Source organism: Lathyrus oleraceus, chromosome 6 (assembly GCF_024323335.1).
Source record: "Lathyrus oleraceus cultivar Zhongwan6 chromosome 6, CAAS_Psat_ZW6_1.0, whole genome shotgun sequence".
In the NCBI taxonomy this organism is placed as follows: Eukaryota; Viridiplantae; Streptophyta; class Magnoliopsida; order Fabales; family Fabaceae; genus Lathyrus; species Lathyrus oleraceus.
The window spans coordinates 314,537,193-314,601,340 of NC_066584.1; the positions used below are offsets into that span (position 1 = coordinate 314,537,193).

A 64,148-nucleotide genomic window follows, 5' to 3' on the forward strand; every position below is an offset into this window, starting at 1 on the left:
GCTGTTTAGGATTTTTTATCTCCTTTGGACCCTAGGCTTGGCCTAGTGGTCTAGTTTCTCACATTTGGTTTGGATTTTCAGGTTAAAAGTGCAAAAGGCTTAAGGAGAGAAATTCAAGTTGTAAATTGAGAATTGTTTGATGATGTAAACTAACATTGGTTTGTGTTGTAGGGTTTGATGCTTGAGCTTGAGCTCATGGCTTGCACTTATGTGCATTAACTTGTGTTGTCTGTATAGATTGACTTTTGCTGTTTACTGTTGGTTTGTCTGAGTACTGATGATACTTGATTGATTTCAGGTACATTTAGTCGCTTAGAGTTCTTTAAGAACTTGCTTGCTGTCGCTTGGTTGTATAAACCAGTTGAGGTAGACTCTCTTGTCTTCATGTAGTCTGGAAGACCTGGCTTGTTATTTAGCCAGGCAACTGTCTGAAGTCCTCCTTAAGAGGCGATGTCTGTGATTGTTTACTTTTGTGCCAAGCAGGTAAATACCTCTATGAGGCAATTGGCGGAACCCAAGGGATATGCAATCTATCCCCCGCTATTCTGTTGAGTCGTCCCTCTGCTCACACCACTGTGTTGATGCATTGGGACATTAACCCAAGATCTTGTGCTGTTGCACAATCGAGTCAGAGTCTTGAGCGTAGAAGGGTCCCTCCATTCTGGACCCACGCTCCTTTGTCTGAAGCTCTCCCTGATCAGGGATAAGAGCTGTGAAGTCTAATCTTCACTCACCTCTCATCAGCTTCACCTTAGCCTCTCAATGGCAAGGTTAAGAGCTAACTCTACCTTGTACAGATGACTTGCCTCGGCAGTCCACCCTTGTTTGAGCCTCACTTGACTGGATATAGTGTGTGCTATGTGAAATGTTTGTTTTATTTTGATTGATGCTTGCATGCTTGCTTTCTTCCTGGATAGGATTAGCTTGCTGTTGTGCAAGTAGGTAGAAACCATAACATAGGGCAATGATGCATGATAACACTAGGCTCGAGTCCAGCTCCCTAGTAGTGTGTCTCCCATTGGTTTCTGGCTAGAATTTCTTTCCCTTTCAGGGGAACTACGTCGCCCTGATCCTCATACCAGATGAGGTACGTAGGCAGGAGACCGTGCGAGGTCTCTCCGGGCACTTTTTTTTCTTTTTGGGTGTGTTTTCTTGTTATCTTCTTGTGTGTGTTTGGTTCGGATGCCGATGTAAGTCCAGTGATTGGCGGTCGGGCTCCACGTTTGCCTTCTTGTGTGTGTTTTGGTTCGGATGCTGATGTAAGTCCAGTGATTGGCATTCAGGCTCCATGTTTTCCTGTGTTTGTGTTTGCTTATTTGGCGTGCGTGAGCCGAACTATGGCAGCTCTGATTCTCGTTCCAGACGAGATACGTAGGCATAGGATGCGATGTCCTATCGAGCTCTCTTCCTCTTAACCCCACCTGTGTTGTCTTCGGTGTATGTGTGTGTGATGTTTTAGCAACCTTTTCTTTTCTTAGAGCGTGGATCCCGTCGAGTACGACGGACGTGAGGGGTGCTAATACCTTCCCCTTGCGTAACTGACTCCCTTACCCTTTCTCTTTGGTCGCGAGACCATGCTTTTTCTAGGTTTCTCTGAGCGTTTCCTTTCCCTATCTTGGGATAAATAACGCGCAGTGGCGGCTCTGTGTTTTGTTTTTGTTTTAGCCCGCCGGTTGTTTTTCGCGGATGCGACAGTCTAATCTGACGAAGGTCCCACAGAAGGCCCTACATCATCAACCATCCCGGTAAACTTCACAGCAAACCTAAGCTCAGTGTTCTCCTGCTGCAATCTCCCCACCTCCTTCTGGTGAATCTTCATCTGTCGGAAGTAATGATCCCTCTCGGCAAGATAATGATCTCTCTCGGTAATATAATGATCTCTCTCAGCAATGATCTTCACGTTCTCTGCTTCCTTAATCTTCAGCTTTGCCTCCCACTCGGCGATAAGGGTTCTGACTCTGCCTTCCCTCTGATCCCTCACAAGGATTTGTCTCCTCTTATCATCTTCGATGACCTTCGAAGCTCTAGCCAACCTCTCCTTGGTGATGTCGTGCTCCCTCGTGGATGACTCTAAAGCTTGGCTGACCTTGCCATAATAAGCGGTGTCTATCTCAAAGCGCTTCACCACAAGAGCATGTCTCTTATCCTGGTCTTCCATTTTCCTTTTGATTTCCTGATTAGCCATTTGGATTCTAGCAACACTCATCTCCAATTCAGTCTTCTCTGCGTGAAGCTGATCTCTCTCCCTCTTCATCTCCAGGAACTCTTCCATACTGACAGAAGAATGGGATTCCTCAATCAACGGATACCAAGGATCACCCACAGAAAATGGTAGACGAGTAAGCTCCACTCTCTTGCTGAGCCAATTGTCATACCCCAAAATTTGCCCGTTGATATTACAAAGCATTCCTCAAGACCCTCCGACTTGTTCTGCAAGGCACTGACACTAAAGGAACAAAAGCCCAGCTCACAACAGGCCCAATCCAAAAGTGGCCCAAACTAGCTTGCTCGCTAGGCGAGCAATTCCTTCGCCTAGCGAACACTTCATCATGACACTCGCCCAGCGAAGCATCAGATCCAGAAAAAAGCCCAGAATAGCTTGCTCGCTAGGCGAGCAATTCCTTCGCCTAGCGAAGCTTGCGAAAATCTGAAGTTTTGGACCTCATTTTAAGCCCATTAGGTCACCACTACTACTATAAATACCAGCTCTTCAGCCACGAAAAAAGACAGACCCAAAAGGGGAAAGACAGACAGGAACGGAGAGACCAAGACGGACAGAGAAGGACGGAAACCCTGGTGCAAAAACCCTGCTAACCTGAGGACAGCCCATCCGCGCCGAAGCTACCGCCGCCTAGCTCAATCCGGCCTCCAAACAATCAGTCCCTTTCAATATCGCAATTGCACACAGGTTTGCGTAGCACCGCTGTTTTACGTTTCCAATTGATATTCTTTACATACATGATGCATTCCGATTAAAGTGTTGATATATAATTTGATTTCGTATGTGAATCTAAGTATGAACATCTTGTATAATTGTCTATGCTATGCCTGTGATCAAATGCCATAAGAGTGCAGGTTTTCGGAAGTCATGCTGCTGTCCAACTCCAAGCCCGTGGCCGCTCGCTAGCTCATCGCTAAGCGAGCCTGCAGCGAGCATTCGCTGAGCCTTCGCTAGGCGAAGCAGAGGCGAACGGGACAGTGGCTGCTTTGTCTCTTTGCTGTTCTATCTTATGCTTGTCTAATTACGATTTTTGCATCACTTGGCCTGAGCTCATAATTGTTATGTCTATTTTATGGTGCAATTGTCAAATCATATTTTATCTTAATACTCTAACCCGTGTGTTGAATGGTGTAAAAGCTTCCATATCCCCAATGAAGCGGCCGGCAAAGTACTCCACTTTACGTGTGGGAGACCTTCGTGGAGATGGATTCTAAATTACTTCACTTTAGTGTGAAGATTCATATTGATTGCCTAATTAATTTTAATGTATTAATTTTTAATGTATTGATTTTAATGTGGAGATTTTAATGTGGAGATTCATCATAATTACCTAATGAACGTTAAAATATGGACTTTAAATAAATGATATCGGACCTCTCTTTGTTACCCCACGATTACGTAATACGGTCATGTCCCGCGAATGTGGGGATACACTTAGCAAAGACCCTTCGGTTAAATCATCATAAGATAAATCATGGTCCCTCGGATGTTGCCTTCGAAAAATACGATTTTGTCCCTCGATGACCCTTCGGTGTAGCCTACGGTTAAATGATGATAGTCCCTTCGAATGCTAAGGTATCCTCACAACTGTTGCCTTCAATGACCTATCGATGACCCTATGATGACCCTTCTACATCCCAAGGATAAAACTACTTACTTCTCAATAGTAAGGACAGTTTTACCCTCATAAGGATAGGAAATGCCCGGAAAGACCTCGGACAGATATAACCCTTAATTGCTCATTCATAACCTAAAAATACTTTTCACACCTTACACATTTCAAACATCCTTTTTTTGGAAAATCACCACGTAGCATACATCCGCACCAGGATCATTGTTGAGTTATATTTTTCTGAATAACTTTCAAACCTAAATGAGATAACCACTTTGTATACATTCATGCAAGAATCATTACAAAGTTAAATTCTCATTTTCAAAACATTTTTCACACATTTCTCAAAACACTTCTTCAAACAAGGAAAACATAAATGATTGAGCAATTAAGAGCCCATGGATAACCATAGATACAAAGGGTGCTAACACCTTCCCTTTGTATAACGTACCTCCCGAACCTAAGAATCTAAATTAAGGTCTTTCCTGTTCTTTTCCACCTTTCCTTATGGGATAAAAGAAAAGTCGGTGGCGACTCTTGCTAACCGCGACATTGCGATTAAAAACACAAAAAAGTCAGTTCACCGTATGACACCAATCATCAAACGGAGGAAAATACCTGTTATTAGCTCTAACCCAAGAAAACTTGCCTTTCCTTTGAATGCTGCGCCATGCAGCAGACACCTGCCTCAACCGTGACTGGTTACCCTCAACCGGGAAGTAGAAAGTTTCCTGAATCTCACTCTTGAGAGGAGGAACCTCCATAGCGAATCCCATTTGTCTCTTAAGAAGTGTCGGGTTATAATTAATGCAACCCTGAACTCTTATAAGAGGCACATTGGGAAAACCCCCACAACTGCAAATGAAATCTTGTCCAGCCCCACTACTATGAGTCCAAGCTATGTCTTTGGCTCGCAACCCATCAACTTGGTTGCCCAATTTACAGTATGGTCAAGAAGAACAAAAGCACCCCTGGAAGGCAAATATCCCATGAACCACTTGTATAGTAGCTGAGCACAACATCTGATCAATCCCCCACGCCTCTTCTCGTTCCGATTATGGACCGAGTAATAAACATCCCCAACCAGGGTAGGAATAGGATTCCTCTGAACGAACACCCGAATGGCATTAATATCCACAAAGTTCTTCTGATTAGGGAACAGGATGATTCCATAAATACTCACAGCAATCAAAGCACAGACAGCCTTCCAATCACCCAAAACAGCATGCTCCTTGGCTTTAGCCTCCAGGAAACTCAGATGAAAACCAGGTAACTTTCCCTTCTCCTTCAGACCTCCTTTAGTCACTTCAGGGCTCAAATAAAGAGCACGGGAGTTCCCACCAACATCAGGTTCTTCCTTAGTAGTATAGAAAGGAACCTGATTTCTGATCTGAATACCCAAGATACCAGCATAGTCCTCCATCAAAGGTCCCAACAAATAATCCGGGAAAACAAAGCATCTCAAACCGGGATCATAAAACTGGAGAAAAGTATGGATATCACTCATATCCCTGTCTGTGAGCCTAAAAACCATCCTCAGAATACCCCCATAAGTCTCACGGAACATCCCCACATGGTCAGGTGTAATCAATGATATCATCGCCTTCAGCACACTGATCTCTGGATCAAAGAAACTGTAGACAACATCGTCCTTCAAACCGGGCCTCATATCTGAGTAAAGAAGTCTCTCAACCAGGATCTCAATCAAGAATGTCCCCTGCATATGGATAAACATGTGTTAGATGCGGATAAATGCAAAATGTGAATGATGCTGATGTATGAATGCAATGCACTGTGCCATCCTCCAAGTCATCTGATCATCAACTGTACAGAAGCCCCGGTCTCTGAACTGATCACAACCATCTGAAGTACTGAGGAACCACAAATCCGACTTGGGAGTTCCGAAATAAATGGAACCGGAGAATACATCACCATCATCACCAGAAAATCCTCCGAACAGATAACCACAAGATCCTCTGAACCAGCCCAGGGAATCCTGAAATAAACGGATCCCCACTGATAAATACCACGGACAAAACTCCAGCGTCTCAGAAATAAATCCATAAATCCGGCTTATAAATAGGACTCTGATCAACGGCTGAACCATTAGTCACCAACAAAGTCGCCATCAGAGAGCATCTGTAATAATCAAACCCTCCCCTCACAGGTGAATTCTAATCAGGTCATCCTAAGGCGGATAATGGTCTCGACAATCAGGCAAAGATACTCAACGGGTTTGCCCTTTCGGGTGTGCCGTTGCAGCTCTCATACGATCGTCTAAACCAAAGATCCGGAAAAGAACGGTCACCGAAGTCAATAGCTCAAAAGAGGTAACCCAACCAAAGTGGAATACTCCATAATGGAAGAGCTCTCTCCGAAGAACCTCGTCCGGCTTGTGGTATGTCACGTCGCAACAACATGCCCAACCAACATGTGAGGAACGTGAGACCACACTAATCCTAGGTGTATACTCGGGCCTGGGTTTTAGCCCCACTCAGAACACCCACCCCAAATCAGAGGAACCAACCTGTACAGAATCAGCACAATGATAATATGATGCATGCAAACATATATGCAAATATATACACAGTATAATAATCATAAATGCAATAAATAAAGCAGTAAAAGCAACCAAGACTACCCTAGAGAGCGCTAGGATTGACTCGCTTAGGGAAGATGGACCAGCAAGAGGTCAACTTCTCTAGTCCCCAGCAGAGTCGCCAGCTGTCGCATCCACGAAAAACAACCGGCGGGAAAAACAAACAAACAAACAGAGCCGCCACCGTGCGTTATTTATCCCAAAGGAGGGAAAGGAAACGCTCGATGTAAACCTGGAAAGGGAATGGTCTTACGACCGGAGATTACTAGGATCGGGAGTCGGTTACGCAAGGGGAAGGTATTAGCACCCCCTCACGTCCGTCGTACTCGACGGGATCCACGCTCAAGAGAAAAGAATAAGGTTGCTAAATAACTGCTCAAAGAATGCACGCACACTGGAATAAAACACAGATGGAAGAAGAGGGGAACGGGCTCGCTAGGATATCGCATCCTATGCCTACGTATCTCATCTGGAATGAGAATCAGAGCTACCGTAGTTCGGCTAACGCACGCCGAAACAAAACACACACAAAGACGCTAAGACGTCAGGGCAAACACACAACTGGAAACGGACTGCCAATGGCTGGTCTTATGTCCGACTCCAAACAACAAACACAAACAAGGAAACCGAATGCCAATCGCTGGACTTACATCAGACTCCACACACACAACCCACAGGAAACCGACTGTCAATCGCTGGACTTACGTCAGACTCCAAGCACACAACAAACAAACAAGGAAACTGAATGCCAATCGCTGGGCTTACATCAGACTCCAAACAAAAAACAACCGGAAATCGACTGCCAATCGCTGGACTTACGTCAGACTCCACACACACACGCAAAGCAGAAGGGTTAAAAACACAGGCTAGAAGGGAGTCGGGAACTCGGACCTAGTAGCTGCAAGAAAAACACACACAAAAAAGAAAAGGGCGCCCGGAGAGATCTCGCACGATCTCCTGCCTACGTACCTCATCTGGTATGAGGATCAGGGCGACGTAGTTCCCCTGAACAGGGGAGAAATTTCTATCCTAACCAGAGACTGGGAAATGACAAACTAGAAGGGAGACTGACTCGAGCCTAATAGTTATCATGTAATCCATAATAGTCCTAGGTTGAGGTTTCTAACAAGAGTTTGACTCACACAGGCAGTGAGTCAACTCAAGTCTATCTCTACGTACATTCAACTTCCTCGAAAGTTGATCATACGACTCCTACAGAAAGGAGATGAGAAGCTAAGCAGATAAACATCAAAAGCAAATAGCACACACTATACACAACAAAGGGGCTCAAGCAAGGTTGGGCTTTAGTCAAGGGGTCATATCGACCTTGACAAACAAGCCAAATACTGCAATGGGTAGTCAGGCTGTTACCCTCTGATCGCGACTTTATAAGTCGAATTTGGGGTACAAACTGCAAGTGCACAGTTCTATCGCGTAGTTTTAAAAGATATCGATCCCACAGGGACTTATGAATCGATATACCGTTATCTAAGGTTACTTCATAAAGCTAAGGTGGATAATATTTGATTGTTTGGGGAAAAGCTAAAACTAAAAATAGAATCTAAATTAAATATCAAATAAACGGATATCGGTATGTAGTTCGTCGTAATTAGGGAATCAATTCTTTGTCGGTTTCTTGGTTTTAAAATAAATCATTTCAGTTGACTTTATTGATTAAAAGTTCTATCTCAAACTCTCGCTCTGTTGAATAAATCATGATTTTATGTTAACGTAGCTGTCACTTATAATTAAGTCAAAAACCATTTTTTGAAAGCAATAAAGTCCGTAGAAACTCTTTTTAAGAAAACACTAACCGTTTAAACACCCTTATCTCAAACTCTCGCTCTGTTGATTTAGGTTATACAATTAAATTCGAATGCTTAACTCTCGTCCTCACATTCAATCTTTAAAAATACTTTTTGGAAAAGACTAGAATTTAATCAACTCTAAAAATTGCTCTCGCCCTGATCTAGAATTAATATCCAATTTACACTGTCCAGTTAAAACCTCAAACTTTCGCTCTATTGATTTTAACCTCTTTATGTCCTTTACTCTCGTATAAAAACTTTGTTATTAAACCTGTAAACTGAGACCGTAAAAAGAGTGATTTTAATTTTAAATTTAATTAAACCGACTTAGTTTTGATCCCTTATTTCGCTTACTCTACATACCGATATCTAGGCGAATTAGCCAGACATGCTAAACGAACTTAAATAATTATCGTGCATAAACAGACTCATCTCAAGCAAATAATATAAATGAATAATAAAACAAAGCATTAAACAATAATTAAAGAACCTGAATTAAACAGTAGTCTTGAACACTCCACCACAAGCCGATAGGATTTGTTCTTGAATTCTTCAATTAACCAACAAATTAAAACGAAGGAATAAAAAAACTAGATTCTAACGTAAGGTTAGATCCGGTGAAAAAGTACACAATAGTTTCCGGTGTAGAGACTATTATGTGAAAAACTAATTAAGTGCTAGAGAAGAAAAGAAAATAAAATTGCAAGAGAAAACAATAAAAATTTGCAAAAGCGGTATGTAAAAAGTATGCTTAAACTGCTGAAGAAAAGAAAAATTGGAAAATGCCGAAGTCTGGAAAAAGCGTGGAACCTTGGAAGCGTGGCAGCGTTGCTATTTATATTGATGCTTTCCGTAACGGTTTTCAAAGCAGTCCGCGTCAAGGAGTCTTCACGTAACGGATGCATCGCCGTGGAAATAGGATTCAGCGTGTATATAGGACTCAACGTCTCTGAAGGCAGAATTGTAGGGGGATGGTGTGACGTCCGTCACACCATGTGTGACGCTCGTCACATAAGTGTATGCAGCGTGACGTTCGTCACAGCATCCGTGGCGGTCGTCACAGGCACGACGCCTGTGTCTTCTTTGGGCTGGGCTTGGCTTTTGCTATTTGTTTCTTTTCATTCCTTTTTGCACCTCCTTTTCTCCCTTTTTTACTTGTGCTTCAAATAAGACACCTGAGACAAATAGAAAGGAAATACCGCATAATATCTAATAAAATGCAGTAAATTGAAATAAATAATAATATAATTTAATTGAATTAAGTCCTAAAATATGATATAATTTCATGTTATCAAACTCCCCCATACTTAGATCTTTGCTTGTCCTCAAGCAAAATTCAGTATAGAACTCGTTAAAGGTTTTAGCCAGATGAAATTTCAAAACACACGTCAATTCGTATCAGGTTGCATGTAAACTTTGTTTAGAGGTAACTTGAGTTAAATCTTGACATCAACAACCACCGTCACAACCTAGATAACCCTGCCTTATGCAAATCAGTTCAAGTACACTATGATAGCTATCCTAGTTCCTTTACTCTTATTTCACCCGTTTTCATTCTAGCGAAATCACATTAAGCCCTTTATCTTTTCGCGCACATAGTGGAGTAACCGGTTAGTGATTCTGATTCCCTTTTTAGCTTGAAGTTCTGGTACATAAGTCGGATAACTTCGTTATTCAGTCCATTGCAAATTGCGGGGAATCGGACCGTAGTCTGCCCTACCAAGTTCAGTACCAGATACCTGCTGAACCAACTCATAATGGATCTTTCATCTTATGCTTTTGTATGATCTGCAACCTTTAGATTAAATGATCTGGTAAGGATCACCTAACTTACTTAGTGCATTTCCTGATATATTTATATTTTTTATGTTACTTTGGGAATCATTCACTTATATTCATCGGCCCTCCACGTAGTTTGCTATTAAGATGGTGCTGACTTCTTGTATAAACTACTCGGGGTTACTATAAAACTAAAAGTTCAAGGGATTGGTATAATAGGTACTTATCCTGATCTAACGTGTTGAGGTTTGTTTGGAGTGTTTGGCGGTAGTAGTTTTTGTCTTAATTCGTCTCAAGTTCGATAAAATGAGCAACCTTTATACTTATTGGGTGTTGAATTTTTGTTGTGGCTCGTGAAAATTTGAGGGAATAGATAATAGAAATTGTTCACACTCGGGACTTAACTTAAAATAAATCTATATTATAATAAAAAAAATTGTTTTGTTTTTTTTTTTTTTGTTTATAGGGAAATAACAATGAAAAGAAAAGTACATACTTGAAAAAGAAATGGAAGTTAAAAAAAAATGGAAGTAGAAAGAACAAGTTTCCCCCCCATACGTAAATTAAACATTGTCCCCAATGTTTTAAGGAAATGAACTACAATAGGGAAAGGGAAAAGAAACTACAATTAAGGTTGCCTTCCGCCTCTTGTTCTTGGGCCTGGTGATCTCTGACGTAAGTCTAAGTTGTCGAACCTGCTAAACAACTCAGTGAACCGCTGATCGGTTATGTTATTCCTCTCTGCCTGCTGTTGTTGCATTTGGCGCATCATTTGCATCATTTCGAGATTTTGTGCTTGCATACCATCAATAGCATCCATGATGTCGTCGTTGGTTGCAAGCCTTCTTCGTCGACGACGTCGGGAGGATGGGCCAGCTGCAGCATCGGAGTGGTTGGGCGGGACAGATTGTTGTGCAGGAGTAGGATCACCTTGTTCCATGTCTTCAAACTCGTCTTCGGGCGGGTTTGTATGCGAAGGCTCGGTAGCTTAGGGAGCATTCAGATCATAGAGGTGGCGGTTGGGATTGGTGACATCGGTTAGGGAAATGTTGGGGAGAACAACGCTTGGAATAACCTGGTTGTTCACCATAAGATAATATCCTCCGCCTACTCTGTTCTTAATCAGGCGGCTGGATCGACAGTAGGCTATATCCATAAATAGGGGAGATAAAGATTCTAAAGTTTGGAGTCGGTCCCCTAGGTTTAAGCCTAGTGCTATGGTGGTTATTAATCCACCAATGACAAAGGGTTGACGGCCTCTAGCACATAAGGTGCGGATATGATGAAATAGAAAAGAGGCAGCATTTACCTTTGCATTCGGTTCGAAGACGCATTCGAGGAAGAAAAGTTCCTTTGCGTTGACCTTGCTGTTGTTTGGTCTACCAAAAACTGTGTTCTGTAAGATGCGGATAAAATACCGGATGGTTGGATTATGTATGTGGGAAAGGAGAAGCTCTTCCCAGTTGTAGGCATCTAGACCGGATATTTTCTTAAAAAGGGTGAAAACGGCAACTGTGTTCCAGTTTAGGTCGGGAGGGATTCTGGGGTAGACTTGGCCTTCTGTGGAGAATTGTAACATGGTACTCAACTGGTTTTGGGTTAAGGAGTACTCGGTGTTGAACATACGGAAGGTTGCGGTACCGGTTAAGAATTCGTCTTCACCGGCGGGAGTGGTGTATGCGTATGAACTTAAGAATTCTAAGGTTAGGGAGGGGTAAGTGGGTTGATTATGCGTGCACAGAAAGGTTAAGTCGGCTTGACGGAGCATCCATTCGATACCTTGGAGTAATCCTAATTGTTGTAAACAAGTAAAATCAGGATACCTGGTGGAGACGACGCCTCGCTGTTGGAAACGCTCGTATTGCTCCCTTTGATAATTTTCATCTTCGGTTCGGAAGATGATATTTCCGAAATTCTGGTTACCCGCCATACTGATGGATGAACTGAAAGAGGTAAATTGGAAAGAAAAGAAAAGTGTTTGATAGAAGAAAGTGGTTTGTGGTGAATGAAGGAAGGTTTGGTGGGTATTTATAGGAAAAAATTTGGAAGTTGGAAAAATAGGTGGTTGAAAAGTGAATAATTGTGGGTAAATGTGAATAAATGGGGAAGGTAAAAAGTTTAAGAGGGTGTAACGTTCGTCTCCAACGGCTCCTTAACGTTCACCTAGTCTGAAGGGCGTTACGCTCGTTACAGGTGCATGACGGGCGTCACAGGTACTTAGCGTGACGTCCGTGACAGAATGTGTGACGCTCGTCACACTGTCTGTTTGGCAAGGTTTCAGCTAGCGTCCTTCAGAGTGACTGGTAAGTTATTATATATTATTATATTTTTTTTTGTTTGTGATGCTACTGATTTATTTATTCTGCAATTTAATTTCTCCTGCATGCTTATTCTACTTTGTATAATAGTGCATATATAATTCAATAAGTCATAGGTAGCAACAGTAGAGAACATAATAGCTATTGCATAATAAAATTAAATAATTAGCTTCAATAAAATGATCATAATGTAATATTGGAAAGAAAAACAAAAAATGCGAAAGGGAAACAAATGCGAACATGAATTCAAATAACATTAATGAATAATCTAACTTAAAACTAAATAACTAAGAAAATAATTTCTATCCATCTGCACGATCTCTGGCCGGAGGAGCAAAAGAGTTAACACGGTATAGCAACTCGTGAAACTGATTTGTCATACTGCTCATGTATCCTAGAACTTCGTGTCTCATTTCAGTAAACTCTTCTCTGAGGGCGTCCTGTTCTGACATCAAAGCTTCAATGGCGGTGTTATAATCAGTTCCGGGCATATGATGTCGGAGGTCGGATATTGCTGATTCTTCGGTTTGAACAGGCTGAGGAGGAGGGTCAATATCATAATAGCCAGATGGTGTCTGAGGGTCAGATTCAGCATAAGGGATCTGGTCATCACAAATCTCATAGTCCTGGATGGATTCAGTGGATCTAGCAGGAGAGGGTGTTGCGTTCAGATTGTAGAGCCAGTTACTGCGGTTATGAACATTAGTCCTGGGATTGGGTAAGGTGAATAGGCAAAGAACTTGGTTATTAATTATAAGCTCGAACTCGTCAGACCCTTGGTTTTCTATAAACATGGCATTGAAGAGGAAGGGTATACTCATAGTAGTAATGCCACAGAAGGGGCTTAAGTCAAGCATAGGCTGACGTAATCCAATAGCATTACCAATCATGGTTATCAAACCGCCTACTCTAATAGGTGCTCGCTCATCTTGGATAAGGTGGTCTAAATTTGCTAGCATAAAGGTGGCACCGTTTACTGGACGGTTCTGGGAAGCACAGAATATGATAAAGAGTTCATCACGTGAAACTGAAGTACTGTATGGCTTCCGTCCAAATAAGGTGTGGGTCAGGATCCTATGGAAGTAGCGGAAGGTCGGGTTATGTATGTTTCCAGAGAGAAACTCATGTTCCTCGGGATCGTCATTTCCAGTCAAGCTACCCCAAAAGTGTTCGAGTTCTCTATATTCAAAAAGTTCTTCCTGGCTCACTGTGAATGTATCAAGGGAGGTAGGGAAACCCCAAAAGGTTGGTAAAGTCTCTAATATTAAATTGGTACTCCATGTTGAACATTCTGAACTGGATAAAACCTCTGCTAATTCCTTTCCCATGGCTGGGTAGATAGATTAGGGAGCTAAGGAATTCTAGTGTTAGTCTCCGGTAGGTGACGAAATGTCGTAGGATAGGAGATGTTTCCCACCCTATCTGATTCAGCAAATACAGGACACTTTCTCTTAGTCCAAGGGCAGTCATAGCCCAGTCATCAGCATATAAACTAGGTAGCATCTCTCTCGTGGCTAGTTCTTCAAAATTTAGTTTGTGAGCCATTCCTCTGAATTTGATACCCATACGGTCAATTTGTCCCATCTGGTTAGTGTTAGCTAGAGAAAAGAAAACATGAGTTTTAGTCAGGATTTGGCCAAATGCCGAAAGAAGAGAAAAGTTTTTAATAAATTAATATAAATTAAGAATGAATACTAAACAGAAATTAAAAGAATGATTAAGGAAGAAATAGAAAAATAATAATAGAATAAGGAAATAATAAATATTTGTGGGTTGTCTCCACTAAGCGCTTTGTTTAATGTCGCAAGCTCGACATAAAAACAATCAATTACAATCTATAATTTCTGGAGGCATTTCGTCTAAGTGTAGGATTTGTGAATCTTCGTTGGTTTCCGCACAGTGATAGTGTTTTAGACGTTGCCCGTTTACGGTGAACGGTTCTGTGGATTTTCCTTTAATTTCTACCGCTCCACTGGGAAAGATGTTAGTGATATGAAAAGGACCTGACCATCTGGATCGTAGTTTTCCCGGAAATAACTATAGCCTAGAGTTAAATAAAAGGACTCTATCGCCTTGCTTGAAGATTTTCCTTGATATGCGCTTGTCATGCCATTATTTTGTTCTTTCTTTGTAGATTCTGGCATTTTCATAGGCGTCTCTTCTGAGTTCCTCTAATTCGTTTATGTCAAGGATTCTCTTTTCGCCGGCGGCCTTATAGTTTAGGTTCAGATTTCTAATAGCCCAATAGGCTTTATGTTCTAATTCTACCGGGAGGTGGCAGGATTTTCCATAAATGAGCTTAAATGGGGTCGTCCCTATGGGGGTTTTATAAGCAGTTCGATACGCCCATAAAGCTTCTGGTAGTTTTAATGACCAATCTTTCCTTGAAGTGGCGACTGTTTTTTCTAATATTTGTTTAATCTCTCTGTTGGACACTTCCACTTGCCCACTGGTTTGCGGGTGGTAAGGTGTCGCTACTCTATGCCTTACGCCATACTTAAACAGTAGTTTTTCGAGTACCTTGGATATGAAATGTGATCCACCATCACTGACTACTATTCTTGGGATGCCAAATCTCGGAAATATTATATTCTTAAAGAGTCTAGTTACTACTCGGGTGTCATTTGTTGGGGAAGCTATAGCTTCGATCCATTTTGAAACGTAGTCTACCGCCACGAGTATGTATTTGTTACCGAAAGAGGATGGAAAAGGTCCCATGAAGTCTATCCCCCACACGTCGAAAATCTCTACTTCCAAAATACCTTTTTGTGGCATCTCGTCACGTCTAGATATGTTTCCTGTGCGTTGACATCTGTCACATTCCTTAATAGCCGCATGTACGTCCTTCCATATACTTGGCCAATAAAAACCGGATTGTAGGATTTTAGAGCAGGTCTTGATGAATCGTCGGTAAAAACCGGCGTGTCCTAAGAAGCTTCGTACTTCTCTCACGGTTTTAGGGGGTTGAAGGTTTTCGATTACCTCTATTTTGGCTTTGTCTACTTCAATTCCTCTATTTGATATAATGTGTCCTAAAACAATTCCTTCTTGTACCATAAAGTGGCATTTCTCCCAGTTAAGTACTAAGTTTACTTTTACACATCGCTCAAGAACTCTTTCTAGGTTTTCAAGTCATTCTTCAAAACTTTGTCCGCATACGGAAAAGTCATCCATAAATACTTCCATGATGTTTTCGAGAAAATCGGCGAAAATTGCCATCATGCATCTTTGAAAAGTTGCAGGAGCATTACACAAGCCAAACGGCATTCGTCTATAAGCGAAGGTACCAAAAGGGCACGTGAATGTTGTCTTTTCTTGGTCATCAGGGTGAATTGGTATTTGAAAGAAGCCTGAATAACCGTCTAGATAACAGAAATGTGAATGTTTTGCCAATCGCTCTAGCATCTGGTCAATGAATGGTAAAGGGAAGTGATCTTTTCGGGTTGCTTTGTTTAGTTTCCTATAGTCAATGCACATTCTCCATCCCGATTCTATTCGTTTGGTTATAGTTTCTCCTTTTTCATTTTCAATGACTATTATACCACCTTTCTTTGGTACTACGTGTACAGGACTAACCCATTTGCTATCAGATATAGGATATATAATACCTGCCTCTAATAACTTGGTTATTTCCTTCTTCACTACCTCACTCAGGATCAGATTTAGTCTCCTCTGGTGTTCTCTAGAAGTTTTACAGTCTTCTTCTAGCATGATGCGGTGCATACAAATAGAAGGACTTATTCCTTTAAGATCGGTGATGTTGTAACTTAGTGCGGTCGGATATTTTCTTAAGATATGTAGGAGTTTTTCTGTTTCGAGTCTTCCTAGGTCAGCATTAACTATCACAGGTCGTTCAAGTTCTAAGTCTAGGAATTCATATCTCAGATTTTTGGGAAGTGTTTTCAGATCTAGGGTTGGTTTCTTAAGGCATTGCGTAGGGTCCGGTGTTATTGCTAAACATTGGTTAAGTTTGTCTTCTACAGGACAGTCGGATGATTTGTCCTTTTCTAACTCTGTTTCTTTTATGCATTCATCGATGATATCCATGAAGTAACATGTATCTTCTATTGCAGGTGCTTTCAAAAATGGGAAAGAATGAACTCAATTTTTTCTTCTCCTACTTCGAAGGTGAGTCGTCCTCGTTTTACGTCTATGATTGCACCGGCAGTTGCTAAGAACGGTCTTCCCAGTATAATGGGTGTAATATCATCTTCTCTAATGTCCATAATTGTAAAATCAGTTGGGATGTAGAATTGACCTATGCGTACGGGAATGTTTTCAAGAATTCCTACAGGGTATCTAACAGAACGATCTGCTAGTTGCACAGACATTTTGGTTGGTCTTAATTCTCCCATTTCCAGTCTCTTGCATATGGATAAAGGCATAACACTAATTCCGGCTCCTAAATCGCATAAGGCTTTGTCGATGACAAATTTTCCTATGTGACAGGGTATAGAGAAACTACCCGGATCCTTGAGTTTAGGAGGCATGTTCTGGATTATAGCGCTACATTCGGCAGTAAGTGTAACGGTTTCGCTATCTTCAAGTTTCCTTTTATTAGAAAGAATTTCTTTTAAGAACTTGGCGTATGAGGGCATTTGCGTAATAGCTTCTGTAAACGGGATTGTAACGTTTAATTGTTTAAGGAGGTCAACAAATTTTTTAAATTGGCCCGCATCTTTGGTTTTAACAAGCCTTTGAGGGTAAGGGACAGGTGGTTTATAAGGCGGTGGAGGTACATAAGGTTCCTTCTTTTCTACGGTTTCCTTATTACTCTCTTCCTTTTCCTTAGGTCTATTTTCTTCCTCAGTTGACTTGTTAGGGTTTTGGTTTCCTATCCTTGGATCAGATGGTCCTTCCACTTCCGTTCCACTTCTTAATATGATTGCATGAGCGTGGCTTCTCGGGTTAGGTTGGGGCTATCCAGGAAATGTACTAGTTGGGGCAGCAGTAGGCGCTTGTTGTTGAGCTACTTGTGATATTTGTGTTTCCAGCATTTTGTTATGGGTAGCCAGGGCATCTACTTTACTTGCTAGTTGTTTAATTTGTTCACCAGTGTGTACATTCTGGTTTAAGAAATCTTTATTGGTTTGTTGTTGAGAAGCTATAAAGTTTTCCATCATGATCTCCAAGTTGGATTTCCTAGGGGCGTTATTGTTGTGTGTGGGTGGCTTCGGTTTCTGATATCCCGGAGGTATAGCTGGGGCTTGATTTGGAGACTGTTCAGGTGCGTACAAAGCATTATTACTCTTATATGAAAAGTTTGGTAGGTTCTTCCAATTTGAGTTATAGGTATGCGAGTAGGGGCTTCCTTGAGCATAGTTTACTTGTTCTGCTTGGATTCCTGTTAAGAGTTGACAATCTGTAGGAGTGTGACCTTGGATTCCACAGACTTCGCAATTCTGAGTTATAGCAACCACGGCGGTTGGAGGTGATACATTTAAACTTTCAATTTTCTGGACCAGAGCATCCACTTTTGCATTAACATGATCAAGGTTACTTATCTCGTACATGCCAGTTTTCGTTTGAGGTTTTTCCACCATTGTTCGTTCGGTTCCCCACTGATAGTGGTTTTGGGCCATGCTTTCGATAAGCTGGTAAGCATCAACATAAGGTTTGTTCATTAGTGCACCACCTGCAGCGGCGTCTATTGTTAACCTTGTGTTGTACTAGAGACCATTATAGAATGTGTGAATTACTAACCAGTCTTCTAAACCATGGTGTGGACAAAGTCTCATCATGTCTTTGTATCTTTCCCATGCTTCGAAAAGAGACTCGTTATCTTTCTGTTTAAATCCATTTATCTGGGCTCTTAACATAGCTGTTTTGCTTGGCGGAAAATATCGGGCAAGAAATACTTTCTTCAACTCGTTCCATGTGGTGACAGAGTTGGAAGGGAGAGACTGAAGCCATCTTCTAGCGCTATCTCTTAATGAGAAAGGAAAAAGACGAAGTCGAATTGCCTCTGAAGTGACACCATTAGCTTTAACAGTATCAGCGTATTGGACAAATACGGATAAATGAAGGTTTGGATCCTCGGTAGGATTTCCAGAGAATTCGTTCTGTTGCACTGCCTGCAACAATGAAGGTTTGAGTTCGAAGTTGTTTGCTTCGATTGCGGGCAGAGCAATACTTGAATGCGGCTCATCTTGTGATGAAGCGGCGTAATCTCTAAGAGCACGAGCTGGTTCTGCCATCTCGGGTATCGAAGGGAAAATGTTTTTGAAATCAGAAAGTTCGACAGGAGGGAGATTGTTTGCAGCACGATATTCCCGAATTCGTCGTAAGACTCGGAGATATAGTTCGATATCGTTGATTCGTAAATAGAGCGGCTCGCCTTGTGAGCGAGTGTGTGGCATACAAATCGAAGATAGAAAGAAAAGAAAAAGAAACCTTAGTCTCTACAGCGTAACGGAAGAGTTACGATATCGACTAAACAAAAGTCCCCGGCAACGGCGCCAAAAACTTGATCGCGACTTTATGAGTCGAATTTGGGGTACAAACTGCAAGTGCACAGTTCTATCGCGTAGTTTTAAAAGATATCGATCCCACAGGGACTTATGAATCGATATACCGTTATCTAAGGTTACTTCGTAAAGCTAAGGTGGATAATGTTTGATTGTTTGGGGAAAAGCTAAAACTAAAAATAGAATCTAAATTAAATATCAAATAAACGGATATCGGTATGTAGTTCGTCGTAATTAGGGAATCAATTTTTTGTCGGTTTCTTGGTTTTAAAATAAATCATTTCAGTTGACTTTATTGATTAAAAGTTCTATCTCAAACTCTCGCTCTGTTGAATAAACCATGATTTTATGTTAACGTAGCTGTCACTTATAATTAAGTCAAAACCATTTTTTGAAAGCAATAAAGTCCGTAGAAACTCTTTTTAAGAAAACACTAACCGTTTAAACACCCTTATCTCAAACTCTCGCTCTGTTGATTTAGGTTATACAATTAAATTCGAATGCTTAACTCTCGTCCTCACATTTAATCTTTAAAAATACTTTTTGGAAAAGATTAGAATTTAATCAACTCTAAAAATTGCTCTCGCCCTGATCTAGAATTAATATCCAATTTACACTGTCCAGTTAAAACCTCAAACTTTCGCTCTATTGATTTTAACCTCTTTATGTCCTTTACTCTCGTATAAAAACTTTGTTATTAAACCTGTAAACTGAGACCGTAAAAAGAGTGATTTTAATTTTAAATTTAATTAAACCGACTTAGTTTTGATCCCTTATTCCGCTTACTCTACATACCGATATCTAGGCGAATTAGCCAGACATGCTAAACGAACTTAAATAATTATCGTGCATAAACAGACTCATCTCAAGCAAATAATATAAATGAATAATAAAACAAAGCATTAAACAATAATTAAAGAACCTGAATTAAACAGTAGTCTTGCACACTCCACCACAAGCCGATAGGATTTGTTCTTGAATTCTTCAATTAACCAACAAATTAAAACGAAGGAATAAAAAAACTAGATTCTAACGTAAGGTTAGATCCGGTGAAAAAGTACACAATAGTTTCCGGTGTAGAGACTATTATGTGAAAAACTAATTAAGTGCTAGAGAAGAAAAGAAAATAAAATTGCAAGAGAAAACAATAAAAATTTGCAAAAGCGGTATGTAAAAAGTATGCTTAAACTGCTGAAGAAAAGAAAAATTGGAAAATGCCGAAGTCTGGAAAAAGCGTGGAACCTTGGAAGCGTGGCAGCGTTGCTATTTATATTGATGCTTTCCGTAACGGTTTTCAAAGCAGTCCGCGTCAAGGAGTCTTCACGTAACGGATGCATCGCCGTGGAAATATGATTCAGCGTGTATATAGGACTCAACGTCTCTGAAGGCAGAATTGTAGGGGGATGGTGTGACGTCCGTCACACCATGTGTGACGCTCGTCACATAAGTGTATGCAGCGTGACGTTCGTCACAGCATCCATGGCGGTCGTCACAGGCACGACGCCTGTGTCTTCTTTGGGCTGGGCTTGGCTTTTGCTATTTGTTTCTTTTCATTCCTTTTTGCACCTCCTTTTCTCCCTTTTTTACTTGTGCTTCAAATAAGACACCTGAGACAAATAGAAAGGAAATACCTCGTAATATCTAATAAAATGCAGTAAATTGAAATAAATAATAATATAATTTAATTGAATTAAGTCCTAAAATATGATATAATTTCATGTTATCAACCTCTAACATTGAGAGTTAGGGTGAGCAGATGAAATGGAGATGAGGGTTATGCCTCATAGATCTTAACCCAGGCCTGGGTGAGCTTGAATCAAAGAATGTGTGGGAGTCCAGAATGTGGGACTCTATTCCACATGACTTGACACAACAAGATTTTGGGTTTTTATTTAAAGTGCATCAACACAGGGTGTGAGCAAGATGAATGACACAACTGAATAGCAGGGGATGGATTACACATCCCTTTTATCTGCCAATGCCTCTTCACTTAGGAGGTCTTTAAATGTACATGGCACAAAGGTAAACAAGCACAAACATTGCCTCATAAGGAGGGCTTCAGACAGGTGTCTGCCAAAATAACATGACAGGTCTTCCAAACTACATGAAGTTAAGGAAGTTACCTAAGTGGTACGCCAACCACAAGCCAGGCAAAGCAACTCAAATAATGAGTTAAAGCGGCTAAAGTACCTGTAAGAAAAGCTAAAACAGTCAATATTTACATTCAGACAAACAGACAACAGTCAATAGATCTCAACAGACAGACAAGTCCAATATACACAATGAGTAAGCCATAAGGCAAACACTCAAATGAATTATCATCAAAGCCTACAAAACAAACAAATGTTAGCAAACAATAACAAATGGCCAAGCTCAAATGAAGAAGCAACATCAATCATGGAGATGCATACTTGAACCTGAAATTCACAACTCAAATGTGAGTACAACCCCTAGGACAAAGCCTAGGGTCAAAAGTGAAGTAAAAAGCCAAATCATAAGCTAAAAATCCATATAAAGCATCCTTAATCAAATGAGAACATGCCATAAAAAGAACCAAATCAAAATCAATAGGCAAGGGCATGTAATAAGCAAGCTATGGCAAAGACAATTCAAAGCATACATTTGGACATTTGAGAATGAAAATTCCAAATCAAAATAGAAATGATTCAAATAATTCTAGAAATTTTCATGAGCATTCAACACATCCAAACCAATCATCGTACCAAAAATCATAAACAGAGAAGCTCATTTGATATGGAAATAAAATTGCACAAGTTGATCAACCAATTGTGTGACACATATTGTCACACCATGCAAACATGTACATAAAACAGAAATGGAATATGAGAAAAATACCAAACCAAGCCTCATACATCCATCAACATGTTAAGAATCATCATGCAAAATTTCATGGCATTTGGATCAATATCAAGCATTTCACAATGGAAAGAATAGAGTAAGGTCACATATGCACACATGTTCAATCATTCTAACATAATTCAAAATCCAGCCATGCACAATTCCATAAATTAACATCATAAAATTCTAGACATTTCAAGGATCAAATGGCAAAAAACCAGGAATTATTTGGAGCATTTTTCAATTTAATATGGATTTTCAAAGTTGAAAAAAAAATGAAATGAAATGAAGCATAGCATATGGAAATGGAGGGAAAGGTTAAATGAAGATTAATTTGAATAAGTGGTGCCAGGGGGATTCGAAGTGTGCTCATATTCAAAAAACAGGCGCTGAATGAATAAAAACCAAAGTGCCAGAACATGGAATCGAATTGAGGAACAACTGAAACGCTGAGTTTCATTTATTGCGTGGCATATCCAGTCAGCGAGTCAAGGTAATGCGTGGCGTGGTCAAAGAATTGTGGACCAATCGTTTTGCACATGTGGACGCTACAGTCACCAAACCCTAGCACAGTCACACTAATTTGCAGACGGCGGCGCTTGGTGGCACGCACGGTGGAAAACACCGTCTTCCTCGCGAAGACGGTGGTGTGAACAGTACACACGCATCAATTTTTTTGCAGAAATTCCAAATTAATACACCATTCGAATCCTCATGACATGTAGGTTATAGATCAATCATTATTTCATGTTAATTCATCATCAATCATGCTAATCGAAGCAAAAACAATTTAGCATTCAAAACTTCAATCAAGCCTATCTCACTCAATAATGCGCCATTTCACATGAAATTTCCACCAGCATAATCAACAAGCAATAACCTACACTAACATGGCAATGGATTTGAGAAATGAGATTCGAAAACTGAACCTCTTGAAGAGCAGCTTCTTGAAATGCACGATCCAAGGCTTGGCAAGCTTCAAATCTACTCCAGAACACTTGCTATGATGTTTGATGAAGAAATTGAGACTTGAAACTGCTTCAATCTTGCTTAAATCTGAACTGCCATTGCTATGTTCTTGAGCTTGCTATGCACAATTCTGGTCTAAACTTGATGATCCAAAGCTCGATCTATATCAAATCCATACCACAGAACAAGAATATGCAATAATATGGCAAGGTTATTTGGAGAAAATTTGAATTATGATTGAGAGAACAAAATGGAGGGAGATGAAAACTAGATCTAAAAATGGTGAAAAATGAAATTTCTGTTATGATTATGTATATATATGCTCCACTAATCACATCCAAATTGTAATTAGGCAAGGTTTAGTTGAGTTAAAACAAAGATAGGGTGTTTTGGCAAATTTGGAAAATGAGGGGTGCATGGCCTAATGCATACGTGAACAGTGCTATATGGCTGAGTAATTCCACTTAAAACCACCTTACAAGCATGTTGGAATGGTTAAAAAGTCCATACAATGCACCAATTTCAAATTTGTAAATTTCCCTCCAAAATAAGCATGAATATGCATATGATCATGTGATGAATTTTCATGCAATGTGATGAATGATTTGGAAAGTTCATGTCATGATAAGAAATTGGCAAAAAGGAGCACTCAATTTGGAGTTATGAGTCAAAAGATATGGCCTTTTGAAGTCCCATACACACTTGACAATGATTTGATCATATCTCCTCAACCATTCATCATAAATTCATGATCTTGGACTTTTTGGAAATGGGAGAGAGAGATCTTCAACTTTCATGTTGGACAATAGTTCATTTGAAGCTTATTTGATGATGTAAGATCAAGTTGAATTTGAACCAAAACCTTTCCATTTTTGGAAACTTTCAATTACAGGTCACTTTCCATTTTTGGAAAGTTTTGATCTGACCTCAAATTCTTCAAAATATACATTTGACATGATGAATAAGCCTCTCTTGAACATGAATGAGATGTTGAAACTCATTTCTCCACCTCCTAGCCCTCAGTTGACTTTCTGGCTGACAGATGACTTGAACATGCACAGATGATTTTGAGCCTCAACCACTTGATGAAATGGCTCCAAAATGAAACCCTAGCTTGTACAAGCTCAATAAAATCAATATTAGAATCTCCATCTCAATAAAGACCTCATCTCCTTGAGAATCCCTGGTTGGGAGAATGCCATTGATTAGGGTTGACCAGAGGTCAAAACCCTAATCCTAAAGAACATGATCAGGCACAATGAACCCCTTTAGGATGATAAGACCATGATGATGGTGATATATCCTTGCCAACAAGATAATACTCAACCTCCTTGAGGAACCAATAAAACCCTAATTGAAGAGCAACCCTCAGATGATTGATCATCAATTCATGAGACCCTTAAGCTTGAATCTCTTAACCTCTCTATCTTCTGAAAAAGACTTTGGAGGATGACTTCATTATTTCCACATGATATGCAAAGATGTAATGCCTAATGTCCTACAAAATGAAATGCAATATGCTAAGCTAGTCCCAAGAGAGGAGGGCAAATTTTGAGGTGTTACAATAAGTATTATCACAAAAGGATTTGTCAGATCACATGACATTTTCATGTCTTGGGTAGCAGTGATGTGTTGCTAGATACCACTCACTGTTTATTATGTTAAATATGTGATTTAATATAATTGTCAATGCCGCGAAAACCGACAGGGTCACACACAAAAGGAAGGATTGATGAGAGATAGAGTAACTAAGGAACACCGTAAGATACAGTGCACTTAAGTGAATTGTAGAACATCGTAAGGTACGATGTACTTAAGTAGAATACGAAATATGGTAAGGTACCACGAGCTTAAGTGGTTTTGGCATATTATAAGATATGAGCCACATACACTTAAGTGGGCTTTTTAGCATGCAGCCCACACAAGTGGTTCTATAAATAGAACCCTTACGCAGAAGCATTTGTGTAGTTGCAATTTCGTTTCTTCTCTCTCTCTCTCTCTCTCTCTCTCACACACACACACACACACACACACACACACACACACACACTCAAAGCCTTCATTCCTAGCAGCTAGCACTGAGATTGAAGGAATCCGTTCGTGTGGACTGAATAGAGGTGTTGTCATTGTCCAACGTTCATGATCGCTCCGTAGATCCGCATCAAAGGTTACAATCGCCACAAGAGGTAACGATTCTATCACTGATCATGACCAGTCGTAAGGATCACTAAAGGAGAAATTTTCAAATTCCGTTGCGTTTTGGATCGCTCTTCTCCTTCAAGGCTTGCATACGAATACTTCGATGTTTGCTGACAATGCCACGACTACATATTCTCCATTATTGGCATCAGAGTCAACTATAGGGAATCTTGGTTGAACCATGAAACCCCAATTAGGGATGGGATTTAGTTCCCAAGCGATGCCGATTTTCACCATAAATTTTGCGACGGCAATGAGATAACAAATGGACGAAAGTAATCATGATATGTCTAACTTGCTTACCCGGAAAATGGGTACTATATTAAACCCTTTGATTCAAAATATGAATCATAGTTAACAACAATTGGAAAATTAGATGACTCTAATTGTCGATTTCTTTGGCGGCCTTCAAGCGCAAGTTCGACCAATTGTACAACCCCAGGTGACTAGGCCGATTCAAAATGAGGGAATAACCCTTGAAGAAAACATAGTTAATTGGGGCCAACAATTTTTGCCCCATGTAGTCGAACAAGAGAGGCCTAGAAAAGTTAATCATCTGCCAGTCTTAGTGGTTAATCAAAACCAGGACGCCGACCAAGTGGACAAAGGAGTCCAATAAGAAAACTTGGTAGGAGAGAATAACCTTGCAGCCATAATCAAAAGAATAATGGCGCAAAATGGTATGAACCTGTGCTTGTAAAGGCCAAACTATACATCACCAATATAGAAGTATGTATTATAGTCGAAACTCCCAATGGGTTGGAAAGTCCCTAAGTTAACCAAATTTGCTGGTGATACTAATGAATCTACAGTCGAACATATCGCTTGATATTTGAATAAAGCAGGAGATATATCGAATAACGAGAATTTGAGGATGAGATATTTCCCTAGTTCTCTTACAAAAATGAGTTTGCATGGTTTACAATGCTCCCTGCCCATTCCATTAATGATTGGACTCGCTTTGAAAGAATGTTCCATGAACAATTCTATATGGGGTAGTCTAAAATCAGCCTAAAAGAATTGTCAAGCATGAAGCGAAAGTTCATTGAATCGATTGATGATTACCTAAATAGGTTCCAAATTTTGAAAGAAATGTGTTTCACCCAAGTTCCTGTCACAAAATAGTTGAGATGGTGGCTAGGGGCTTAGATTATTCCATAAGAAAGAAATTAGATACACAATATCTAAGGGATATGGCCCAACTGGCCGACGGAGTTCGACAAGTAGAATGGTTAAAGACCGAGAAAGCCAAAGTAAATAGAAACAAAAAATAAAGAGTGGCTTATGTCGACATGCATGAAAATGACCCTAGGTCAGATGTCGAATATAATCATGTCGAAGAGAACGAGGTCGACTTGGCCGAGTTGAAGCCAGGACCCCCATATGTATGTAAACTTCTTACACCATCAAATGGCAAGAACCTTGCTGAGCCTGAAAAGAGTGACGAATTCCCCAAGAAAACCTATACTTTCAATGGGACAAAATATGATGAGATCTTTGATATTTTGGTTGCAGATGGCCAAATCTTAATGCCATAGGGTGCAAAAGTGCCACCTTTAGGACAAAGAAAGAAAAAAGCTTTTTGCAAATATCATAATTTTTTTGGGCATAAAACTTAACAATATTTTCTTTTCAGTGATATTATTCAAAGTGCTTTGAATGACACAAGGCTGAAGTTTGCTAAGAGTAAGGCACCTTTGAAGATTGGTTCTGATCCACTACAGGTCAAAGAAGTCCACTATGTTGAACCAGTGGAGATTAACATGGCCGAGATTACTGAAGATTTCAAGATGAAGGTTGAAGAAGAGGCTGTCGAAAGCAACGAGAATTAGATCAATTATGTCTACCCCAAAACTGAGGAAGGTCTGGTCGACTTCCTTAACCGCTATAAGGCTAAAGAGTCGGAGGTGATACTCTATCCAAGATACAGTGCAGTCTTCGACAGAAAGGCCGCTAATGAGGTAGAGAATGCTCGACGGGTGCAATATAAAGGGGAATGGAAGAACAACAAACCTCGGTTCTACCTTGACAAAATGGGAGCCCACCATAAGAGACAACGATTCCCAACTCATTATAAGAATAAGCCTGGCACCTATGTTCCGACAACTAATGCTCCCTAGGGGAAGTGGGTTCGACCTACAAGCAAAGAGGGAACTGGCCACCAGAAATGGAAGAATTTTGAGATGGACATAGGCTCTTCACTAACTTATCGAGATAAATTTCAGGTGTCTAAGAAATGTTCCTATGGGACCATCAATTACAAAGAAAAAAATCCAACGTCAATGACCCAATGAAGCAAGTTTCAAAGGAATAAGAAATCAGAAAGGGAGGATGCTGAGTCGAGTAGCAACAAACCATACCAAAACTAAGTTAGTGATCAAATCAAGAAACCAGTAGGAAGGTAATTATTTTCCCTAAAGTAAATCAAGCGAAAGGTAAAGCAAAGGAGGAGGCGTCACCCAATGGCGACGAGTAATTTTGATTCAGGGTCGGAGGATGACTTTGACGTTATCTGTAATGTGTTTCCAGTGCTTCCAAGGGAGTACGACTGTGTCACAGAGGTGACGAAACCAGTGGATTGCAATGAAGAAGAAATGGATAAACATAAACTTGTGTGCTACTCTATGTTGAATAATGGTTGTATCGAGGAGCAAAATGCGTTATTTAAAACGTCACTTAAAACCTTTATTCATAAGAGTCAAGTCGAGAATACCACAATTGATAAGATTCTGATTGATTGAGGGGCTGCAGTCAATTTGATGCCTCATTTTTTACTAAGAAAAATAGGAAAGTATGGTACCGATATGAGGCCACACAACATGGTGTTATCAAATTATGAAGGTAAAACGGGGCGTACTATGGGTGTGATACAGGTCGACATGACAATCAGATCAATAACCAGACCCACTATTTTTATTGCGAGAACGTCGAAGGCAAGTTACAATCTACTCATAGGTCAGAAGTGGATCCATGGTATGGGGGTTGTGCCATCATCGCTCCATCAGAGAGTTGTAATATGGAGGAATGATGGGATTGCGGAAAACATAGAGGCCGATCAGGGCTATTTTATGGCATAAGTGAATCACGTTGATGAAAGTAATTTCGATAAAAACTTTGTTAACGTTGCACCTGGCTCTCCAGGAGGATTTACATACATGCCTTTAGAGGAGACATTTTATTATCTCAAGCTTCATATGACCAATGGATTTATATGGGATATAGAGATTATGGGCGGGAGAAGTTATGACACCATCCAGCCAACTGGTTAGGGTGATGAATTTGACGATGATATATAAGTTCGACGGTTTGGAGCGATCTTTGGCTTATGTAGCCGAAAATAGATTAAAAGTGACTTTAGAAGCTGAAGTACAACACATGGATGTCAAATCCAATAAAGTATAAATATTTTATTTGGGGCAAAGAATAAAAATTGAGCCAAAACCACTCGACGAGTCGTTATCAACAATCAGTGAAAATTGTAGCGTAGAAGGCTAAAAGCTCGATCGCATCTATGATGATGAGCCTTTGGGTTTCGAGAAGGATCCCGTAGCATCAACAATAAATATTGAACCCCAGGATTCATTGGAGGAAACCAACTTGGGTGATGGAACTAATAAGAGGCCGACATACATCAGTGCCAACATCGACCCAGGTTTGAGAATAGAGGTAATTAATTTACTTTGAGAATATAAAGATTGTTTTACTTGGGATTATAATGAAATTCCAGGTTTAAGAAGAGATTTGGTGGAACTAAAGCTGCCGATAAAGCCTGGAAAAAAGCCAATCAAGCAATTGCCAAGACGGTTTGCACCAGAAGTTATGTCCAAAATAAAAGAGGAGATCAAAAGACTCCTAAAAAGAAAGTTTATAAGGACAACAAGGTATGTCGAATAGCTTGAAACATTATTTTGGTAATTAAGAAAAATGTAACATTGAGGGTTTGCATAGATTTCAGAGATCAAAATGCCGAAACCCCCAAAGGACGAATAACCAATGCTTGTCGCTGAAATGTTGGTTGACTCAGCAGCATGTTTCAATTTTATTAGTATGTTTGATGGTTACTTTGGTTATAACCAAATATTTATTGCAGATGATGATGTTCCGAAGACGACATTTCGATGTCCATGAGCCTTAGGCACCTATGAATTGGTGGTGATTCCATTTGGCTTAAAGAATGCTAGGGAAACATACCAAAGGGTAATAAATTCGATTTTCCATGACTATATCGAAACTTTTATGCAAATATACATTAAAGATATAGTCATTAAGTCTGTATAGGGAAGTGGTCATCTTGACCACCTTCGACAATCATTCGAAAGAATGAGAAAATATGGGCTAAAAATTAATCCTCTTAAGTGTGCTTTTTGTGTGCAGGTTGGAGACTTCCTTGGTTTCGTTGTCCACAAAAAGGGAATCGAGATAAATAAAAATAAGACTAAATCCATCATGGATACTCAACCTTTTTCGACCAAGAAAGAGCTCCAATCTTTATTGGGGAAAAACAACTTTTTGAGGAGGTTTATTCCGAACCTTACTGGAAAGACACAAGCGTTCTCACCATTGCTTCGCCTGAAAAAAGAAGAGTTCAAGTGGAAATAAGAGCATCAACAGATTTTTGAAGAAATAAAGGAGTACCTCATGCACCCCCTGATATTGTCTCCTCCTGTTAGGAATAAGTGCATGAGATTGTATATTTCAGCCTCAGACTGACCATAGGAAGCCTGTTAGCACAAAAGGATAATATTGACATTGAAAGGGTCATTTATTACCTCAGTCAAGTATTGAATGACGCAAAAACAAGGTATAGTCTAATAGAAAAGACGTGCCTTTGTTTGTATTTCTCCTGTATTAAATTAAAGCATTATATAAAATCCGTTGATGTTTATGTATCTTCGCATTTTGATATCATTAAGTGTATATTATCTAAGTCAATTCTGCATAGTCGAATTGGAAAGTGAGCTCTTGCCTTAAATGAATATCCCTTGACATATATGTCTTTAAAGGCGATGAAGGGGCAGGTGGTCGCCGACTTTATAGTAAATCATGAGATAGTCGAGACACCTCAAAATTATTTGGAATCGAAACCTTGGAAATCATACTTTGATAGTTGTAGCCATAAAAATTGAACTGGTATTGGAATTTTAGTAATCTCTCCTAATAAGATTCAGAGGAAGTTTAAGTACAAAATTGACGGCTCTTGCTCGAATAACGAGGGCGAATACGAGGCTTTGATAGCCGACCTTGAAATTTTGTTGGATTTGGGGGCCAAAATAATCGAGATCAGGGGAGACTCTGAGTTGGTTAAAAAGCAAATAACAAAAGAGTATATGTCTATTAAGGAGAATTCAATAATGTACTTCGTTATAGTAAACCGACTTATTAAGCATTTCAATTATGTTGACATTCAACATGTCCCTCGACTTGAAAACCAAGAGGCAAATGATCTGACTTAGATTGCCTTGGGATACAAAGTACCAAAGGGAAATTTGGAAGAATTAATTAAGGTTCGAGGAAGAGTGAAATCGAAGAGGTTATCTTCGTCAGATTTGTCGATGATGAAATTAGGATCTACAGATTCTGAAAACTTTGAGATCTTTACCAATAATGATTTGACAGATACTGATTGGTGAAAGCCAATAGTGGAATATATATAGAAAATCCAACAGGGTCGACCAATCAAAAGGTCAAATACAGGTCTCTAAGTTATATTATCACAGGGAACGAACTGTTCAAAAAGGCCCCTGAAGGTATCTTTCTCTAGTGTCTTACCAAAGGTGAGGCATACTTGGCAGTATCGATGTCTATAGTGGAGCATGTAGCACCCATCAAGTTGCACATAAAATGTAATGGTTATTATTTCGACAAGGTGTTTATTGGTCTACAATGCTAAAAAATTGTATTGAGTTCACTAAGGGGTGTTAAGAATGTCAAATACATGCATGCATTCAACATGTTTCTGTAAGCGAATTACTTGCAATTGTGAAACCATGGACGTTCATAGGTTGGGCTCTAGACTTGGTTGGCGAGATTTGACCAACATTGCCTAGAATTTATAGGTATATCTTAGTTGGTATTGATTATTTTACTAAATGGATAAAAGCAATACCCTTAGTCAATGTCGACAAGGATGCAATAATAGATTTTATCCAAAGGTATATTATTTATAGATTCAAAATTCTAGAGACTATTACAAATGATCAAGGGTTGGTGTTTATTGGTCAAAAGATGCAAGAGTTTGCTTCTGAGATGGGAACTAAGTTGTTAACATCCACAACTTATTATGCCTAGGAAAATGACCAAGTTGAAGCATCCAATAAGATCATAAGCTTTCCAACTCATATTATAACGCATCAAAAGACATCTCATAGCTCAAGTAATGATATGCACAGTGAAAAAATATCAAATTACTACTTATTCAGGAAATAAATGAAGAAAATAAAATAAGAGCAAAATAAAATTAGAATTGGAAAATATACCAAAAACAATATCAATAACAAGAAAAATTATAAAATTATCATAGCATAATAGTGAAAGAGTGTGCATCAAAATGCACTAATCACGAGCCTTCTAAGACTCGGCCTCTTAAGAAGTTATGTCGGAGACTAGAAGTTCCTCACGACCAGCTGAAAAATTGATTTATAAGAGAAGTCGTCTGCAACAACTAATCCCAACAAGCTGGACTTGCCTATTTTGGAGAGCATGCGGACGTGGGTATAGTCTTCAACAAACACATAATCCCTTATCTCTGTTGCGGTCTAAGGCAATCAAATGGCCAACATAGGGGGAAATGGGAGAGGATTATTCCCTGCATTTTTTGGCATGTTAATGGTAGAAATGGACCCTTCTGCTTCGACATTTTAGCGGGACTCTTCTAGATGGGCGCCTTACCCCGATCCTTCTTAGCCCCGACCAAGGTAGCTCTGTCATGGTTCTTTTTTCTTCATTCTTCTGAGGACATCAACACAATCATGAGGATTCCTTTGGTGGGAAAGGGGCTTCATCATTCTGCATAGGCACGACACGAGAAATCGATGGTTTCTTCCTTTTGAGAGTGTCTAAAAATATAAAGAAATAAGAGGAAGTACAGACTCATAAACCACAAACAAAGCAAGAATATAGTAGGTACCGAAAAGCTCCTTTCTCTCCTCAATGGATCTCGCATTGGCGATATCCTGACAACATATCTCATCAATAAAAAAGGAATGCAAAGTATCATTCATGGTCTTCTCCGCATCGGTAAGAGTGTCATACTAAATGAAGTAAGATTTAGCCCCTTTAATAAGTGATCCAGGGACTAGAATTGTCTCCTCCAATCGGCGCACACACCCGTCTAAGAGGAAGGGGTCGAAACAACGCATAATCCAGCGTGAGTAATAAGGGAAATTAGTGTGGCTAAGAAATAATCAGTCTCGAACTCCTTCCACTCTCTATGTAAACACAAAAGACTTTAATTTAGCATGGCAAATAGAAACGAGGTCATAACCCTCGCCCCCCTTGGAGATTTAATCTCAAAGAGGTGGAAAAAAGGTTCTTGGAGCCTAAAACCATGTCTCTCTGATACTCATACCAATACTAGAAGACCCTAAAAAAGGCCCAATTAATAGGATGAAGCTGCAAGAAAGGAATACAAAGGAGATACAATACCTCTTTTTAAAAAGTAGTAAGCAAAAGCCGAACACCCAACTTCTGGAAGATGCAGTCATAAAAGGAAATAAAGCATCCTTCAAACCTTATGCACATTTGTTTATCTACAAGGATTGTCGAGATCATCCAAAAGTGAAGATGACCCCACCTCTAAGTAGGCTTCCCTTGCAACCTCCTCCCGGGTATAAGGAGAGAGAGTCTCAAAGTACTCAGGGTCCAACATTGAGTAATTATTCGTATTGGTTTCCGCCATCAGCTCATCTAACTGAGTGAGTTCTTCGTCTGCATCACAAAGTAAATCAGATTGATTAGAAGTAATAAAGCCTTGAGGGGAAAAGTTCACCCTGAGAGACCTATTGGAACAAACCATTTCAAACACAAATATCTCATACCAGGCAAGACCTCAATTTTATTTAGTGCGGGCTAGAGAAGCGATACGAATGATAATATCGCTCATATACGAATCACCATCTTCACCAGAAGAACCTAACTCCAACCTAGAATAAGCAGAAAGAGATTTGGGGGAAGGATAGGGAAGTTCCTACTATAGAGAAGTTCCACAAATTTGGGATTCTCCACTCCCGTGGTCAATGAAGATTCTATGCTGGTGAGCTCGTAAACATCGTTACTGGAGCATTCCATGAGTTGGCCATGATCAAATGAAGAGGAAAGGCATTGGCGTACATGTAATGGAGAAAGATAAATAGGACGAGATCGCATAAAATGAAGCAACAAAAGCTCCAAATGCTTGAGCGAGAGATCAAAGATCCAAACCTAGAAAGAAGAAATGATAAAATAATAGCAGTAAAGCAAAAAAGGACTTTGGGGCGAGACATATCATTTATAAGGGAGCCAAATCATAATCAACAACTCAAATCTAAAGCTGGAAAAAAATCTAAAGGCAACAAATCAACCATCCCATTAGAAAGAACGTAGAGCTAAAAATACTCAAGTACTCTAAATAGGGGAATCATTCCCTACCTTGTACACCTAGGATTACGTACTGGGAGCAAGGGGCAAACATTTCAGTAATAAGAAATTATTTAATGTGCTTGCCCCCATGCTACTTTTTCAATTGACTCCAAGTGTTTCACTTCTAGTTCAAAACATATGATATCCTTGGAGGTCGATCATGACCGCTAAAGATTTCCCCACCCCCTAAGGATCCGGCAAGCCTTTGGGAAAACTGTTTTGCGTCGGTCAAATGCCCAAATTAATGCAAATCCACTTCACATGACCCAAGGTGTAAAAGTTATCTCACACGAATACAAGGTACATTTTTTTATCTCCATTTCATGGTATTTATCTTAAATTTCGAACTGACTTGCGCGTTGAAGTGCTAATTTTGCAAGTTCACCATCACGCTGTTGTATCAGAGATTAACACCACCGGTTTAGGATTCCTTAAACTTCAATTATTTATAGTTTCAAAATGGAACACATACAAATCATTAATTTAAACTTTTTCAACTAATCAAAGTACGAGTAAGATCAATTTTTTAGAAAAAAACTTAGATACAATTCTTTAAATGTGATTTTTATTATTCTTTAATAAAAATATGACCGATATATAATCTCCTCATGCGTATAAAATTTCCTTCAATTTTTACTCCCTAAATAATATTTAAACACATTTATCATATTTTCTATAAAAAATAATATAAACCACACCTAAGAAATTGTAATTTGATTTTTCTCCGTCTTTTTATTCTAAGATGCATACTCGCACTTAGCAGTTAGCATCACAACACTTCATAACTAATATAGCTAGTGAGGTCCACCTCACATTCTACTTCATGAACACGACCTTCAATTCAGTCTTATAGGAAAATAAGAAGAATGGAGAATGAAAGGGAACAATAATAGTTGTGGTTCAAAGTGTTAGGTTGGAGATTTTGACACATCTATCTTTTGAGTGTCCATTTTACTCTAAAGTTTGGAGGGAATATTTAAGGAGATTTCATATTGCTGCTTTTGTTTTTTCTAATCAAATGCATATGCAACGAATTCCCCCTGTCATCAATAAATTATTCTCTCTTTTCTATCCTTTACGATCATTTGTGAATTTAAAAAGAAAATTAAATAGCAAAACTAGTTGAGAAAGAAAGGGCAAATCAACAAATTATGATTAAATCAATATTCAATTTTGATATACATTATCTCATCCTCAACATATGATAAATCAGTTGAGAAAGAAAGAAAGGGTAAATCACATTTCTACTTCTAACCCAAACTATATATGAATCACAACACAACCATAACAATAAAATTTAGTTTTACAACATACATGCACTTCATCCCATATATGAGGATTCATCATAAGTAAGTTCAGATGCAGTAACAGCTCGAGGCTTGTTATTGCCACCACCAACCCTCTTCTTACCGTTACCCCCGCCACAAGTTATTGAAATCTCACACCCTAATGCTGTTCCAAAGCACGAAAACGGTCCATTTTGCCGTGATTTTTGATTCTTACCTTTTCCTTTTGCAGTTGGTTTCGCCACCTTTTTCTGTTCGACACTATTATTATCCTTCCCCAAATGATCATACACCGGTGGCGGCAACTCTATCGTTCTCCACCGATCCATCTTCATATTCAGCCGTTCCCCGCCATTCTCTTTCTCCGGCGGCCATTTCTCAAACATTGAAGTGGAATTCATTGTTTTTCGCGGCATCTGCAATGGCAATGGATACAGTCCTTTTGCTATAGCTGCTGCCACAACCGACGGAGAAGGCCCGACGTCAGAACATAATGATCCGTTGGCGTTCACGATCACACCTTTCCTGCCAGTCGGATTCGGAACACTGATTTCAGATTCAGATTCATCGCCGTAACCGTTTTTTCCGTCAGGATTATAAGTATAATCATTAATCGTCGAATCGTTTTTCTCGCTCTGTGATCGTTGAAGCGTCATCATAAGCTTAGCATCATAATTATTGTTTTCGGTTTGATTCTTTTTTTTAGGGTTTGTTATATCGTAATATTCAATCGCGGAACCACTAAGCTCAGAATACATCGGCATGCTTCTCAACGTAGCGTCGACGAGATTAACGCCGATGTTGAGAATCCCCTGAGGACGACCGGAGGGACGACGAACCTGTAACGCGACGAAACGGATCTTCGATTTGCGGTTACCTGAACGAGGTATGAGACTGTTGAGATGAACGCCGACGGTTCCGATGAGGACATCGCGGAGCCAAGTGGACGAGTAGATTTCGATCATGACGGAGGAATCATCGGATTGGAGGAAATCATCGTCGATGCGGAAAACGAATTTTTCGTTCCAGGTAGGGTTGTTGTGACCGTGAGGATCAATTTGGGTGGTTAACTTGCGTTCTGGATTGAGCCATGCAACTGCGTAGGCTTTGATTGATTTAGAAACTTGTGATAGATCTTGTGCTGATATGATGTTCATTTCTAAGAGTTGAAATGGGGGTGCTAGCATTGACATTGTTGATGTTGGTGATTGTTGTGTGGAAATTGAAATGGTATTGTTATGAGGATGATTGATGATGGCGGGGGAGGTAGCCGGTGGCGTTGCCCACCACCCTGAAGGAGAGATGAAAATATATACTTTTATCTATCTATGGGAAAAAGCTAGCATGGTTTAGTTATATTGGAAAGCTAAAAATGGCACATTTATTTATTTATTTTTGGGTTTGATTTATGTGAGATATTGGATGAAGGAGAGAAGGGTGGTTGTTTGAGACAGATTGGTTTTGCTGGAGTAATAGGTTATTATGGACTATTTTTTTGGATTCCATTAATTAGTTAGGTTTCAATTACATAATCTAGATTGTTCAGGTCGTGTAATTCAAACAAATTGAGTGTTTTGAAAAATGGTGGAATGAGAGACTATAGTATAAATTTATATGGGTTTGAATAGAAAAAAAACTACAATGTTTCATAAATACCAAAAAAAATATATAAATCTATTTAACACCATTTAAAAACTAATTAAATAAATTTATGATTAAAAAATGTTTTTAATTTGTTCACGCAAAAAATACTAATTGAATAGCTCATCCTCATCTGATTTTAGAAAGAGCTATAATAATAACTTTTCAATCAAAATTGAGTCTCCTTTTTATTTGTTGTCGCGACCTATTTTATACTGATTCATAGTCCTTTATTCGGTAATTAATGCATTGACAGATATATTAGAATATATTGATATCACATAATAATGCCTCTTAAATGCATGTCCTGGGTCATCCTACCTTGGGCGGCTATTGATGTGTCTAGGTTCCATAAATGGGTCGTGCTTAGTTCAACTATTAGTCATAATCCAACCTGACTTAAATTTTCTGGGATGTACACAACCTCTCCCCAATCATGAGACTCGGATGGGCGAGATGCTTATGGGAGAACTTGTCAGGGTATTTTGAGTATATTTTTCAATCGGACTCTAATTTCAATCATGGAAAATATTTTGACCAAGAAATTCTATGGGATCTACATAGTCTCGAAAGAATGAGGTCCAACGGGACAAAATGCTTAAGAGTGGGGTCATCTAGACTAATTCGATCTTGTTACTCGATCAAACTACAAATCTAACCCTTGTAATTTCTCAGGATGTACAGCAATCCCCAAGCCTGAGGCCCTTGGGGAAAAATGCTTAAGAGTAAGGCCATCCAGATCAAGGTAAACATTAGATCATATACTAACTTCAACCCGCTTTGGCCGACGTATTGTCTGCCACTAAACTCTTAGTCTTCTGTGTTTCGGGAAGTGACTTAATGTCTCATGATTATTTTTTATTGGAAATTGCAACGCCTCTGTTCTTATCATTGTACTTTACTACTAGAGCTTTTTAGCCTTTTTTCTACGAGCTCTTTGTGTACCCAAAGCCTTGTTTAAATAGTGGTTTTTTCCACCCACATACTTCACTAACTTTTTTAGAAATACAATTGGTTCTCTCTCCATGCTTAAGAGTTCATCCCTTTCTCTCACTAAAACTTTTTCTCCTCAAGACTTCGTCTCTTCCATTCTTATTCAGGTACTATGTTTGCTTTCCCTTCCTTTTTATACTTCACCTAATGCTTTTGATGGTTCTAAATTGTGAGTGTGATGAGTGGATGTTTACTGTGAAATTTGGTAAACAAGACAAGTTTGATTTCACTTAAGGGATTAAACTCAAAAAGATCTCAAGACATATTGTGCAAAACCTATGAGTTTGAAACATGTTTAAGTTTAAAGTCGAAAGGAAAAGATTTGAAAATAACTTCAAAAACAATAAATGACTTGAAAATAAAGAACTTTATTCATTAAATAGAATGCACATGCACACATTCTCAGAACACTCTTTTCTCACTAAACACTTGGATACTTGGAGTTTTTAGAATTCATGTACAATTGCAGAAGTCTAAATTAATGAGTGAACACTACTTATACACTAGTCTTAACATAACCATCTGCAACGGTTGACACAGCAAATCACGTCACGTCTTTGTCTCTATGCAATCTTCGATCTCGACAGGCTTCCATGTGTCATAGAGTAACTGTAACACCCTGAAACTCCATGAGTCTTATTTAATTAAAATCATAAGAATAAACATAATTAAGCACTAAGGGTGTCACACATCTCTTTAACACAACATTATTCTCAATTTTTTTTTTAAAATACGTAGCGAATAATCTCAACAGGTTTAACTGAATAAATCCAAACAAATGGTTCAATACTCAAGCGTGAGGGAAAATAGTCCCATCAATCTCGGAAAAATAAAACACAATTCAAAAATAAATCTCGTTCCAGTGTTACATATCAGAGCGACAACACGAAACCAAAAGAAACTCGAAAATGTAAATAAAGAAGAAGACAATATGTGTCATTCTCCAACTCATAGCTACTACCCGCTACTTGTATCTGCAACATAGGCATAACGAGCCACACAACAACAGAAAAGGGTGAGAATAACTTTACATAAGTTATTGGTGTATTAGTCAGCAAGGATAACATATATAGACATAACACAATCATACACAAACAACAACAATATATCACAATGCAGCGTATTCATGCAATGTACTCCTCCAAAAAAGCATATGGTACCAAAATTTTGGATGTCCGAGCTATTTTAGAATTATCCACGTATCCAATTCCTCTCTGGAAAATGTTCGCTCTGAACAAGGAGACTGTCATTGACTCTCTCTGAGCATTGTACCTTGTCACTGGCTCTCTCTGAGCACTGGACCTCGTCAGACCGAAGTCATATCTATCTCCAATATACATGAATGCATGAATATATAATGTCAATCACAACTCAAAATCAACCAACATATAAAATCTCGTAATCTCATAAAATATTCTCTTTGAACAAAGTCCTCTCTAGACAAGGTTTTCTTTTAACCACAATTTGCCAATGCAAGACCAACACAATAGTTCTCTCTAAACTACACAACTTGAAAAGAATACTATATAATTAAATATCAATAATTATATTAAAAATAATAAAGTAAAATTATATTATTATTCAATAACTCCAACTTACACATCAATTCAACAAAAGCTCGAAATATAGCAATATAATAATATTAATTTATTTTATAGTCGCAACTCATTTAAGGTTAACAATTCTTGACTTTTACTCAACAAAGTGCTCAAGGCGAACCCATAAACAACTTTAATTGATAAATATCTCCGACTCAATTTTAAAATATTATAATTAATAATATTAAATTATTATTATTATTATTATTATTATTATTATTATTATTATTATTATTTTATTATAAAATAAAGTTCACTAGACTTAATTTAAACAATTTGAAAACAAATTTGACAACTCTAAACATATTAGAATTACTCAAAATAAATAAATAAAATGACTCTAAAGTATTCTAAAGTACTTTAAAATACTCAATTGACAACCCTGACATGATCAAATTATAACTCTAATTAATCCGTTAGCTCCTTTTATTCAATATTCTTTAACTTTAAGTCAAAACTTGAAATATAATTTTAAACTAATCAAATTCAACTAACATTATCAATTAATAATAATAATAATAATAATAATAATAATAATAATAATAATAATAATAATAATAATAATAATAATAATAATAATAATAATGTATATTATCAAAACTAATTTGATTATTGTATTTTGATCTGACATTTCATGATACCAAATATTCCATAGTGACTATTTGGAAATAATATTAGCTTAGGGATAACATTGTTCAAATGCAAAAAGTGTATGAATAGAATTAGTGTTATGCTAAATCTATATCTTTTTTTTTACTTCTGTATGCATGCATAATCATACTATTTTTCAACAGGAGTACTACCATTCAATAATTTTTTGTCATGTTACTGTAGCGAATAAAAATAGAATCGCTAACGTGATAAACTAATATCATGTTACTGTATCGTAAATTCACCCATTCGATTGTGTTAGCGACACGACAATGACAATAACAAATAATTCGCGTCCATTTTTTTTTCTTTTAAAATAATAATAACTATTAACAATATTTATAAATAAATAAATAACTCAACAATATTTATCAATTAACTCGTAGCTCGGCCTCGGGGCCTTTTTTTACCTTCCCGACTCGATTGATGCAAATCAATATTTACAACAGACTCAATTATTATAATTTGCCTCAAAGGCACAACCACATATTATCATACAACAACAAGGCAATCAAATCGGATTCAATAGAAATAATCTTATAAATTTATAAATACTCATGAAAATAAGGGAAGTCTATCAATATATGCCCAAAGGGTTGTGCTGAAACTCCTTTTGGCCACAAACCATAGTCACAACACAAAACACAAAAGGAGAAGGAAAAAGATAGGAGGATAAAGATCCCTCTCTATCTGTCTGCTTACACACTCATAAGTAAAGATTTTTCCCCCTTACCTTAAAGTTTAACGATCGATGAAAATTTTGGATTTGGAATTTTGTTTATGCCTCTTTCCAAATGACCGCTCTTAGATTTTTCTGTCGCTAACCTTTTCCCACAAATCCGCGTTCTTTTTTTTTCCAAAATCTCATCTAGATTATCTATTTATTTAACCGAAAAGTCTCAATTACTTCTTTCACCCTCACTGAAACTCTATTTTCTATTTAATTTCTATTATTCAATTAATTAAATAAAATTCTAAAAGAATTATTTTATTCCAACTCAAACAATATTCTAATTATGTAGTTATATAATTACTCAAATAAACTCAATTATCTTAATTAAAATAATAATTCCATTATTCTCATTAAATCTCACCACACCCTAAACTCTTTACTCAAAACACCTCTTTCTCCCTAATTTTAAGTTAAATTTTATTTTCTCTCAACTCTAAAATATCTCTAATTTTCTTAATATTTATAATATATAATTAAATTAAATTAAATTAGCTAAACTAATATAAATTCAATTAAAAATAGATAACTAAACTTTGGGTGTTACAACTCTCCTCCACTTAAAATGATTTTCGTCCTCGAAAATCTCTTACTAAACATCACTAGCTAAGACTCCCTCAACTGGTTTTCTAACCCATATATTACGCCACCCTTAACGGTGATTGCAACAAAAGAGATATCATTATGAAACACATACCTCGAATCAAATCAAAGCAAAAACTCGACCACTTGATTGAGCTTGCTTCGACTTCTGGCACTGAGTACGAATATGACCTTGCTCTCCAAAATTGAAACATGTCACAATTGCACGCTTGCATTCACTAGCATGATGTCCCGATTTCCCACACTTGAAAACCTTCATAGAAGTACATTCTAAAGCACGATGACCTAATTCTTCACACTTGAAACACTTAATAGAAGTATGAGCATTTCCTTCACTTGTTCCTTTCCCACTTGCAGTGTTCTGATGAGTCTTATGATCCTCCTTAGCAACTGGAGTCACATACGGCTTGCCATGACTCTGGTATCCATTCTTCTTCTCACTAATACTCTTGTAACGAGCATATCTAACACGACTATTTTCATCATACATACAATACTTATTGACCAACACGGAGAACTGACGAATTTCCTGATACCCAATAAACTGTTTGATCTCTAGGCGAAGTCCATTATCAAACTTAATGCATTTTGACACTTCAGCTTCCACCATATTATAGTGAGGGCGGAACCTAGAAAAATCCTCAAACTTAGCAGCATAATCTACAACAGTCATATTCCCTTGCTTAAGTTCAAGGAATTCAATCTCCTTTTTGCTACGTACATCAGCTGGGAAATATTTTTCCAAGAATGTGTCCCTAAAAATAACCCAAGTTAGCGTAATACCATTAGCCTTAAATCTTTGTCTAGCATTATCCCACCAGTACTCTGCTTCCTCTAACAACATGTGAGTACCATAAAGAACCTTCTGAGGGTCCGCACAAGCCATCACTCAAAATATTTTCTTGATCTCTTGCAACCAAACTTGAGCATCTTCAGGGTCATACCTTCCTTTAAAAGTGGTGGTTTATTTCTCTAAAACCTGTCCAGCCAATGAGATTCAGCATCTTCAACTAGTGGGTTTTGTTGAGCTTGCAAAACCTGAGCCAAAGCTGCCGTGGCATCAGTGATTGCGCGATCATTTCTTCCAGCCATTTCTCTGTTACAACAACAAACAACTATTAGAAGAAATATTGTATAGACAATGTTCACCCACTCGTCGTATACTAGGGAATGAACAACATCATAAAACCTGGTCGAATGGACCGACCTGTGGCTGAAAGCAGTCTGGGGAGTTACATACGACATTTAAGAGTGCCATAATAGTACCTCATATCGCCTATCAACTTTTCAACAATTTAAAATCTAAGGTACTCAAAAACTCAAGGATAATACACTCATATGTTAGGGCCTCCCTTTGAATAAACTTTAAAAACCCTATGGAATGAAACATTATATCTATTTTGAATTTTAAACTAAGAGTAGAAATAGTGTTTTCAAACAATGTACCTTATTGGTGTGAGTTTGCGCTTGATCAGGGCGAAGTGCTGTTTGGCTTGGTCTTCATTCTTGAAGACGATGATGTGAGGATTTAAGGCTCTAGTGATCCCTCTCTTTTTGGGTCATGATGATTCAGTGACTTACTTTCCATTGTCACTTCCTTTTGGCGCCATTGTTGGTGAAAGTCGAAAAATCCAAATTTAGATTTTTGAAATTTTTGTGCCTGGAAGTGTGATTAGGGTGATGATTGTTTAAGGTTTCATGAGGGTGTTTTTATTATTTGGTGGTGGGAGTAGGGTAAAGGTTGAAGCTTTTGTTTTTGTTTTAATTGAGGTTTATAAGTTTTTGAAGAGAAAGATGAAGATGGTATGTTTAGAGAGATAGATTTGGTGATAAAGTGATTGGAAAAATCAGATTTTAAAGGTTTAAAGGTGAGTTAATGGTAATGATTGGGTGATATAAAGGTGGTTAGGGCCATGAGAAAGAGGGATAAAGTAAAAAAAATAATTAAACTTTGGGGTGTTGGGCCTGCTACGGCCCGTAGCAGGTGCTAAGGCCGCCCGTAGTAGTTCCTTGGATTTTATATGGCAAATGAGATTTAGGATTTTGGAGGAGTTTGGCTACTACATCTCGTAGCAAGTGTTATAATCGCCTGTAGTATCTCCCTGTTTTTTGTATGGGGAATTTTGTTTTCTTGTGGTTTTATCAGGTTTTTCCCAACAAAATTTCTTTGTCGATTTCTCTCAAGTTTTTTAGCTTTTATCACTTGTATTGTTTCTCCTTCACGAGCCTATTTATTAACTGAAAGAAAATCAAACAACAACAAAAACAAAAATTAGTGTGAAAAGTGTGGGTTGCCTCCCACATAGTGTTTTGTTTAAGGTCGTTTAGCTTGACCTCTTAGACCTTCAAGCTCAGGAAGGTTCTTCCTTCAAACTTGAGTCCCTAGCATCTCTCTTAGCTATTTTTGGGGCCCAACTAATTCTATTCATCCATGTCATACATCCTTCTTCCTTTTTCTTCCTCCTTCTATTAGGAGGCTCATATTTTTGGTCTGGTTTTTCATGGACCTCCTCTTTCGCTCCTCTCTTCTTCTTGGGTTTACCATACTTCAACCCTATTTAGGGTTTTTGTTTTTAGGTCTATCACCATGTGTTACAGGCGCTTAAAAGCTTTGGTTAGTGGAAATGAAACTTTTTTCCAATACTTTCCCATAAACCTTAGCTTCGATGTTTTCTTTATCAATCTTAGTGTTATCAAACAAACACTCTTCCATCTCATTGGTCGGAGTAGGCTTTGATGCGCTCTCTCGAACACAACTGATGATTAAATCCACTAAACAACAAGAATCCGTCAATGAAGGTTTTTTCATGAGTTTTAGCAATATATACTCGATTCTATCTTCTCCTACCTCAAAAGTCAACTTCTCTTTCTTAACATCAATGATGGCCCCCGCCGTAGCTAGGAAGGGCCTACCTAGAAGTATCGGGATTTGGGAATCCTCTTCGATCTACATTATGATAAAGCCTACGGGCACATAGTACTCTCCTACTCTCACTAGAACATATTCTAAAACATATATAAGGTATTTAACCGATCTATCTGCCAGTTGTAGAGATACATTTGTCGGTTTCATCTCACCCATGTCTAACCTTTTGCATACAAATAAGTGCATCAGGCTAACATTGTCCCCTAAATATCAAATTTCTCTATCAAAGTTCATGGTGCCTATTTGACAGGTGATAGAAAAACTCCCCGTATCTTTAAGCTTAGGGATCACCATATTTTGAGTCACAACACTACTACTATCAACAATCATAGCCATAATTTCATGGTCCTCTAATTTCCTTTTGTTACAAAGATTTCCTTTTAGGAATTTATAATAAGCGTGAATTTGAGTTAATTCCCCAGTAAAAAGCACATTGATGTTGATCTTTTTAAGGAGTTCCACAAACTTTTTAAACTGGACTTCCATTTTAGTGTTTACAAGCCTTTGTGGAAATTGGATGTGTGGTTTGTAGGGAAAAGGAGAAACATATGGTGCCTCCTTCTCAACCTATTCAACAACCTTCTTTTCAGGTGGTATTAGTTCACTATTCTCAACATCTTTTACTATCTCATTAAAACTAACCACTTGCTTACCACTTCAGGTTGTCAAAACATTCAAGTGCCCCTTAGGATTTTGTTCAGGTTGGCCCGGAAATGATCATGGAGGGACGAAAGTAGAAGCTTGTTGTTGTGAAACTTGGAATATTTGAGTCTTCAACATTTTATTATGGGTATAGACATTGTCAATTTTGGTAGTCAACTGCTCAAGTGCCTCATTAGTGAGGATGTTTTGATTTTTAAATTCATCGTTTTGACGAGTTTGTGTGATCACAAAGTTTTCCATAAAAAGTCCTAAGTTGGACTTCTTAGGGTCAGATGGCATAACTTTTTGGAAACCCGATGGTCCCGTAGCTTGCTGGAGGTGGTTGTTCCTATAGGAGAAATTTGGGTGGTCTCGCCACCCTAGGTTGTAGGTGTTAGAATACGGATTATTATGTTGGTTGTTGTTTACAAAATTAATATTTTCCTGGATGGATACTCCAGCGAGGATCATTTTACAATCTTTATCAGTGTGTCTATTTATTCCACATATCTCACGGTAGAGAGTGGTGGGGGTAGCAGAAGCCACAGGGGTAGGTTGAATATGTGTAGGAGGTGTGGTGCTCAAACTATCAATTTTCTGGTAGAAAGCACCCACATTTGCGTTCATATGGTCAAACACACTTACTTCATAGAGCCCACTGGTCTTAGTGGCAAAGTTAGCGGTAACTTATCACATGCTCCCCCATGAGTGTTGATTTTTTGCCATCTCTTCTATTAAATTATATGCCACGTCTTAGGGGTTATTCATAAGGGCTCCGTCATAAGACGCATCTAAGATCATCCTTGTGGAGTAAAGGAGACCATTATAAAAAATATGAATAATCATCCATTTTTCAAGCCCGTGAAATGAGGACAATCTTAACAAGTTCTTATAATGCTCTCATCCGTCAAACAAAGATTCCCCTTCTTCCTGCCTAATATTAATAACCTGAAAGGGAATAACCTGAGGAGGATGGCATTTTGGCCAACATCATTAGCCTTTATAGTACCATAGTTATCAACAAAGATAGATAAATGAAGGTTCAAGATCTCATAAGGCAACCCGAAAAATTGATTTTGTTGTACCATACCTATCAAAGATGGTTTTAGTTCAAAATTATTTGCCGCAATCGACGGGTGCACAATATTGCAATGTGATTCCTCTTCAGTAGGACTCGCATAGTCCTTAAGAGGCTTAGTGTTGTTGGTGCAAAGGTAGAATATATGATGAATGGAAATATTCTTATTCAGAGAATGACGGCTACAAAACATGATTAAAAGTTACAATGATTGACACCCTATTTATAAGCCTCTAACAAACTTAAATATGAATTAAATCTAATATTTAAATCTAATATCTAACAAACTTAAATATGAATCAAATCTAATATTTAAATCTAATATCTAACAAACTTAAATATGAATTAAATCTAATAATTAAATCTAATACCATCCCTTAATTCATATTCCATCAAAACTTGTAACACCAATTCCATCCCTTAATCTGAGAAATTGATCAGTCTTGATAGCTTTCGTCAGAACATCTGCCAACTGCTTCTGAGTGCTGCAGTGTACAACTTCTAACACTCCCCTCTGAACTTGATGTCTCAGAAAATGATACTTGGTCTCAATGTGCTTGCTTCTCCCATGCAACACTGGGTTTCTGGCAAGATTGATTGCAGACTTGTTGTCAATCATCAGCTTCAGAGGTTTGTTTACTTTAATCTTCAGATCCTGCAATAGATTCAGAATCCACACAGCTTGGCATGCAGTAACAGCACCTGCAATATATTCAGCTTCACAAGTTGACAATGCCACAACAGGTTGCTTCTTGGAACACCAAGAAATGGGACCTCCCAGAAATTTGAATAAGTACCCAGACGTACTTCTTCTGTCAACTCTGTCTCCACACCAATCAGAATCTGAATAACTCTGAAGTTCTGACTCATCCTTTCTTCCAGAAGGAAATAATACTCCATACTTCAGAGTTCCCTTGATATACCTCAGAATCCTGACTGCAGCTTGGTAATGGGACCACTTAGGTTTACTCATGAACCTACTAACCATCCCAACTGAATAGCAAATATCAGGTCTGGTATTGCACAAATACCTCAGAGAACCAACCAACTGTTTGAAGGTTGTAGCGTCCACATCCTTTCCATCAGAGTCAGAATCCAGTTTCTGATTTGTATCAGAAGGTGTGACAGCAATCTTATAATTCTTTAGTTCAAATCTCTTCAGAAGTTCTAATTCATACTTGAGCTGATGCAAAATAATACCTTTCTCAGAGTATCTAAACTCCATCCCTAGAAAGTATGTCATTTTGCCTAGATCAGTCATTTCGAATTCATTCATCAGAACTTTCTTGAACTTGGCTATCTCCTGTTCAGAACTTCCAGTCAGTAGTATATCATCAACATATAAACATACCAGAGTCATATTTCCTTCAGAAGTATGCTGAACATAGACACCGTACTCCATCTCACATTTCTGAAAGCCTTGCTTCTTGAAAAATGAATCAATCTTCTTATTCCAAGCTCTGGGCGCTTGTTTCAGTCCATATAGAGCTTTGTATAATCTGTACACCATCCCTTCCTGATTCTTTTTCACAAATCCAGGAGGTTGTGACACGTAAACTTCTTCTTCTAATGGACCGTTCAGAAATGCAGATTTTACATCTAAATGCATCAGAGGCCAATTCCTGTTAGCAGCTATTGCAATCACCATTCTGATTGTTTCATGTCTTGCTACAGGTGCAAACACTTCAGAGTAATCCAGCCCAGGTTTCTGTAGAAATCCTCTGGCTACCAACCTTGCTTTATGTTTGCCAATTGAACCATCTGGCTTTAACTTCTGCTTGAAAACCCATCTGACGCTGATGGCTTTCTTGTCTTTTGGAACTTCTGTCAGCTTCCAAGTCTTGTTTCTCTCTATAGCATCAAGTTCTTCTTTCATGGCCTTCAGCCAGAGCTTCTGCTTAAGAGCCTCTTCTGTACTTATGGGTTCAGAGTCTACTAACATGGCACACTGAATAACTTCTCCTTCAGAGTCTACTTCAGTGTCTTGCAGCATGTCAAATTCTGCATATCTTCTGGGGATGTTTCTGATTCTTTGTGGTCTGCTGAACTTGTTCAGAGTCTTGAGCTTCAGAGTTTCTAGCTTCAGATGGTTGACTTCCTCCAGAGCTTTGACCATCTTCAGGGTCTGGCATATTTCCAGAGTCTGAATTGCCACCAGAATCTGGATTACCATCAGAGTCTGGATCATCAGAGTCACCTTCATCTTCTGAGTCTTCTCCAGAGTCAGAATCACTATCAGAATCAGAATCAACGTCAGAGTTTACTCCAACCTCAGAAGTTCTGAACTCTGACCTTTCTTCAGAAGTTCTAACATCAGAATCAGATTGAGACTTATCCCAATTCCAAACTTCTGATTCCTTCACAATCACATCTCTGCTGAATTCAATTTTATTGGTTTCTGGACAATAGAGCTTGTATGCACCTGTACTGTGGTACCCTATCAGAATCATCATTTTGCTTCTATCATCCAGCTTCTGTCTTCTGGCTTCTGGAACATGTTTATAGCAAACAGAACCAAACACCTTCAGATGACTAACACTTTGCTTATCTCCAGTCCACTTCTGTATTGGAACTATTTCCTTCAACTTCTTCGTAGGACATCGGTTGAGTACATACGTTGCGGTGGCAACAGCCTCTCCCCAGAGCTTCTGAGGAAGCTTCTTCTCCTTTAGCATGCTTCTCACCATATCCAGCAAAGTGCGGTTTCTTCTTTCAGCAAGACCATTGTGTTGAGGGGTATAAGGAGCAGTAACCTCATGCTCAATTCCATTCTCCTCACAGAACTTCTGGAACTTTTGGAGTTATACTCACCTCCACCGTCAGTTCTAAGAATCTTCAACTTCTGACCACTCTGATTCTCAGCCTTCATTCTGAACTTCTTGAATTCATCAAACACCTCGTGTTTAAACTTAATAAGGGATACCCATGTCATTCTTGTGAATTCATCAACAAATAACACAAAGTATTTATTCCCTCCAATCGATGCTACTGGAAATGGACCACACACATCAGAATGTACAACTCCCAAGGCATGTTTTGCTCTTGGAGCAGTTTCTGACGCAAATGGCAATCGTGGTTGTTTTCCTTCCATGCAAACTTTGCATGACTTTTCAGGCTTCTTAATTGCAGGAATTCCATGTACCAACTTCTTTGAATTCAGATGTTTTAAGCTTCTGAAATTCAAATGACCAAATCTTCTGTGCCACAGCTCACTCTCCTTCTCAGCACTTGTTGCACTAAGACATTCTGAGTCTGCAGTTCTGACATTCACCTTGAATGTTCTATTCCTTCCCTGTTCTGACTCCATAATCAACTTCTGATTGCAGTCATACAGCTTCAGAAGATTGTCCTTCATGGTAACTGAGAAACCTTTCTCAATTAATTGTCCCACACTCATCAGATTGCTTCTGATGCCAGGTACATACCACACGTTCTGAATCAATGCTGTTTTCCCATTATTCAGAATCACTCTGACATTTCCCATACCTTCTGCATTAAGATATTTGTCATCAGCACATCTGATCTTTGTCCTTTTTTCAGAGTCAAAGTCAACCAGCCATTTCTTGTTTCCAGTAAGATGATTTGAACAGCCAGTGTCCATATACCACCAGTCTATCAGATCCATATCATCAGATTCAGAGGCCATCAATAGCACAGATTCGTCATCAGAACTTCTGGCTATATTTGCTTCTTCTGATTTTCTCTCCTTGTTTGACCAACAGTCTCTAGCAAAATGACCAAACTTCTTACAGCAGTAACATTGGATTTTCTTCTTGTCATACTTCTCTTTTCCCTTCTGAGCATTCTTTTGTCTATCAGAGGTTGAGCTTTCTGACTTCTGACCACCATCAGATCTTCTCCTGGCTTCTGACTGCTTCTGATACCTCCTATCAGAAGTTGCTTTCAGAGCCTGCTGCTCTACTTCCCTTTCAGAAGTTCTTTCAGTCAAACGCAACTCTTGCGCTTCTAGACTGCTCTGCAGCTCTTCAATTCTCATGGTGCTCAGATCTTTAGAATGTTCTATTGCTACCACAATGTAATCAAATTGAGAGGTAAGGGATCTCAATACCTTCTCCATGATTGTTTCTTCAGAAAGAGTTTCTCCACACGCTTTCATCTCATTAGTGATCAGAATCACTCTGGAGATGTATTCAGAAACTTTCTCATTATTCTTCATGTTGAGATTCTCATATTGCTTTCTCAAGGACTGAAGTTTCACCTTCTTCACTGATGCGTCACCACCATAACATCTAACCAGTATGTCCCACGCAGCCTTTGCTGTCGTTGAATCTGCAATCTTCTCAAACACATTTACATCAACACATTGATGAATGAAGAACAATGCTTTCTGATCCTTCTTCCTTACTTCCTTCTGCGCGTTTTTCTGTTCATCCGTCGCATCTGCTGCTACCGGAACATAACCATCCGTGACAAGATCTAGAACATCTTGAGCACCGAACAGTACACGCATTTGGATCATCCAACGATTCCAGTTTTTACCGTCAAATACTGGAAGTTTGGTGTTCATGTTGCCGTTTCCGTTCATCTTTCTACCTTGCACAGTACACTCAGATTTCTCACACAGTGTTTCCCAACCCACAGAATTAAAATTCTGATCAGATTTTGTTCAAGATTCAACACGAATCTAAGAATCAAAATCAAACACACAAGACCTCACGTTCACTCGTGTTTCCCGTGTTTCCCAATGAATCCGAACCGGAGCTCTAGATACCAATTGTTGGTGCAAAGGTAGAATATATGATGAATGGAAATATTCTTATTCAGAGAATGACGGCTACAAAACATGATTAAAAGTTACAATGATTGACACCCTATTTATAAGCCTCTAACAAACTTAAATATGAATCAAATCTAATATTTAAATCTAATATCTAACAAACTTAAATATGAATCAAATCTAATATTTAAATCTAATATCTAACAAACTTAAATATGAATTAAATCTAATAATTAAATCTAATAAGTGTTACTATCAACCATCTCTTGTTGTCTAAGATTTCAACGTCTCTCACATAAGAAACGCTTGATTTCGTTCACAGATGTGACTAAATTCTCAGTAGAATAAGAAGAAAAATAAAACTCTAGTATATACGGTGACTAAATAGAAATTCAATATCAAGCATAATTGGTCTCCGACAACGGTGCCAAAAACTTTACACACCGCAAGTGCACGGTTGTGCGGAGTAGTAAAAGATTATCGAACCACGAGGACCAATGGATTGAGTACCTCACTCTGTTTTATCATTATATATTTAGAGAGACCGAAATTTGGGATTTTGTAAAACAACTTATTTAAAAAGCAATATTTATAAAAATAACTTCAATAAAAATCACTTAAAAGATGATGAAACAAACATGAGTTAGGGTCACGACTCTTACTCTAACATCTTTGTATGATCTGATTCACTTCTATTACAAGAATTCTAAAATGACTTAGAGAAAATAGATAAACGTGGATAACACATGCTTTCACCAGCGTGTTATCCTATCTCCAACGAATAATTAGTCTGCTTTCGCACGACCGAATTATTCGTCAAGGATTCTTTACTTTTGCGCGGATATAAAAATGAGACTTTTCCTAATATTATCCAAGCACTTTCATTGTATTGGACTCGATTATTTAAAAATCTTCCCTCAGGTCATGATGCATATCCTTTCAGACTACGATCAGTACCTGAGAAATCTTTACTTTCGTACAAGTGTTGGAATGACAAAATTCAGGTATTGAAATAAACATGAATGGAATTCTCGTAATCGACTTATTACAAATCATACGAATAATCATGAGATAAGCATCATGACCCTTGGTCTCTAATGGACTACTCACTTATGGTGAAAAATAGCATAATCAGAGTAATATATATAATCAAAATCATGATAAACAATTGAATAGTATAACAATTGCAATGAGAATGATCATCATGACCCTTGGTCGCTATGGACTACTCACTTATGGTGAAGAATAGCATAATCAAAGTAATATATGTAATCAAAATCATGATAAACAATTGAATAGTATAACAATTGCAATGAAAATATCAATAGAACCTGATCAACAAGAAAATGACTTGATATATGTGTGTTTTTTTTATTGAATCAATTAGTTAAAATTGATTGACAATTTTAATATTTTAGTTAACTTTTATCTAAGTTTTATGATAAAAAAAATATAATAATATAGTTAAACAATTAAAATAACTATAATTAATTTTATAAAAAAATTACAAAATTTAAAATTTTAAATAACATTTAACTTTTATTAAGATGTGTAAAAAAAAGGAAAGAAAGGACATATTTGACTTTTTCTATAACATATTTTTTCTTACATTATAGAAGCTGAAACCAAGTGGTCACAAAAGGTCCAAAATTATACAAGTGGAAAGGCTGTGTCCTTAAAATATAAAAAATTGAAGAATATTTGAACGGCTTTGGTGTCTTTGACATTTAAAAGTCTATTAGGGGCGGCAGCCGTTTTGCAATTTGCACAAGGTTTTTTTTTCTTCTTTTCGTTGCAATCAACCATTATCCATTCCAAATTGGTAGGAACAACTTCGCATCTTCTTTTTGACCACATTCTTCACTCCATCAAATGTTAATTATAAAAAGAAAATGAAAAAAAATAAAGACCTAGTACTGTAATGTTGTATAAAGAATTTCTTAATAGAAGAAAATTAAAGTAAATTATATTCTAAGACATCAACCATACATTATAGATCATATTGCCTATAATTATATATACACTCATTTTTAAATTGAAGAGAATTACTAAAATTTATTAGACGAATATTAAAATAACATATAAGTCTAATAAAAAACCAAATCAAATCGAATATAGTTTAAAATTCAATTCAATAATTAAATTAATGAATTAAATTTATAAATCAAATGAGTTATATGAACAAAAAAAATTAAATTAGTTAATTAAATAAGTTGAATTTTAATTATACATAATTTGATATGTTAGATTCATTAATCAACTCGATTATATGAGTATGCTTATATTATTTTAAGGGTGTGTTTCATTGAGTATGCTTATATTCTTTTAAGGGTGTGTTTCATTCAATGTAGATAGAGGGGAGAGAATATTAAGAATCAAATATGTTTGATTCAATGTAAAAAAAATATTCAAATTTTAGGAGAGAAGAGGAGGGGACAAAAACCCTTTCAAACTACAATTTTTGCGTCCCTATAAATCACACAAATAGGAGAGAATGAGAGGGAATATGAATTTTAATAATTTAAAAAATATTAAAAATTTTAAAATATCTTCAATTTTATTTTAATATTATAAAATATTTTTTTTTTGTATTTGTTAATTCTCTTTTGTGTGATATTTTTCTATTACTTTCATTCATTTATAATAATTGTTCTCCTTCAAATTATATATTTTTATTTAATATAAATTATAACCATTGTTTTTTTGTTATATTTTATTTTTATGTTATTACATTACAATATATATATATATATATATATATATATATATATATATATATATATATATATATATATATATATATATATATATATATATATATATATATATATATATATATATATAAAGTCATTTATATATTTAAAAGTTGTTATTAACACATAATTTAATCTGTGTTAAAAAGTTATAATACGAATTAAGTATACTAAATTTAGTTTAACGTTATGTCTTGTAACGTCTTTTAAATTTTAGATACATACACTTTGTTTTAAATTATTTTTGATATATATATATATATATATATATATATATATATATATATATATATATATATATATATATATATATATATATATATATATATATATATATATATATATATAATTGTTTTAAAATTTTGTATATATATAGTTAATTTTAAAAATTGTTTTAAATTGTATATAATATATAATTAATATGTTTAATTAGTTTTAAATTGATATATATAATTAATTTTAAAATTTGTATATAATATGTGTTAAATTAATTTTAAAAATTTGTAGCATATAACTTTTATATTATTTTTAGAATTTATTTTAATTAATTTAGATTCAAGGATTTAAATCTTCAATATTTACTAATCTTATTTTTTTAAAATATTTATTTAAAATTTCAGATATATAAAAAAATAGATTTTGAAAAAATGTCTTTTAAGTCTGTGAAGCAAGCGAACTGAATCTAACGAGATGAACCTAACGAGTTGAATCGAGTTGCTCGTGAACTTATAATGAATCGAGTTTGAGTCTTAAAAAATGTTACTGTCCAACTTGAAATGAGATTTGAGCTGACCCATTTCTTAACAAGCTGAGGCGAGTTTGACTCGACTCCACTCATTTTCAACTCTACTAACAATGATACTTTGAATTCTTATACGTATTAAATATTTTTAAAATTCATTTTTCATACTTTTTGGATAATTAATATATTTAATTTATATATAAATTATAAATATTAATTATAAAAAAAAATGAACAAAATTTATTTATAATATTGATCGAATGAAGTATGAATACCAATTTGGTTTGACAATATTATTTTATATTGTTGGAACAAAAGGTTTTCAAGAAAGGTGGGAGAAGAAGAAGAGAAAAAAATGAGAAAAGTGAATGGTAAAAAGAGAAAAATATTATTGAGTGAAGAAAGTTCTTGTTTTGCATCATACAATGTCCTTTATATAGGCAACTAAAGCTCATACCCAAAACTATACGAACATACTCAACCAAAACATACAAAATGTAAAGTACAAAACTACAATTTACATTCCTACATAACACATATATGATGTATCCGACTCAGTAGAATACATGTGACTCCTACACCTAAAAACACCTCGATTAGCCACTTTGACACAAACGAATGCTAGCTTTCGAAAAAACATCGAATTACAACTTCAAGCACACACCCTAATTCATGTTCTCGAGACTTCACATCCTGATGCTTCCCTTCAACTCGTCGAACCTGACTTTCTTTAGAGGTTTGGTAAGTATGTCAGCTAGTTTCCATTTTGTCTTACAATGCTCAAGTTCAAGTTTTCCTTTGTTAACTTGATCCCTCAGAAAATGATACCTCATTTTTATGTGCTTACTTCGACCATGACACACTAGATGATTCTCCAGGTCGATAGCTGACTTGTTATTGACAAACAATTTCACTTTCCTAGATTCCATTATCTTGAGCTCTTCGAGCAACATCTCTATCAATGTTGCTTGACATGCTGCATATGATGCAACCACGTACTCAGTTTCACATGATGACAATGCCATAATGGTTTGCTTCCTTGAGTTCCATGAGATTGGAGCGAATTCGATCATGAATATGTCGCTTGCAGTACTCTTCTTTTCGTCGTAATCTCCACTAAAATCTGAATCAATGTAGCCATATTCTTCTGCATATGTGATGATCTTCTTCTGCCTTAGCATCAACACATCATGATCAATCATACCCTTTATGTATTTCTACACCCACTACATTGAGATGACATTATTGGGATTTCTCCATGAATCTATTCAACAATTTGACGCTTTGGCAAATGTCTGTTCTGGTATTGCAAAGATACCTCAAGGATCTAATAATTTGTTTGTATAGCGTCGCACTTACAAATTTATCATTTGTCTCCTTCTTCAACTTTGCTCTAGTTTCTAATGGCATATCAGTTGCATTACATTTTCTCATCTTGAACCTCTTCAAGATATCTTAGGCATACTTTTTTTGGTGCAGGAACACTTCTTCACCTGTGTCTTTGAACTCCATCCTTGAGAAATATGAAAAATTCCCTAGGTCGGACATTTCAAACTCTTGCATCAGTTTCGACTTAACTCTTCTTATCTATGTTTCATCTGTAATTGTAATCAACAAATCATCTACATACAAGTATCATTGACATACACTCCATGTTGAGAGACACGCTTTGTGAAACCTTCTTTAATCAGAAAGCTATCTATTTTCTTATTCCAAGCTCTCAAGGCTTGCTTCAAACCATATAGGTTTTTCCTTAATATGTACACCTTCGACTCCTGCTCATTAATTTTGAGTTCAGGTGGTTGACTGACATATATTTCTTCTTCCAAAGATCCATTCACAAATGATGATTTTACATCCAATTGATGTTGCCGACACAACAATTTTGATGATTTCTAGCCTCGCGACATGTGCATATTGTCACACCATGATTTTTGACCCTGAATTTGCAATTAAATACATTCATCATAGTTGTTGCATCCCTGAATAGCATAACATGCATTCCATACTGCATAAGGCTAAACTATTTGGCAGAATATATTTTTGGATTTACAGACAAACCGGTTGAACTGATTCTCAATTGTGCGTAAAATTAGCGAGCGGAAAATTTCAAAATCAAGCTTGCGGGCGTTAGTATTCTTAATCTACGGTTCACGTAGTTTAATCTGGCGTGCTCGTTTTATTTTTTCGACTATTTTTTCGATTGCATTTTGATCAGAGCCTTTTAACCGATCAAAATTTATTTTAAAATATTAAATCAAACGTTGTAGATTTCCTAGAGGTTTATTTCGCACTGATTATTTTGGTGCATTCGATTTAATTTTTTGAACATTTTTACGTTCGATCTTTATTTGTTTTGAGTAATTTTTATTTTTCAGTCAAAATAATTGAAATAATTAAATATATTTGTCTATATTTTTGTTTTTATTTTTGATTATTTAAAAAAATATAATTTTCTTTTAATTAAATTATTTCAAATTCCTTTTACAATAAAAAACCCAATAAGTGGACCTCTTTTTCATTAAAAGAATTTGTTTCTATACATAAAAGCCAAGATATTGCAGGCACACATGGACAAAAAATGAAGGGATTCCAATGTCTGTATTTTGATGGCGTCAAGTGGTTACCTTTTTACTTTGATGTATTTTAAGAAATTTTACAAACATACACTCAGAGGAGGCGAAGACCAAAACAAACACAAGCGACCCTTATACAAAGATTTTCTCTGATATGCTTTTGAAATAAATAAGAAAAATAAGTAAGTTTCAGTAAGGCAATTTGGTTTTTCTATTCATGTCCACATGCACATTTTCCTTTTCATGCAATATTCACACCCCTTTTTTACTATTCACGATCATCATCTTACCAGCCCACCTTTTCATCAATACACCAACTCCTTCATAACTTAGCAGGAACCATTTTTTCTCACTCAAATAAATATCCTAACATAGTATGTGAATACATCTCCATTGTTCATGAAAACTATATTTTTCTCTTCACAACCATTAACCTTAAACAACTTTCTCTACACTCCCACATACTCCCCATTTCATCACTTTCATTAAACATCATCGAACAAACTCAATCATACCATATATATTAACCGAAGTATATCAACAACTTGAACTACACTAAATAAATAAATAAATAAATACTTAAAGTAATTAAAATGATTCATAAACTAATTTCTCAATGTCTCTAATTTTCTATATATGAATTACATAAGATAAAAATTCAACACATTGACGAACTGATCAATGAAATAAATAAAAAATGAAGCCCAATACATTGTACGGAGGAAAATTGAACTCAGACTCTAATAGATCGAATCGCATGCTAGACCTAGACCCATTGTCGCGCCGCCGCATATTCCACCTCCAAATTGACTTCTAATTTCTACAATTTCAAAACATGTTTCATTTCTCTTCTTCACTTAAAATTTAAGACATATTTCAACATTTTATTTATAACAAATTAACAAGAATCGTGATCAAAATAAAAATATTTTAACTGATATATAAAACATGTTTCATTTCTCTTATTGACTTAAAATTGAAGACATATTTCAACATTTATTTATAACAAACTAACAAGAATCGTGATCAGAATAAAAATATTTTAACCAATATATATTTTGTGTGAGATAATGAACTATGATAAATTAAAATTAAACTTAAAATGACAATTGAGAGAGATATTTATCTTTAGTGTCATATTAAGAGAACTTATAAGAAAAAAAAGGGATATTTTGTTTCCTATCGTTTGGTCCAAGAGTAGAAGAAAGGTTTGGTCATTTAAAAAAAAAAAGTGATTAGAAGAAATATTAAAGTTGGACAAGATATGGTTATGGAGTGTGCGTAGGAAGCAATTAATTGGAAAAGTATAAGAAATGGTGAACCAATATTCTACGCTAAGTTCTTAAGCCATATATATTTTTATTCAACAGTTAGGGGTAAATTTGACATTTCAACCCAGAACAAACAAACTAGAATGTCCCAACATACAAGGTAAAGTTAACCTCATTAAATCCGAAAACTACTTGAAGCTCAAAACCATCATCATCAAGAGGGAGAAGGAGGACGAAAAAGTTGTAACCTTTTTCTCTCCACTCTTGCTAAATCAACCACACTCTCTCTCTCTCTCTCTCTTCTAACAAGAGGGTCTCAGTTTCTGCTTTGTGGGTGGTAAGGTAAGGGATGTTTGGCTGTGAGTGTTTTTGTTGGGATACTGTCCTTGAATCCTTTCCCTCTGATCCACTTCCTTATTCTCTTCCTTCACCTCTTCCACAATGGCCACAAGGTATCTTATCATCAACCTTCCATTTTTAGATTCTTTTCTTGCTTCTAATTTCAATGATTAAGTCAACTTACTTCTATATCTGCAACTTTATCATTTTTACAATACTTTTTGGATTCTTGATATGAATACTGTTTTGTTTGTTTTTGTTGTTGGCTTTGATGTAAAATGTTTGTGGCTTCAAATGTTATATTTTGTCAACTAAGCTTGTGAGTTGTGAGTGATTTAATCAGGTGGCGGTTTTGGCCATGGAAGAATGTCCCTTGGGGAAATACAAGTTATGAAAGTAGACAAGTTCGAGAAAGTTTGGAGATGCACAAATTTGAATGGAAAGTCATTAGGTTTTACATTTTATAAACCTTTGGAGATTCCAGATGGATTTTCCTGTCTTGGTTACTATTGTCAGCCCAATGATCGGCCGTTGCGAGGGCACGTTCTTGTTGCGAGGGAAACTACTTCTCAAACTCGGCCTGATTTTCATGCATTAGAATCCCCGGCTCTGATCAAACCAGTTAGCTACTCGTTGATATGGAGCATGGATTCACATGATGAATGTGTTTACTTTTGGTTGCCAAACCCTCCCACGGGTTATAAAACCGTCGGCGTAGTGGTTACTACTAGTCCAGATGAACCGGAAGTTGACGAAGTTAGGTGCGTGAGAATCGATCTAACGGAAGTTTGTGAGACATCTGAGCTATTACTAACGATAAAGTCGAAGAAAAATTGTTTCCAGGTTTGGAAGACGGAACCCTGCGATAGAGGCATGCTGGCGAGTGGTGTACCTGTTGGGACTTTCTTCTGTGGCACCGCCTACTTTGATTCTGAACAAGTGGTGGATGTTGTGTGTTTGAAGAATCTTGATTCTTCATTGCATGTAATGCCGAATCTCAACCAGGTTCACGCGCTTATTGAGCATTACGGGCCGACTGTATATTTTCATCCTGACGAGATATACATGCCGTCATCAGTGCCGTGGTTTTTCAAGAATGGAGCGCTTTTGTATACCGCGGATAATGCGAAGGGAAAAGCTATAGATTACGACGGCTCAAATTTACCTTGCGGTGAATGCAATGATAGTGCGTTTTGGATTGATTTGCCGATTGATGAAGATGCAAGAAGTAATCTTAAGAAGGGAAACATCGAGAGTGCGGAACTCTATGTCCATGTAAAACCGGCATTAGGAGGAGCCTTTACTGATATCGCAATGTGGGTTTTTTGCCCTTTCAATGGTCCTGCCACACTTAAAGTGGCATTGATGAACATTGAGATGAGTAAGATAGGCGAACACGTCGGTGATTGGGAGCACTTCACGCTCCGTGTAAGCAACTTCACCGGAGAACTTTGGTCGGTTTTTTTCTCTGAACACAGTGGAGGTAACTGGGTGGATGCATTCAATTTGGAGTTTATTAAGGATAATAAACCGATAGTTTATTCTTCAAGACACGGCCATGCTAGCTACCCTCATCCCGGGACTTACCTTCAGGGATCATCCAAACTTGGAATAGGAGTTCGCAACGATGCTGCGAAAAGTAACAATATTGTGGATTCAAGCTTCAGATATAAGATTGTTGCGGCGGAGTATCTTGGGGATGGAGTCATTACAGAACCGTGTTGGTTGCAGTATATGAGAGAGTGGGGACCTACCGTTGTATACGATTCGCGGTCCGAAATAGAGAAGATAATAGACTTGCTTCCAATATTTGTTAGGTTTTCTGTGGAGAACCTATTTGAATTATTTCCAACCGAGCTTTATGGCGAGGAGGGACCAACAGGTCCAAAGGAGAAGGACAATTGGCTAGGAGATGAATATTGCTAACCATATGCTATTAGTCATTTCTCTTGAGCTAAGGAATCCAAACTTGTAAGATATCATCTTTTTGTCTCGGATTTTTTATTTCCTGAAGTCGCAAATTTACGCATTCACACAGTTAGCAGTCAGTATGCTTTTGGTTGAGATCAAACTGGTCATAAACGAAACAGATTTTGATTTGAAATCTGAATTGTCCGATACAGTTTCATCGATCAGCGCTGTGTTAAGCGACCAAGATATCGTCATGATGTAGCAACTGTATAGGAGGTGTGCCTTAGATAGTACTTATAGATTTCTTGGTTCGCAAGGAAAACGACTTCTATAACGCGGAATTTTAAGTTGGTTTTATGTATAATACAGAAAACTTAGAACATGTACAAGGTAGGGCTAAAGGTTGTATACACATTCATGAGTGTTTTCATTAGTATTGCTTGTAATGGAACAGGAATGTGCTTGATTCGGTATTGTTGTTTGTTTGAATATTTTTCTTCTTCTATTTTGCTTTACATTTGGATTGCATATTGTGGCCGTTAGATCTACTAATACTGCATGATTAATCAAGAATATTCGATTTCAACCGCTGAGTAGAATAATATGTGTCCACAAATCAAACAACTAAAATTAGTAGAAATGATTGATATATTAAAAAAATTGCATTATTAGCTATGTGAAATCATCTTTCTGTGAACATTAATTTTGGTCGCATGCATATCATTTCACCAAATTTTTCATTAAGAGTTTGTTGATGCAATTACACTTCACTATGGGGTTGAAAATCCAAACGAGTTCAATAAAAAAATCGTAAACCGCGTAAAAAAAATTGTATTTGATTCAGATGTGTTTCAGTTACATTTTAATGAAATTGCGCGGTTCGATTTGGTTTGTGATTTGTATTTTGTAAGCCGAATCAAATTGCATCTTACTTGTTTCAGTTTCAAGTTTCTTAAATCTCTTCTATATCCGACCTTCTTCGCCGTCAGATACATCTTACCTCTTATTCTTTAATCTCTGCTCTCATATATTATTTCTTTTTCACCTTCTCTTATTGTTCTCTCTTTTGATTTTATTTTTATAATAATTCTTTTTCTTTAATTTCTCCTCTCTTATATTTTTTTTTCATCTTTATTAATCTCTCATCTATTTTTTTTTGTTTCATTATAGTATTTTTGATATTATTATATACTATTTTTTTATGTTTATTATTGTATTTTTGTCTAATTTGATTTTTATATATTAAATGAGAAATTGTTGTCTAAATATGAGTTTTGTTATTATTTGATAGTAAATTAAAGATTAAATATAAAATTATGTTGTCATTTACACGTGTATGTATGACTTAATATAAAATTTATAAAAAATCTAATCAAACCTATCCACATTGATTTGGTTCGATTTATTTTTAAAAACCAATCAAATCAAATAAAACCGTACATTTTTCTCTCTCACCAATTTGAATGATTTTTTATATCAAAACCATAGAAATCACACTACAATACCTATTGGAAATCAACCACTTCAAATTTAATGAAATTCTCAGCATGGTGGATGATTAGAGTTAACTCAGTTCACATTCTAAATCTCAAAAACATATATGTTTATTTTATTTCATAATTATTTTATTTTATTTATGTTATTCTAAGGGCTTGTTAAATAAAGTCTTGTAGGTTTATATTTTTTTCTGGAAAAATAAATGGGCGTCCAACCGGCGTGCCCCCGTCTGTCCATTTTTTCTTTTTATAAAACATATATGATATTTTTTTATTATTTAATATTAATTTTAAATATGTTAGGAAGTTAATAGCATAAGATTATGTAAAAAATAATAGTAGAAAATTAGATAAAAAATAATAGTAGTAATTTTAAAAGAAGTTATTGTGTAGTTATATAAGGATATAATCAATATAAAAATAGACTATATCAAAATTAAATTTTATCTTTATACATGATTATAAAGTATTTATTAAATTATAAAATAACTAGAATATCTTTTTTTTATAAGAACTCTCACTTCCGTATAATCTTAACTGCCGTCATTGATAATTTTTTCGCATTAATACTAGATTTTATCTTCAACAAATTTTACATAATTTCTCAACAAAATTTACATAATTTCTTAATAAATATTTTGCAAATGAGGTAGATGATAAAGAGGTTCTCATGATTGATTTAAAATTTTGAAAGAACTCTATAAAGATCACCTGCAGATGGTTGTGGATGTCGATGATGATATGCTGATTGAGTATCATTGACAGTGCGTAATGAGGTGTTACCTCTTGTTCATGGTTGACACATCCATATTTGTGGACAAAAGTGCAACATACGCCGATGTGGTATATCTTAGATACTTCATCAAATTGATGGCGATTCACGACTACAACTGAGGGGTCGCATGTTTGGTACAAATGTACTCGAAGCTAGGCGATGATGGTCTTTGGAAGACAAAGCAGATGACGGGAAGTTGCACACTGCTTACGGTAATTTATTGTTACTAATATTTTCATAATTATTTTTTACACTTATTATTAATATTTTATCTGAATCATTTTCAGAGATGGATCATATCCCACTTTTCTCGCATCTCTAGGTGGGAACTTGTGTCTGAGTACACTGAGGATTGGCCACGTGCTGCCTCTTTTGCTCCGCACATAAGGAATCAGGCGGTCGAGCCATTCTGAGTGTATCTTGAGTGTCGTGAATCAAATGGCATTGCCTTTTGCCCATACAGAGGTCACTGCCAGATGTAACACCCTTCTACCCAAACGACATATTTAAAGAATTTATCAGAGTACAACATGTAGAAGAGTTTACATTTCATTCAACTTAACACTCATCACTTTACAACATAAAAATATTTTATTTATTTTAATAAAACTTCGCAGCGGACAACAACACAATTAACGATTTATAAAAATGTTTCAACAAAACATATCAATAATTTAGTCTTCATACACAACTTAAATAATAATATAATCTCTATTGAATCCCATAACCCCGGTGTCACATGACCAGAGCATTGACTCGACTCTGTAGAATAACTCTACACTTATTCTTCACCTCAACAAAAGCTACTCCTCATTATCTGCACATTGCTCATCATAGATGAACATAAACACATGCAGAAGGGGTGAGAATTACATTATTAAACAATAATATAACGACAGAATATAATATGAATAATTTGCACATATGTCAACACGGATCATCACAATCATCATTATAATCAACAAACTCATGAATATCAACAAAACAACACATCAATTGCAATGCACACACCCATGCATGACTCAACACGACTCGGTATACCCATTTTGTGACCACTACAGGATCACTACTCCCAGATTCACCACCATAGAATCCGAGTTCCCCATAAGGAACCAAGCCTCTCAACAAGCCCGGAGTCAACAACATCATTGGAACTCAGTCCGTTCATCACTAGGCATCGGCCTTTCATGAATGCATGCACATCAAACATGCATCATAATCAACATAGCAACAACAACATCATATAGTCATGTTATCATCATCATTAATAGCATGACATACAACTCAACAAAACAACAACAACATTACAACGATATCACATCTGGGAGTTTAAAACGCGAAAGCTGTCCGTCAAACTGATATGGCGAACGCCATTAGGCTAATGGCGAACGCCATTAGCGTTAAACGCTCTTATTCTGGAAAAACTGTCCGTCAAACTGATATGGCGAACGCCGTTAGGCTAATGGTGAACGCCATTAGCGTTAAACGCTCTTATTCTGAAAACTGTCTGTCAAACTGATATGGCGAACGCCATTAGGCTAATGGCGAACGCCATTAGCGTTAAACGCTCTTATTCTGGAAAAACTGTCCGTCAAACTGATATGGCGAACGCCATTAGGCTAATGGTGAACGCCATTTAGCGTTAAACGCTCTTATTCTGGAAAAAGGCCCAAATGGCGAGCGCCAAAGGCATAATGGCGAACGTCATTTGGCTGTTATGTGCATAAACAAGATTTTAAGCGCAGAAACAGTGGACGCGCGGCTTCTAAGCCTACAACCCAATATCAACATTTAACAATCATACATACACAACATACTTCGATTACAATGTATATAACGCCACCATACTCACAGATCGGACAATTTCCCTCAAAAACCACAACTTTCCCAATCTCCCTAAATTCCCCAAATTTATCAACAACCCAATCCTATATCATGTAATTGCTCGCATA

The 64,148-nt window shown here is 37.1% G+C and overlaps 3 protein-coding genes and 1 non-coding gene across 4 annotated transcripts; 2 read left to right on the forward strand and 2 right to left on the reverse strand.

The window, feature by feature from the left end:
• Positions 1-18,049: 18,049 nt before the first annotated feature.
• On the forward strand, positions 18,050-18,156 carry LOC127099840 (small nucleolar RNA R71). Its single transcript, XR_007794307.1, has one exon. It is a non-coding gene; the product is annotated as a small nucleolar RNA R71 (small nucleolar RNA).
• Positions 18,157-34,588: 16,432 nt separating this feature from the next.
• LOC127092900 (uncharacterized) lies at positions 34,589-36,113 on the reverse strand. The gene has a single exon (XM_051031790.1). The coding sequence runs from the start codon at positions 35,924-35,926 to the stop codon at positions 34,769-34,771; it is 1,158 nt and encodes a 385-aa protein (XP_050887747.1). The 5' UTR covers positions 35,927-36,113; the 3' UTR covers positions 34,589-34,768.
• Positions 36,114-41,049: 4,936 nt separating this feature from the next.
• On the reverse strand, positions 41,050-41,835 carry LOC127095408 (uncharacterized). The gene has a single exon (XM_051034104.1). It carries the CDS (start codon positions 41,833-41,835, stop codon positions 41,050-41,052), a length of 786 nt encoding a protein of 261 aa, XP_050890061.1.
• Positions 41,836-57,843: 16,008 nt separating this feature from the next.
• Positions 57,844-60,416, forward strand: LOC127091627 (hypothetical protein At1g04090). Its single transcript, XM_051030314.1, has 2 exons — positions 57,844-58,127; positions 58,358-60,416. Exons 1-2 carry the CDS (start codon positions 58,025-58,027, stop codon positions 59,938-59,940), a joined length of 1,686 nt encoding a protein of 561 aa, XP_050886271.1. The 5' UTR covers positions 57,844-58,024; the 3' UTR covers positions 59,941-60,416.
• Positions 60,417-64,148: the final 3,732 nt, after the last annotated feature.

Bases quoted from the DNA above. Each gene is read 5' to 3' on its own strand.
- LOC127092900 (XM_051031790.1), bottom strand. From the start codon at position 35,926: ATGTCAATGCTAGCACCCCCATTTCAACTCTTAGAAATGAACATCATA.
- LOC127095408 (XM_051034104.1), bottom strand. From the start codon at position 41,835: ATGGCTTGTGCGGACCCTCAGAAGGTTCTTTATGGTACTCACATGTTG.
- LOC127091627 (XM_051030314.1), top strand. From the start codon at position 58,025: ATGTTTGGCTGTGAGTGTTTTTGTTGGGATACTGTCCTTGAATCCTTT. The intron at 58,128-58,357 runs GTATCTTATCAT...TGATTTAATCAG, and splicing joins TCTTCCACAATGGCCACAAG to GTGGCGGTTTTGGCCATGGA.